This window comes from Cajanus cajan, chromosome 4, assembly GCF_000230855.2.
Source record: "Cajanus cajan strain Asha chromosome 4, NIPB_CcT2T_4, whole genome shotgun sequence".
Taxonomy (NCBI): Eukaryota; Viridiplantae; Streptophyta; class Magnoliopsida; order Fabales; family Fabaceae; genus Cajanus; species Cajanus cajan.
The window spans coordinates 2,822,357-2,872,908 of record NC_138520.1 but is presented as its reverse complement, the minus strand read 5'-3'; the positions used below and the strand labels follow the sequence as shown (position 1 = coordinate 2,872,908).

Sequence of the window (50,552 nt, the reverse complement as noted above, 5' to 3'; positions counted from 1 at the left end):
AAGAAAAGAATGAATGACTTTGAGCTTTCGAGCTTCGCACTCAACCTCACACGCCAACTCTAATTCTCAGCCTTCGAATGCTTTGGATCCATTGTCCAACAATCAATCCTCACGCATTGAAAAAATATAGGAGGAAGAAAATAAAAGAAAGAAAGTTGGAACCAAAACTTATTTCACTAGAATCCTCTCTTTAGGTTCTAAAGAACATGAACTTATGAAGTTTAATTTTTAATAGAAACCTTATATACTTTTCTTCTTCAGATCAATTAGACCTCTGGCGAGAGACCCTTTAACTAACTAGACTCTTGAAAGTTCTTCAACTCTCAGAGTTCCACAACACACCTTGAGTACCAAATACATAATTATTGCTAAAAGTCAATAATTAAAAATTTATAGTGTTACTTTTATTATTTTTTTGCACTCAAATTATCCTTTTTATTTTGAAATCTTAAAAAACTATTTTGATGCTATTGTGATAATATTCAATATTTTTTTGTTTATTTTTAATCTAAAATTAAAATATTAAATATTAAGATGGAAAATGTTCATTTTTTATGAAATATTTTTATTCTGGGTTTTTTTTCTTTATATTTATTTCAATTACTTAAATACAAATATATTTTCATGTATTAATAAAAATAAAAAAGAATTATATAATATATATAATACCTAACTTTAATAAAAATAATGGCATATTCTTGCGACATAACACTAATTTATATTATAAGAGTGGATTAATACATCTCACACTTTCCTTAAGAATTTAATATAAACAATTTCAATAAATATTATTTTTTTAATGAATGATAATTGTAGTAACGGATGACACTCTAAACCAACGGCATAAAAAGTAATGATGTTGAAATTTTCAAACAAAACATTAATTGTTAGTCAAAATTCATTAATATGACACAAGATTCTACTTACTAAATTAATGGTAAGCAAAAACTTAGAAAGACATTTCATTTTTATAAATCTACTTGGCTAAATATGTTCACTAAAATAACATTTTAATAACGAGGTGTCAAAATACAAGTTCAAACGGGATCTAAAGAATGTGATAACAAACTTAATTTAATTTAATATATTATCTCTATTATTTTATAATAATCTTTTAAAGTTGTTTTACATAATAAATAATATATAAATTATCCTATTTGTTATAAAAATGATTTTAATGTCTTTTACTATACCTCTTTTGTTTTTGCTTCATAATAAATAAATATGTGTAAATTAATTAAAAAATGAATAAGATATGAAAGTATAAATAAAAATATAATAAATGAAAATAAAAATTTACTAAAAGTTCGAGAGATAGTGTTGTAAGAAAATTATTGGTAAATGTTTTTATCGGTACGTGGCAGGTGCAAAATCACGTGTGAACCTCATCCCCATTCCCCAGGTAGCAGAAGAATGCCGATGCTCCAAGGCCAACTCTGAAATCAGTGATAGCGGAAATAACTATTTGATCATGTATTCCTTGACAGTCAAACCCTTCTTAATACCTTATTCTTCTTCTTCTTCAACCTCTACTTCCTCCTCTTCAATTTCTCTCGCGTCCTTTCCATCTCGCTCGCTCTCATCAATTTGCTTTCCCAGAGATTTAAAGCACAGAGGAAGATTTGGTCTCAGAGTTGAAGCATATGATTCCTTCAATAATGACGCTTCCAACCCTACCAGTGCTGGCGACTCCAAACCCCCCAATGGCACTTTGGTACTTCTTCTTCTTAATGTTTCAAATTCAATATTACCCCTATCTCTCTTCTTTTTGGCCTTATTAGTATAATATAAAAATCAATTTATGAATTTTGACTGAAAAGCTACTGGAATAGGTTAGTGCGACCCCCGAATCAGTGAATGAACATATACATTTATAATCCGAAAACTCTCCTATGTTGGTGACGTGTGCATTCATGTGTGTATCTATCTCTACTGCTTAGTGTGGTTTTGAATCAGTGACTCAATGTAATCTTTCATAAATTTCTTCCAATTTTGTTTATTGTCGAGACATTACCTGGAACTGTTACCGATGCAAAATATATGAAACCTAAGCTTCTTCATCGTTATATGCTCTAGGGTCTGTGTTCAAAATTATTTGTTCAAGGAACAAGTACCCACTACCTTTGTATGAGCAGTTATCTGACTAGTGATTAAATGTTTTGAAGTCAAAGAGCAGGAGAGAAATTTTACTGGAATATGTTAAGAACGTGCAGCCAGAATTTATGGAATTGTTTGTGAAAAGAGCGCCTCAACAGGTATGTTGGTGTCCTGCGATGCACAGTTATCTGACTACTGTTAATTGATTGCTGAGTAAAAGCGGCTATTATCTTTTTCATGGCATACCGTCTTAGTGAATGAAACTCCTGTTGGTGATTAGGTTGTGGATGCTATGCGACAAACAGTGACAAACATGATTGGAACACTGCCCCCTCAATTTTTTTCCGTAACAATTACCACTGTAAGATGTTTTGAGGTTTTTCTTTGCTTGCTTAACTTTTACCACCATTTTATAATAAGCAAATCAGCAAGCTATGATGGTTATATTTTGGTTGGATAGCTATCCTCTTGGCGGACTTGATGAAATGTTTCTTTAGAGTGTAGGCTTTGCTTTGCCCGATGTACTTGTCCCCGAAATTTGTGTTTTTAATCACTATCCCTCTTTATATCACATGGAGTCTTATTCGTTTTAAGATTTTGGAAAAAATAAAAAATTATGCTTATTACCTTTTCTGTGATTTTAGTTCCCTTGTTTATAACTAGTTGTGTAGTTGTGTTGTACCTCAATTTCAGAGCCTTTTATAAGTTCTTCCCCCTAGGGTACTTGTCTGAATTAATTCAAAAAGTATTATCAGTACTAACAGCTATTCTGGTGTTGGTAACATTTTTAGCACAAGATGGTTCAATTGACAAACCAATGTTGAGCCATGTGTCTGGGTTGAAATTTTCTTTTTATTTTATTATGCTCTATAGTCTGTGCTTCTTACGTATCTAGTGGAATCATTTGGCTTTTTATTAGGTAGCTGAAAACCTTGCACAGCTCATGTACAGTGTCATGATGACTGGATACATGTTCAAGAATGCGCAATACCGTTTGGAGTTGCAAGAAAGTTTGGAAGAAGTTGTTGCCCTTCCGGATGTGCAAGATAAAAAGGTAAGATTATTTTTCTTTCTTCTTGAATTTTGGTTTGAGCCTAAATAAACCTCAAAAGCTAATTCATGGGGTGAGAGTTCCCCCCTACTTATGTATACTATTTTGGTAATATCATTAGTTAGTGTGAAATTTCTTAACACACTTCTCTTACACTAAGGGCTAAATATTTCCAATGTGGAATTTGTAGAACTAGACATCTATTGGTGGTCTAATAACAACTGACTCTATAGGCCTAACAACAACCATTAAAATAAATTTTGATATCATCTTAAATTTTGGGTTTAAGCCAACTTAACAACAAAAGCTAGCTCATGGGGTGAGGTTGCTCCCACTTATATCTATTTTGTTCATATTACTAGTGAATGTCAGATCTCCAATACTTCTCTTTTTAGCATTTTGTGATTCCAAAGATATCTAAGTGCTTGGATATTTGGAAGGATGTGATGTGTTAATGTGTTATACTCATTTCTATCCTTACTAGCTTTCCCTATTAACATTCCAGTTCAACTTAGAGGAAATTAAAAATTGCAAAGGACACTCTTTAATCTTTGGTTTGGACTAGTAGAAAAGGAAAAACTTTTTCTTGGGTACGTTACCAGTTGGTTTCAGCCTAAGGATTAAGAGGATTAAGTCTCAGGATTTTGGTTTTAAAAAGTTGCTCTGATGGCTAAATGGCCACAATGTGTCCACTAGGGGACTGCATCAATATGGCACCAAGCAAATTCGAATATACTTTAATTTGTACGTTCTTTAATTTGTGCTCATAAAATGTTGCAGGATGTGCCAGACTATGCACCTGGGACACAAAAGAATGTTTCAGGTGAAGTCATTCGGTGGAACAATGTTTCTGGGCCTGAAAAAATAGATGCTAAAAAGTACATTGAATTACTTGAGGCAGAGATTGAGGAACTGAGTCGTCAAGTTGGGAGACAATCTAGCAATGCACAAAATGAACTGTTGGAATACCTCAAATCTCTTGAGCCTCGAAATTTGAAGGTTAGTTCTATTTTCCACTGATCAATATATAAAAATACTTGCTTTTCTTAATCCAGCTGACGAATGCTGTTTAAGTTTTCACATGTTGATCTGTACTGTAGCTTTTATTGAGATTAGTTTTATACTTTTATATGATCTACTATTATTGAAACAGTCTCGAACATTCTGGCATTGCATTATTTTATTTTTTTTCAGAACTAGGTATTGTTGATGTTAATATAAATCATCACAATTATGTATCCAATGTTGTAGATTTACATGCATGGGTGCTCTATAATTGTGATATTTGCTTTCGTAACTTTTCATTTGACATTGCCATGCAGATTATTCAACTTAACCAATACAAGTCTTTCTCTTTATTCATAGCAAGCCCTTTTTATTGTGCAGGAGTTGACTAGTAGTGCTGGTGAGGACGTAGTGTTTGCTATGAATACATTTATAAAGCGCTTGCTGGCTGTTTCAGATCCTAGCCAAATGAAGGTTTGCTTCTTTGTTATTTTGATCTTGCCTGTTACATAAAATAAGGGTGTTTTACTGTTTTACCTTTTTTTATTTTTTTTTATATTTTTTAGTGGTGACTTTGAATGATTGAACTTGTAACATGTGCTCTTTAACTGTATGAACTGAGTTAAAGAATAGAGGCAAAATTTCCGAGTCCTGACTAATATTTTGGTCATGTGATACTAGGTAAATTAGTAATTGTTTTATTTGTATAAACTGAGGCAACCAAAACTAGATTTCTTCAAATTGATCTATGTATCTATGTGTGATTGATTACACGAGGGAGTGAACAGCCTTCTCTTTGTTTGCTATTACTGTAAATATTACCTTTTGAGACATGAATGCTTTGATTCCGATTTTACAGACTAGCGTGACAGAGACTAGTGCATCTGAACTTGCCAAGCTGCTTTATTGGTTGATGGTTGTTGGGTACAGCATTCGCAATATTGAAGTTCGTTATGACATGGAAAGAGTACTTGGCACTCCCCCAAAGCTGGCTGAATTGCCGCCAGGTGAAAATGTTTAAGTAGTCATGAATAAAGTAGGTCATCAAAGTACTTGTGTCCCCTAGTTGGGGCCAAGTGCCCTAATTAGATTTTGCACTTTTTTTTTTTTGGCTGGAAGGCCAGTCATGACCTAAAAGAGAAATCTGCATTTTTCAGCGGCCTTGAATGATTTGTCTCCTCATTATTTATATATCTGATAAAACTTTTCTTTTGGGTACGATGAAACTTATTCACATTTATACTGACAAAGATATCAAGGTTGATTCCCTGAAGATGTGCAATTTTTTTTTGGTTACTTTTTTGACAACCTGAACTGTAGTGACTTTTTTAAAGACATCAGTGATTGCTGGTTCATTTTACACTATTTTCATACTCGCTAGAATACATCAATGTATTGAACATTTTAGCAGTGATTGCTACTTTCTCTGTTATGTGTGTGGGGTGCAGTGAGCGGGTAGTCTTCCTAATTTCCTTTCAATCCAGTGGCCAACTGAGAAAGTAGATTTCTTACGAGATTGGTAACCTTTAAACGCGCAAAGCACCCATTCTACTTTCTTGCGAAAATGTATTGAATCCATGTTATTTCCTTCGATAGTAAAAAATTTGGAAATCCGATACAGATTAAATTGGTTAAATTAGATCAATTTTTTATTTAATAATGAGACAATAAATAAATAAAAACAAAAACAAAAACAAAATGATTAAGTACACAATTAAAATATTAAGCCATCGGGTTCCAAACATTATCATGTTTAAAATGCATGATATTACCTCAATATATATTAAGTTGGGATCTTAGGACTATTTTAGACGTACAATGCAATTTCTCTACCTCTAAATGTAAAGTCTATAAATTTTTAACTTTTAACACCGTACTAAAAATAGTTTTTTTGTTTTGTTTTATAACGGTACTGGATAAATAGTAAAATTATAGTATTATACAATTTATTTCCATGCATTTTATTCCAAAACCATCATTTATTTTAATATATTCTTACGTAAAAATAAATAAGAATGAGATTCTCTTATTTAATGAGATTGAATTTTTTTTTCGTAACTCGAATAAGTAAACTAGAGTTTGCCAAATATAACAAGTGTTTGCATTAAATAAAATTGTCATAAAAAAAAATTTATGGAGTTATATGTCTTACCATCCAAAAAGGAAAAAGAGAAGAAATACAATCTCTAATATAAAGCCTCTCTGCTAATTATAAAATTGATGTATAACTACAGTACATATCGAGTATCAAACGACTGTTATAGAAAATATCGAAAGAAAACAGCTACGTGAGGCTTCGGAAAATTATTTCCAAGAGTGAAAGCATTTAAAACTACCCTTGAGTAGTTTGATGTTACTTCTGAAGAAGAATAAACAAGAGCAAATAACATGCCAGAATCCAAAATCACATATTGATCATACATTGTTACAAAACTTCTGCATCACAAAATGAACATTGTTTTCATGTAGAAGCATAAGCATCAATGCATTTATAAATAATGGCTAGTAAATACAATGTTTATAACGTAACCGCGTTGATGCTTTAAAACAAGAAAATTAACCAAATAGATGAAACAACACAATGTAAATCCAGGTTGTCAAAATAAATAAATAAATAAACACAATGGAAATCTAATAATAGCAATATTAGATAAAAGTACAACGATATTTGTTTCAACGTGGTTGAATGACGTGGAAGATGATAACCTTTATTTTCACTTTGGCTACCATATCATTTTGTGTAGCTCCTTGTTAAAAGACGAGAAAAACCCAACATTTCTTTGTTGATAATAAGGATTTGGTCACTTGCATATTGATCATATGTATTTAAATATGAATATTGATAATAGGGTGGATAACATTGTTGAGTATTCTAAGAATCATCAATACACACTGAAGCCATTTAAAGTCTGCAAGACTAACAAAAATTTAACAAATTTCCGCAAGCACCCTTTATCTGACATGTGATAACTATTACATCTCACTAGTGTGCACAAGGGGCAAAGGGGAACTGGCGGTGTTAAAAAAGGAAAAATAAATTGTCACAAAACTGCATCCTCCATACGAGGAAGTCAATCTGAACCAGAGCTTCATTCCCAATCAATATACACTTCTGAATTCCTTCACCGATAAAAGAATCCAACGACCATTCCATCATTACTCCGATAGAGGAAAATGTCGGATTGGCCACTTCGGGTATGCACGTTTGTATAAATTCATACATACAGTATCACGCTGTTCAAGAACCCCGTTGAGAAGGCATTTCATTGTTCCTGAGCAACAATAAATCGAATTGATAAATAATATCATGTACCCCACATATTTGAATACTGATGGGCAACAAGCAGAAAAATAAGATGAGAGCATAATATTCACCAACCAGAAAACAAATTATAATGTACCGAGACCTTTATCCACAAAATAATAATTAATTCATAATCATCAGTTCTGTCAAATCACTTATCAAACATTTGTGCATACTACTTTTAACCCCTCCTCAATACTTCCAGCAGAACTCTCAAACAAGAGTGCACAACTCCAATATTCTATGGTCAAAATTAAAAAGCTTCAGCAGAACCACTTGTGCTAGAACTCGATTTTTGAATCGGTATGAATTACAATGACAGTAATAAGATTTGAATCTAAGGCTTTATGCATACTACTTTAACCCCTCCTCCCACCACTAGTTGTTGACTGAAGAAATGGATAAAATTGCGTTTACATTACAATAGTTGTTAGTACTAGTAGATTGCTCTTTCAAAGATAAGTTTGCCATCAATATTCATTACTAGGGTAAGCATAATAAGATAGTGAGGTAGGGAAATGCTCAAGTTGGTGGAATATCAAATTCTATTTCAGAATAAGAAATTTCCAGAAGAATATTGCAGAAAACAGCTCAAATCAATAGGTCACTACAAGATCATGGAATGCACATGCATGTCTTTGACCAAGTAACATATAATCACCAACATACCATAAAACAACTAGCTGTCAAAATTTTTATGGTAAGATAAGTTTGATGGTAAAGGTTTGTACGTGAACAACATACCATGTGTACCAACAGGTTCTTTAATTCGCCCACGAAGACCACGTTTGGTATAAAGCTCGACAGGCTGCAATCACCACCCATATTAAAAATATCATTACGGTGCGAATGGAAACCAAATTCAGGGAATAAACTTCACTATCATTCAAGTAACTTTTAAAGACACTGGGTAACATATCTTCACCTTAAACCATTTTACATCCTCTGGATTATAGAACATGTGTCTCACAGAAGCTTTACGTTTTGATACTCTTTGGGGGTAACTGCACCACAAAACATTTAAAAACTTTAAATGAGCAAAAAATAAATTAAATTCAATTGTCCATGAGACCATACAATGCTGAAATTTCTTATTGGCATTGGTATTGGAAAGATGTCAATAAGTGAGACCACAAAATCAACAAAGTAGAGTAATATGCAAGGTTTTCAAAAGGTGGGTCTAGAAAAATATCAATAAACATACCCTGTCAAAATAACTCGCTTAAGAATTATCCTATCTGGATCAACAGTTTTCAATGAGCCAACGGCAGCCACTGCAGGTGCAGCATCCTCTCCAGCTCTCTTTAGGATTATCGAAGGAAGAGGAGGAAAAGAAATTGGTGCATAGATAGAAGCAACTGAAAAACGCCCAGCATGGAGAAACCTCTCCATCTTGTTCTTGTCTGTATTTATGAACTCACTAGAGAAAATTGGCCTGAAATTTTTTTACAATTACCAAAATATTTTTCCCTGAAGATACCTATTATATACCAAGGTCTTTCAAATTGAACAACATACCTGCCAACAAATTGCCGAAACCCAACATGAAAAATTAACTCTTCCTTAGATTTGATGGGTGCATCATATGTTTCATGCTTCTTCACACTACACAACACATGTGACTAACTTCAGTTCAAGACACATCTTTTGAATGTTCAGAATGGATAACTAATAATAAGCGCACTAAAAGCACAGACAGTGAAAAGAACCTGAAATGAAGGACAGATACTTTGGACTCATGTTTCAACAGGCCACATGCTGTAACTGGGATAGTCTTGGCAAGCAAAGATAACTTTGAAGCAACACCACTGGGCACTCCCATGATATGCAACCTAGCATACGACCCAACTGGAATACAGTCCTCCAGGTTTTCTAGATCCAGTTCTAAAGCTTTGGCAAGAACATGTTTTTGTGTTCTTCTAAAATTATCGAATTCAAAAATTTTGGCATAATCTTGGGGTAGAGATTCCTGATATTATTAGAAATGTCAGATTTTGTTTTGGGGGGATAGAGACAATGATTTACTATAAAGAGTCTCCAAAGGACACATACTTTAGAATCCCACGATGAAGTCCTAAAGGACTTCAGTCCCCTGTATTTTGCAAACCGCTTCCTAGCAGGAACATCCAATGGTGTATCCACTTCATCAGGAAACTCTGCAACAAGAAAAGAAACAAACAAACAACAAATTAGGAATAGTATTGTTATATCAGGAATACAACTGCAAATCATCCATATTCTTGTCATCTCTGGAAAACTTCCCAACCAAATACAACAGGTAGGAGCAAGAAAGTAGAAAATAAAAAAAAATAAAATAAAAAAACTAATTTAGATAAACTTTAGATTCATACAGACCCAACATTAATGCTTTTTTTTAAAATGAGGCAAATGTGGCAAATAAATACTAATAAGAATAGAAAACAAAAGAAATGCACCCTCATCTGCAGCATGTGCTTCTTTAAGTTCCTTGAGTTCATCTTGAATCTTTTCTCTAGTCAAGTTATCTACTTCCTGTAATACAACAGAAAAGTAATCATGCATTGATGGAATGGGCTAAAATCCATTGACACCATCGAAATCAAAATTAATGTTGCATAAATGAACAACTGCTGATTGACTGAAATTCTCACATAGTCCAGTGTTCAAAGTTTATATGATGCATAAGAAGTTTATAAAATTTAATATTGATCCAACATTACTAACTACTAGAAGCGTCTCTGAAAACTAATAAGTAATATGCTTCTAAAAAAATCATAATTTAATTTCTATAAAAAGATTTTCAGTAGTACTGTAAGTGAAAAATCTTAACAGAGTGTAAGTTAATCCCCACAAAAAACACACATGGCAATAAGAAATACATGTTGGTAGGTTAGAAAAAGCTACACAGACACCCAGCCATGGGCCACAACACCTTAACATATTTCAAATTACTATGGACACAACTACAACAATAATTAGATACACATGCACATCAAACAACACGCAAGATTAATTGTGTGAGTATTGTATAAGAGCGATTATCCAACTCACTCATTTATACAATACTCGCAAATTGAAACAAAGACACTTTCCAATGCATAAAGTATTCAAATTCAGGGAGGAAAAAAGGACCAGAGACTGTCCAATGAGACCAAAGGTCCAATGGCATATATTTAACTAATGTGTTTTATAGAAGCTCACCATCATCACTGAATCATTGTCAGTTTCTTCCTCAGAATCTCCAAATCTAAGAGAAGCCTCATCACCATCAAATTCAGAATACTTATTTTCCTCTTGACCAGGAAATCCATCTCCCCCTTCATCCAACACCATACCATCATCATTTTCATCATCACAATCTGACTCCTCATCAGAATCATCAACAATCCAAGCAGCCTGAAAATCAAAATAAAATCCAGATATATATTATTTCTATAGTGGAACTCTGGATATTTGGTAAGCCCGAAAAATTATTAAAAAAACATTAAAAACAAAGATAAACATAAAAGCATTCAAAAATAAATTAATAAAAAAAAAAGTTCAGACCTGATATTCTGAAGTGCCTCGAGGAAGACTCCTCTTTCTTATCTTTTTCTTTTGATCTTCATCAGCCTTGGTCATTTCAGCCTCTGTTGGCCATGTCTAGCAACAAAGAATGATGCCATACCCAAATCATTAAATGAAGAAATAAACTAACATGGGATATTCAAAAACAAACTCGGCTATGAAATGGTGAAAACAACACCAACAAGCAGTAACTACGGGCCATTTTGGCTGATCTTCAGAAATTTATTCTACTCTAAAATTAAAAATTAACGTATAAATAAAAGGGAATTAAGGAAAGACTAAAGCATACAGAAACTCAAGAACACAAATGAGTAATAAAAGTGATGAAATTTCATTTTCTACCTGCTCTCCAGCAAGGGGATCAGGTATATTCTCAACAACTAAAGCTTCCTGGTTTAGAGGATCAGGAACAAGAGAACCAATGACCTAAAATATTTAAGAGGAGATCAGAAGGTATTAAAATTTCAGCAAGTCAATTCAAAAGAAGGGGAGGGGTGTGCTTATTTATATCAAAGGTAAATAAATTTACATAATCCCTTTTACTTATTAGATGTGGGACTGCCATATATTAGAGAAATAGACAGTTAGTGATATTGTTATAATTCAACATTATTTTAAATGATTTAACATGCTTGGTTTATCTTACATATGGGAAAACAGTAGCCTATTCCTTTATCATAAGTTCAATGGCTACTCTGGCTCTAAAAACATTGAGTAAAAGTATATACCTCCATATCATGCACTTCATCTGCATCCATTAGGTCCTGATTTTTCCTTGAATTCAAAGGACAAGGATCCTTAAAAACTTCAATTTTAGACAATTGGAAATCTCCTGCACCTGAAACATGAACCTGGCAAAAAGTTGTGAGACAATTAATAAATTAATGCAACTACAATAGCAAATCCATGACCTTGACAATTACCAGTTGATTGACTGAAAGGTTACGAGAACGAATGTAACCACTGAGAAGCAGGGTGCATTTATCAGAGTTGCCATCACATAGTGCATCAACCTATAATTTGTGGTGGGTGGCAAGTATGATGATGTCAATAATAACAACATAAGAAATTGTATGTAAAATGATAGCATCAATCAACATCTAGATCAAATTACAGAAGGGCTCTAAGGAGGTAGATGTTGAGTGCAAACCTTTTGGGCCAAGAGATATGATCGTTGAGTTCTCCAATGAGGAACTTTAAGCCGTTGCTCTTTAAAGAGCCACAAGAACTGCATTTGTAAAGAGGGGATAACTTAATCGCTTAGACAATCAAACTGGCCATACATTTGATGATAAGTTCAGCAGGTACAGTCAGAATATCAGCCAACAATTGGTGAAATGATTACCTTGTGTAACTCATCCTTTGTATCAGCTGGATAAAATTTACAATCCTCAGGAAATTCCAAAGCAAGACTAGATGTGCAAATCTTCTTTAGTTCATTTCTTGGTTTAAGATCAGGAGGTAGATCCTGAATTCGTAAAATTAAAAAAAAAATATCCATAAATATCTAAAATGCAATTTCTTCATGAAATGGTAGTAAGCTCATGTGAATTAGTTCATAAGTTCAAAAAATTAGGATCCATCATAACTTACACGAATGAACACAGCAGTGCTTGGTAAACCAAGAGATCTAAATACAGAAATGCATTGATTTCCAAATGAGTCAATGTAGTAGGAATCAGTTTCTTCACAAACAGACTTTGCTGATGCCACAAAAACCATTAGATCAGCAACCTACAGCATAAGGTGTCGAATAGTAATCAAGAGAGCCACATTTCAGCACCTTTTAAACTTAAACACATGAAACAAAGCATATATATAAACAACAATACCTTAGCCATTTCCATGCATGATAGAAGATCACCATGGGGTGCTTTTAGTACCTAAAGTGCAGACAGTTGGTCAATATTATAAAATCCTATCCACAATGATAAAGCATGAGGAAATGGCTTTATACAAAAAAACATCATCCAATATTTATTCAATATATGCATAAAATTACGATTTTAGTGCTTATTTTTCAATTAACCAGGTGGAAGTCTATATTCTAAATTCTGATATACAAATGTGGTTTTTTCCTTTTAAATTGTTAATCCATGCTGTATCTATATGAATTTTCACAAAAATTCAGAACTCTGCCTACAATGACATATGACAAAGCAGCCTTGTACTCTCATTATAAGAGCACCACTGAAATAAATGAAAATAAGGACCATCTGATTATATTCTTCTCGTATTTCAAATCTTATAAGATTCAACTCATGATAACAGTTAGTGGTAATTCAACAGTTGAATTAATAAAAATTACATTTTACATAAATTTATTGAATGGTGTAACAATGACATGTGCTACACCAGTACAAACCTATGTTACTCTGTATAAACATCTCTTAAAGAATTTATTAACTACATTTTACATAAATTTATTGAATGGTGTAACAATGACATGTGCTACACCAGTGCAAACCTATGTTACTCTGTATAAACATCTCTTAAAGAATTTATTAACTACTATTCTATACGCAGAATATTAAGGCATCAATCCAATGTACCATAATTCTTGTCCTATATTCAGAAGAAGCAACTGTTCCTGACAGCACCACACTAGTATCTTTAGCTAACAACGACAAGAGATCATCGGCAAGTGATTCTAAATCCACAGAAGCACAGAGGGCAAATAGAACCTGCAAGGTAAAAAAAATAAAATAAATAAACGGAGTGTGAATACATATATAATGAGTATACAAAAAACAAGTGAGCAATTCATTTTGACACAAAGCCATGATTCACTCACAATCACTCGAGGAGGACTTTTCGACCCACTGAGTTCTCTTTTTTCCTTCAAAACCGCAGCCCTTTTTTGATCACGTATCTGTAAATTCCCTAATCAGTGACTCGAAAAAGAAAACGCACGAGCAAGGGACAATAGGAACAGAGAAACAGATAGAAATACCATTTTATTTCTCTGAATTCGAGCTGCGCGAGCTCCTTTGCCAGCATTGCGCTCTGTTTTTGCTATTGCGATTCTATCTAAAAATCCCAAACGGAAAAAACATATAAAAAAAACGCAAATAAGAAAAGGAAAAAGAAATTAACGTCATGGATGTAAAACACTGACCCTTGACAGAGGTTTTGTGAAGATTGCGCGAAGATTTAGAAGAGAAACGGGACTTGTGAGGCTTGTTGACTTGAACTCGTGACCCTCCCATTGTGCGAGGAAAAGCAAAAGCAAAACCCTATTTCGTCACCAAAAGAGGGTTGAGGTTTAGCAAACACCACAGACTGTCACAGCGATGTAAAATCATGTATATAAACCCGGTTTGGACCTACCTAGCCCATTAAAGTCGTACAGGTAAAACTGTTTTATGTTTTGGATCAATGATACATGTCTAGTAATTTTAAATAAGCTTAATTTTTTTAAAAAAAAATTAAGGGTAAATTTATTTTGGCTTAATTATATTTTTGATCTCTCAAGTATTATAATTGTGTAATTTTAATCCTCAATATTTTAATCGAGTAATTGTAGTCCTTAAAATATTGTAATTGTATGATTTTAGTCCCTTAATTTTTCATTGAACAGTTTTAGTCCCTCAACTATTATAATTATGCGATTTTAGTCTTTTTCATTAAAAATTTAGTAATTTTAGAATTATATATATATATATATATATATATATATATATATATATATATGTGATGTTTTAAACGTATAAAATTGTTTGCTTATATAAGTTAATATATATTATAATTTTTGTTAATATATCAAATGATATATATTTATTATTACTAAATTAGCAGGAAAAAGGCACTCAGTGCCTATATTGTATTTAAAAAAAAAAAAAAAAATGAGAAGTTACTCATAAAAAGGTAGTTATTGAAAAATAAATAAAGGATAAAATGTTCTATATAAAAATAAAAATTAAAAGTAATTATTGAAAATGAAATTCTTTTATATATTAGTATAAATTCATTAGTTTCAAGATTTTAAATTTGATTATAAATATTTTTTCTAATTTTTTAAAATAAAAGGATATAATGGTCCAAAAAAGTGGAGACCAAGGTAGTTACCAAAAAAGTGTATCTCATTTATATATTAGTATAGATAAATAAAATTTATATATTATTAGTATTTTAATATTACTGATAAATTAATATCAATAATATTTTTAATATATTTATAGATAAACTAATAATTTGATAAATATGACTTAGCATATTTACAAAAATATAAATATATAACAAAATATATGTATATTTCTAATTAATATATTTATATTTTTGTAAAAATATATTAATATATAATAAATTATATTTATCGAATTATTAGTTTATCTATAAATATACTAATAATATTATTGATATTAATTTATCAGTAATATTATAAAAATAAAATTATATAAATTTTATTTATTTATTATTAATAAATATATATCATTTGATACATTGAAGAAAATTATAATATGCATTAACTTGAATAGACAAATAATTATATAATTTTAAAATATTATATATATATATATATTTATATATTAAAATTATTAAATTTTTAATAGGAGAGACTAAAATCGCACAATTATGATATTTGAGGGACTAAAATTGTTCAATTAAATATTGAATGACCAAAATCGCACAATTACAATCCTTTAGAGATTAAAATTATCTAATTAAAACTGGAGATCAAAATTGCCTAATTACAATACTTGAGAAATAAAAAATGCAATTAAACCATTTAATTTTATTTTTAAATTTAAAATTATATTTATAGTCTTTGTAATTTTTAAAAACTTTATTTTAATTTTTCATGACACTAATAACATACATAAAAATGACATACTGAAACAATTATATAATATTAGTTGGATTTAGTATAATGTTTTTACTAACAAGAAAACCGATAAATCTTATACAAATGGTTGACAATTTTTTTTAACAAAATTTGAGTATAAAAATTAAAACAAGATTTTATGAAATTATATAATTAAAAAATTAATTTTAAGTTTGAAAAAAATAAATTACTCTTATATTTAATAAATTAAAAATATATTTAAATTTTTTAAAATATTATCCGTCATAAATAATTTTATACATGTGTTACGATCCCTTAAATTAATTTTGTTACTTAGAAGAATTAGACTTAACTTTTGATTATAAAATATAAATACCTTGGTTTAAGAAAAATGGTAATTTAGAATTAATTTGATGGCGTAAAATATCCGACGATTTTTCTAATAAAAAAAAACAAAACAATGAATAATTGTTTATATATTTTTATGGTATCACTGTAATTTTGAGAGATTAAATTGATTTTTGAATACTAACAGAAAGCATTTTTTACTTTCATTCACGTAAAAATTGTGCAGATTTTTATAATAATTATTTAAAAAAATGAATTTAGAAAAATTAAAAAAATCAATAATAATGGATAAAGGCAGAATTTTTTTTCAACTATTTTTAGTCTTTATTTTTTTAATGTAATCTTTTTATCTTTCAAAACCTTTAAAAAAAAACAAACAAACTCATTTATTTATTTAATTTTTTGTTTTTTTTATTTTAGTCGTTTAATCTCCTTAAATAATGGTTATAATTACATTTTTATTGTAAATAAAAAAATTATTACTCATATAATTATCTTCTTTTTTTTTCACAACAGTTACAAGTGCTTTTTTTCTCTCAAAATTCCTTTTTTTCAAAAAAAAAAAAGATAAAGATATGAAATATTTCAACTCTATTTATACTAATAACATAATTTACATACTTGTCCCATTACAAAATATTATTTATTTATAGTACTATTAGAAAATACATTTCATACCTATGTGAAAAATTAAATATCTTTTTTAAATGTAATTATTATTTTGTTTAAGATTTGTTTTTCTATTTTATTCTTAGATATATTGAAAAAAAATAAAAAATAAATATAAGGACATAACTATCATTGAAAAAATGAACATTAAGAAAAAGTATTGGTTATAGATGGATACTATCATAGTAATTAATTTTAGTTTTCATTTTAATATAGACCATTTTTTTTTACAACTTTTAAAATTATTTTTTCTGCAAGTAACTTCTCATTTTTTTATTTTAAAATCACAATAATTACTCATAAAATAATTATTTTTTCTTTTTTAATATAGTCAAGGAGTGTTTTTCACCAGCTAGTATATAATAAAATTTGTAATTATTTTTAAAAGTTATATTAATGAAAACATATAACTTAGTTTATAATTTAAAATTTTTATACTCAGAGCGCATAGTTATTAAATTTTTTAATTAATAGTATTTTAAAATAATAACTAGTAGTATTTTTTAAAATAATAATTAATAATATATTTACTAAATTATTTATTATTTATTTTTAGAAAAACTATTATATAAAGGTGATATACATTATGGTAACTATTTTTTGTTTTTATTTTTACATTGATCATTTTCTCTCTTATATTTTTTTCTACAACTTTCTAAAACTACCTTTTTCTACCAGTAACTTCTAATTCTTTTATTTTTTTCTTTTTTCTTTTATTTAAAATTGCATTACTCATAAAAGTTATAAAAAAAATGTTTTTATTTTTTTAATACAGTGCATGGAATGCTTTTTTCTGTTAATATACAATAATTTTTTTTTAATTCAAAACGGGACTTAAAAACCTAAAAACATACTAAAAACTACAGAAGAAAAAAATAACAAACTTGTGGGCTAAGAACAAAAAATGGGGCTAGCTTGGTGGCGTGTTAAAACACTGAATTCCCCTAAAAAAAAGAGAGTCCTAATTTAGCAAATTTATCAACTACTTGATTAACTTCTCGAACGACATGAATATATTCCACCTTGTAAAATCATCCTGCTATCTTGATAATTTGGTTGAGAAAAGAGTAACATGGATGAATTCTAGAAAAATCCTTGTTCAAAAACTCAACAAATATAACAGAGTGAGACTCTATGATTAATTATTTTAAAAAGTCATATTGATGAAAAATTTTAAATTAGTTTTTAATTTAAAAATTTTTATGCTTAGTACACATAGTTATCAAACTTTTTAATTAATGGTATATTTTAAAATAATAATTAATAATATATTTATTCAATTATTTATTATTTATTTTTAGAAAAGTTAATTAACATTCATTTTAATATAGAAAAATTGCATTACTAGTTAATACAAAATTATCCTTAATGTCAATTTAAAATAAATATCATAAAAGAATTTAAATTTTATGTACTAACTACTGATAATTTAAAGACTTAAATTCACTTTTTGATTACTATAAATCTGTGAATGTAATCATAGTTTTTTAAAAAATTATTGCAAAGTTGGTCCCTAATTTTTAAAATTAAGTAATATTTGTTCACGCATTAACATATCATCTAAAATTAAACATAAAATATTGAGATATCCGTGAATGACACTACTTAGTAATTAGTTAATCATGTTAGCTTTTATTTATAGAATAAAATTACTTTTTAATGTATAATATATGTGTATATTTTTTTATTTTACTTAAAATTTATAATTATTAAAACAAATTTTTCTAAATTTTTTAATACTATTATTTTTTATATGGCTAATTAATTGTTAAATAGTATCATGCATAGACCTGTCTGTCTTTTTTTTTAAAAAAAAAATTAAATGACATATTAATGGATGAATCAACATTACTTAATTTTGAGAACTATTTATTTTATTTCTCAAAATTTTGAAACTTATAATCTCCTATTAGGTCGATCTTATTAGTTCAATTTTGAAACCTTCCAGATTTGTAATAAAATAAAGCATATTATTTTAAATATAATAAAGATAAATATGAAACATAATATTTCATACAGATTTATTTAATAATTCACTCATTCAAAGAGCTTCACAGAAACAATAATCTAGTATGTTAAGCCTAATACTGGCACCACTAATATTCAATAATTCATTCATTCAAAGAGCTTCATCAGTGTTGGTTCAAATTCCAAATAACTATTGATGAAAGGAAAAGCATTCATTTGGATCATTAATTAAATACAACCCATACAGATCTCCCACATTTTGACAACAAACTGAATTCATGCATTATGATCTGTAAAGGAAAGTATATAGGATATTTGTAAGCAATCAAGGAACCGGAATTTCTTCCACTAAAACCACAATAAGTATTATATTAAGAATAGTACCAAGGAAGGAAACAGAATTGCATTTGTTCTTCCTTTGGGCATCGAAAAACAGTGGCTTTGTATGTGAGGTTTTAGATGCACAAAAACCATAGACATCAACATGAAATTCCCTTTTGCAAATTACCACTCAATTTTCCTGCCTCAAAATGGATCAAGATCTAACAAAAATTACATTACCGCTGTGTTATTTCACACTCCAGGTTTAGTTCTCAGGTGAAATAACTAAAGTGATATAGGAGAAGAAGGGGAAGGAACAAATAAAAGAATTTTAAAATTTTTGGCTATTTTTGCTTTAGCTAGTTCAATATTCTCTTCTGAGCATTCTTGCAAAGAAACGGTTAGAGTTGATGCCTTCAAAACTAAGATTTGGTTTCTCTGAATATTCTATCATGTTTCCAAACCCAAACTTATTTTCTTTTTTAAGGTAAAATACCCGCTTTAAATTGGAGTCTAGTAGTATTGTGAATTAAGATTTTAAAATATGAGTTTCTCAATTAAAAAAAGTGTATAAATAAATAGTTGTGTTTTTCATAAAAATAAATGCTCCTTCGTAAAAACTAATAAAATATTAGTAAAGTGATATTTCAAACTCAATGCAATACGAGTATGAAATGTACTTGGAGAGACATTTGATCTATCTCCCTTAAAAAATGCATGATAATATTTTTTTAAAGTTACTTGAAAATGGTTAGAATGATATTACGTGAGGATAAACAGTCATAAGTGAAGTAAAAAAAAAATACAAAATGTTAAAAAAAAATTAGAATAACTTCATTAAAATAAATTAAACATATATATAATTAAATTAATATATCTATCATGAAAGAGATAATTTTTTAAAAATATATATAAAAAATAAAAAAGATTGAAAAATATAATTGTAAAAAAAAATCTATTTCAAAGACTTGAAAAATAATTTTAACCTTCTTTATATTATCTGGTACATTTACTCGGGTGAAATTTGTGACAAATGAGCAACTAAAAACGTGTACAATAGAGCATGATATTTGGATTGGACAAACAATGTTCCACACTGAACAAAAAGTAATCATCCAGGGGCGCAACCTTATGTAATCAAACAAAAAAGAAAGAGGATGATCGATTCAGATTCTACATGTGCGGTGGTGGTGGTGGCGGCGCAGAAGAAGAAGAAGACGGCGAAGGCAAAAGATTGTAACAGTTGCGAGCCAAGAAGATGCAATCGAGGCGGTGCAGGATCTCGGCGTTGGGGTCTCTCTCGAGCATGACGTCGGAGACGGTGACCTGCACGGCGCCCTTGTAGCGGCCGAGCCTGCCTCTGACTCGAGCCACGGAGCCGAGCGTGAGGAGGGCGGCGAAGTGCTCGGCGAGGTCGTGGCGGTGGCGGCGGGCGACGGAGGGGGAGTGGCGGTTGTTGAGCCAGAGCAGGCAGGGGATGCAGCCGGTGCCGTCGTCGATAGCGAAGCGGAGAAAGAGGCCGGGCTTGAGGTCGCGGAGGGTAACGGAGCCGAGGGTTTCGACGCGTGAGAGAGGGATTCCTCTGCGGGAGAAGGAGGGAGATTGGGTGAGAGAGAGGAGATCGAAGGCGAGGAGTTTCACGTGCGTGTTTTGCAGGCAGCCTGCTCCCTCCTGCTGCATCTTCCAACTCTTTTTCTCTCCTCTGCTCACCTGCCTGGCTTCTGTTAGTCTCTGTTATCAATCTATAAAGATATTTTAATTAAATTAATCAGCCCGTCAAATTATTATTATTATTTTTATATTTATGAAGTTAGTTTAAATACAAAAATAAATATAATTTTTTGTCACCTTTAAATTGAAAAAACTTATAAATTCACTATTATATATTAAATACTAACAACAATTATCTTGAGTGTAAATATTTTTTAGGTGTTTTCTTTAACAAAAGGATTTTTAAGAATATTTTTAACTTTTTATTTAATTCAATTTTATTTATAAAATAAATTTAAATATTTTTAAAATAAATTGTCATATTTAAAATAATATTGTGTCATAATATAAAATATTCATCATAAATCTAAAATATATTTTATATGCTTAAAAGTATCTATCAATAAAATTTATAAATTTATATATATTTATAAAAATCTTTATAAATTTTATAATTAATATTTTTATCTTTCAAATTTAAAATTTATCTTTTTAGTCTTTATAATTTTAAAAAATATTATTTTAGTCCTTATATTCAAATCTTATTAAAAAAATTATTAAATATTTCACATAAAATCTATTTATGAGTGTCTTTATTAGTGAAAATTGTAAAACTTGAGACTTCTCCCTCTCTTTTCTTCATTCTACTCCTTCCTCCCCCCTAAACTCTTTCATTTTTGGATTCTCAAAGGTTGTTGAACTTTAAGAGTGCAAGGAAGCTTTGAAACTTTGGAGTCGGATTTTCATCCCCGTTCTCTTCTTCTTCCTCCTTCCATCCGTGGTAGCTCGTAAGCTCTTTTGTCTTGCTAGGAGCTTCATTTGAGGTAAGGGAAGCTAGAATTTGTTGATTTTAGAATAAAATATTGTATTGTTACATCAAATTGTTGGTTGCATGTTGATTAAATTGGAGTAAGTGGAAGTAGAAAGTGAGGTTTTTGAGTTGCTTGAAGAATGTGTTGATTTGAGTTACTTTTGAAGTTGCATGTTGTGTTTCTTGGAGTTTTTGTGTTGCATGTGGTTAGTTGTGGTGTATCTTTGTAGTTGCATGGGTTGGGTCTCCTTGGATTGTAGGTTTTTGATGAATTATAGGAAAAACGAGTGTGGGAAGCCATGAAAGTGCAAAAAGCTTAAGGAGGTCAAGATCTGACACTACAGCTCAAAGTTGGGCATTGCAACCCTGGGAGAAATTGATATGGCAGAGATACCGCGTTGTAGCTCCAAGTTGGGCGCTGCAGCTCCAAGAGAAAACGAAGTTGGGAGAAAGTTAGAGTTGAATCATTGAATTGAATGCTGCAGCGCCAAGGGTAGATGACCAAATTTGGTCTTGGGGCTCGTGAAAGTTGTAGCCTTAGAAGTTAGCTTTCCAATGGTGTTGGAATTACCCAAGAAGAAGGTCTATAATTCTAGTTATGACATTTTTAGTGAGCAAAGGTCAAGTTGTCAGGATTTAGGTTAGGCGTTGCGGTTTTCACATTTTTTAACAAGGTAAATGATAAAATTAGGACTTTATGTCTTCATGATAGTTGTAGGAAATCTTCTTGTCTTTCATGTGAGATAAGGATGAGAATGATAGGAGTAGTATAAATTCATATATGTTGTTTTATGTGAAGGTTGCCATTCATATTAAGTGATTGGGTTAAATTGAAAGTTTTGGGTGCTTAAGTTGATTTATGTTGTCTATATGTGCAAGTTGGCATGATATATGAGTTGTAAATATGTACTGAGTTATATTATGTGATGGTGTGCTAATATAAATGATAAAACGTTGAATAATTATGATTGTTGTAGTATGATGAAAAAATATAGTTGTGAGTTAAGAGTTGCATGTTGAACCCTAGTTGTGTAGATGTGTAGAGATGGTATCTAAGTTGTTGAGATAACTATGATATTTGAATTGTAAGTTGAATGAGATGATGAGATGATAACTGTGTTGTTGTGTTGTTGTGATGAGTTGTTGATCACCAAGACTAGGAGAGATGTTTTCGAAGTTGCTCATCCCATTGTACAGATTGAGATAGTTATGGTGCTCTAAGAGCCCAATTTGTTGAAAAACTCTCATTGGAAAGTTGTCCCTCGAAGTGAATGATGTGTTATTCTCCTATAGGACTTAGTTAGCCCCGTGTGTGGACAAGGTCGAAACACACATGTTAAAGCGACCATGGTATAGGGACTAGTTCGAACTATACTAATTACAAGCGGCCAATTCAAGTAAAGTATGAAGTCGGGAACTTAGTTCCTAACCGAGTATTGAAGGCTTGTAGTATTTCGAGGATAGTTAGTAGGCTAATCCCATAGGTGGCTTAGTTGAGCTAGCTAATGTCATGGTAGGCCTAAACCCAACTATCTTATATTGACATAGTACATATTTCCTTGTTTAAGTAGCAAAGACTGAGAAACTGTTATTGTGTTGTGGATTTTTATCCAAATTTGTTGTTTACCTAGTAAGCCCAAAAAGGTTATGTGTTGCCGGTTCGGTAGGACCTAACTACTTAAACTACTCACCTTATGTTGTAGGAGATCTTTGAATTAAAATGCGCAACGACGCATATGTGTTGATGAGTTGATATTGTGATAATATGAGTTGTATGTGTTGATGTGTTGTGAAGGTGTTGTTGAGCGTTGTGTGTTGTATGTTGAACTAGTTGATGATGATGATGATGGCTATGTTAAGTTACTTTCCTATATATGTGTTATTTTTTTTTACTAGATTACCCTTGTATGTTTCCATGTGATTTGGATTGCGATGATCATACGATGTATGAGAGCAGGGCAGGGATAGACTGGTGTTAACTAATGAAGGCCACTTAGTGATAGGAGTTGGAGAGTTATATTTTGTTGACTATCCATAGTAGTATAATTTATTTTGTAAACTGTTATATATACTGTGGTATGTAGGGATGGCAAAAATACCCGCACCCGCGAGTATCTGCGGGTAAAATCCGCTACGGATAATAAATGGATAGGCTAATTGGGTACCCGCGGATAATGGGGACTGATAATTTTTTACCCGTTTATAAACGGGGTGGGGGCGGGTATGATGATATCCATACCCGCGGGTACCCGTTTAATAATATTTTTTAAATATCCTAATTATCTTTGTATCACATAACCCTAAAACTATACTCTCTCATCTTATTTTCTTACAAAAGTGAGGTTAGTGAAATTAACATGTGTTAAGCATGTTATAGAATTATGTTGGATGTAATTTGATTAATTTTCTAGCTTTGATTGGACCAATAAGATTTATGTATTTTAAGTTATTTACTCCTGTTTGAAATTATGAGATTGAATTATTATAGCTTTGTGATGAGACTTTAACTTATTTATGAGATTGATGTATTTTAAGTTATTGATTATCTTGCATTTTTATTATTATTTCAACAAAATCAACATTAAATATGAGTTCAAAATTAACACTGAATTTTTATTTTTAATATTTCAATGACATTAAATATAAACTTAAAATTATTTATAATATAATTTTTTTAATTTTTTAAAAAATTTATAAATATCCACGGATATCCATGGATATCCGTGGGTATTTAAGAAATTCACGGATACCCACTTAATGGGTACCCGCTTATTGATTTCTTTCGTGTTTTTTTCCTTTCCTAACCAACATCCACGGCCCATAGAGATCTTCCGAATTCGGAATAGAATTTTCTTGATCTGATTCAAGTGATTGATTAGCGATAAGAGACTTTGAAGTCTCAGATTGCGTTTCAGCCATACGACTTCCATGAATCCCATTATCAACATCCATCTCACTCGAACCCATCTTGCCACCAACCATAACCCCTTCATTTGGACTACACTGGTCCTGTCGATGACCATATTTACCACAGTTAAAGCAAATTGCATGTAGCCCTTCATACTCTAACTTAATGATATGGCCCATAACATTGATTTTAGACACCAATTTTTTCATTAGGTTGACTTCCACACATATTCTAGCAAATTTTCCTCTAGAATGAACAGAGGTCATTTTGTCAATTTTGAGCATTGACCCGAGCTTACTACCCACTCGCCATAGGAATCGATCATTGTACAGTTCAATAGGTAATCCGGGGATCCGAATCCAAGCCGCGACCTTCCTCGTTTGAGATGCCGTAATCGAGAAAAAAGGTCGCCATCATTGTACAAGGATGTAATGATCAGCGATCATCCAAGGACCCTCATAGAGTGCATGACGATAATCATCTTCAGCAGAAAATTGCACCAAGAAGAAGTCATTCGGCATATCAATGATACGGACAGAACCCGTTTTAACCCACTCACGGTTCACCTTACTCTCTAAGGCCTTGAAAGAGACGCGCTTTCCTAACACATTTATAACCAAAGCGTTCTTCCACGGTGTACACCATTCTTCAAACTCTTCTTGTGATACATTGATGGTTGGACATGGGTCTAGCTCATCCTCATCATTGTCCAGAGGATTAATATCGGAAGAGAACTCATCCTTGTATTCTTCCATCTCCTTCAATAAACTATTGTAATCGGTAAAGACTTTACCTCCTCCAACAGAAAGCACGCTTTCGACATAAGATTTTTTAGCACCATTGTCTTCTTCTGTTTCAGCCACCTGCACTTCCATCGTATCATCCAGTTGTTCGTCCACAGCCAGTCCCCCAGAGTCATCCTTCGTCTTGACTTTCTTGGTACAACGAAAAACCCCATTCTCAACCTCCGTCTCAAAAACCCTAGCAGAACTCATCGTAACTGAATGATATATAATATTAATGAATAGAATATCTCTTTTTATATATACAAATTTTAGATTAATTTATTCTTATATCTTTCCCTAGAACACTCCCTATCATTATCTTTTATTTTTCTTATTTTTTCTTTTTTCATACTTGAACAATATTCAAATTTTAAAACTTTCATTTTTTTTTATTTATAAAAAATATAATGATAGCATTAAAATTTAAATCTAAAATATTATTTAATATTTATTCTATTTAGCGTTTATTTTATTTCAACTCTCAATCATTAATTAATTTAATGATACAATATCTCACTTTTTAAATTAAGTATTTATTACTTTCTAATTTTTACTTTTAAATACGGAAGCACAAAATTTCTCCTTTTTCCCCTAATTATCATAATAGTGATTTTAAAGATAATTCTTTATCAATAATATATTTAAGATTTTTTTTAAAATTGAAAGATATATAGTTTTTTTGTTATCGTTATCATTTATTTGATTTTTCTTATCTGTTTATGTCTTTAATTTTTTTTTTATTTACAAATTTTAAATTAAATAAGAAATTATCACAGTTAAAGATAATTTTATGAATTTAAAATATAACTAGCTCAATAGCATGTGTAATGCACAAACTAAATATTTAATATATGTCATTAAAATTTATAATAATTTATCTATACAAATAAATATTATGTTTAAATATATAAATTATAATTAAAATTTGTATAAATATATACTTTTAAATATATAAATTATATTTTTAATGTAAAATAAATTATTTATATTATAACAATTTATTATTTTTATTTATTAATAATTATTTTTAAAATATTAAAATTTAATTTCATAAATAATTATGTAAATAAAAACTGAATTATATAAGAAGTTAAAAATTCTTTTAAAAATCTTTTCATCGAAGAAAAATCTCTAAAAATACTTACAAGATAAATATTAGTGTTTAATATATAAGGATAAATTTATATGTTGAAAATATTTACATATTATTATTAACGGTAATATCTCTTTTGTTATATATAAATTTTGAATTGATTTATTTTTATAACTATATTTAAACTACTTTTTTCATTATCTTTTATTTATTAATTATCTTTTTCTATTACTTAACACAATTAATTTTTAATTATCACACCTATTTTTTAAGGTAAGCATATTATTGATACAATATCCACCAATTTTTATTGATAACAAATTTCCATTAAAAAATAACTTATTAAAAGGATAGTACCACTCAAACTAACAATTAGTTAGTAACTTTTATCTTTTAAGTAATTACTCATTATTTTTTTTACTTTTGTTTTTAAATAGATTGGTACACAATATATTTTTTTCCTAGTTATCAACATAGTGAATTTAAAGATAATTCTTTAACAATAATATATTTAAGATTTTTTTAAAACTTAAAGATTTATCCTATAGTTATCATATATTTTATTTTTTAACTGTTTATCTTGTAAATTTATTATTTTTTATCTTTATTTTTTAAGCTTAAATTGAAATTAAAATTTAATTTTGTTATAGGAAATTATCAAAGAGTTAAAGATGATTTTATAAATTTAAAATATAATTTATATTTTAAAATATTTATATTTATATATTATAAAATTTTAATTATAATATAATAACATAATTAATATATTTGTATATATTATACGTTAGACGTCGCAATAGGATTCATAAAAGCCCAGATTGAGCCCAAAATTGTGCGAGGTCGACAATGGGTTCCGTTCCGTAGGTTGAATGGGCCCAACATAAATCCAAATTGAGACTAAGTAATTGAAATTAAAAATAAAAAAAACAAACCCAGAAAAGGATGCTGTTTCCGCTTCATAGCCGCAATTGCTATTCCTCAACGAAGAGGCAGCAGCCGCTACTACCAGTGCCAGTATCCGCTTTCCACGTTCGTCCTTCCTTTTGAAACGCCGCCGTTTCGCCACCACTGCTATATATACCCTAGCATTCGGTTCTTCGAGCCTCTCTTTTTTCTCAGCGTCACCGACGCAGCTTCTGTAAGCGTTCTTCGTTTTGTTTGATTGCGGCGTCTCTGTTGTGGTTCTTTGCTCAGTCTTTGCGATTTCTCTTTTTGATTTTGTTGCGTTGGCATGTTAGGGTTTAGAGAGAGCATGGGAAGGGTTCAGGTTGGTGACAAGGAAGAATTCACTTTAACTACCTAGACTATAGTGTATATTTTAAAATAAGAAAAGAAAATAATATAATATCTTATGGGATAATAATGTAATTTACTTAATATTAAAAAAAATGAAATTTTTTTTTAATGGAATGAATTGAAATACTTGTGTACCCTTTTTCCCTCAACAACCGCCTTCGGATGTTTTAGTGTTTTATAAACTCAATAAACCACATTCAACGGTTTAGGGTTTTGGTGTTGCTTGGTAGTCGTTGATCAAAACTGCAACAGACCCTGCACGAGGGAAAAATAAACGCTCTCTTTTCTGAAACACAAAAACTTCATCTTCTTCCTCTGCACATGCAAGGAAATCATTCCAACCCAATTTCTCTCCTTTGTGTGCCGTCAATTATTGTGTGTGTGTGTGGCCACAGGGAGAGCAAGTGTAGAGGAGTCATTCTTTGGTAAAGCACCGTTGGCAACTTCTATTTTCTGCTTTGCATCAATAAATGGGTCTTCACTTATCATGTTTAATGATGGTTGATTCACTCGTCTGTGGTGACTAATTGTATAGTTTTTGAGGATTAAATGAATATGGACTTTTGCCTACCACCTATTTGATGAAAAGCCCCAACTTTTGGGAATAAAATTATGTGTGATATAGGTCGACAGTTGAATATTTTTTTTTCATAGTTTAGCACTTTATTTTGTTATTATGAACGAACCTTTGAAACTAATATTTAGATTTATGATTGTCCAGTGGATCACGGTTTTCATTCGTCTTCTTCATTACTCAAGAATTGGAATTAGAAGAACTTGTATCTCGCATTGGCATCAAAGCTCTCTATTGATTGAAGCAATCTGCACTCTCTTTTTTTCAGGCTCAATGTTCTATCTCAGTAGAATTGAACACAAATTGTCCCTGCCTCCTACTCGGCTTGTTCTTCCCATTCGAGAAGCTATACACATGGAGCTTGAGAAACTTTTCCTAGATAAAGTTTTGTATTGTTACTATTTTTAGTTTCCTTTGTGAACCATTGTCACGTAATTGACTTAATGTTTTTTTGGCTTCATTTTGGGTTTGTGTAATCATGTCAGGTTATAGCAAACTTGGGCCTTTGCATTTCCGTCTATGATATCAGATCCATTGATGGTGGATTTATCTTTGCTGGTGATGGGGCTCCAACCTTTACGGTATGAATTCATGGGTTGTTTTTGAACGTCTCCTACATTTGATAGTTTGAAGTTGAATGCAGACTTTTATTTTTGATAAATTATTTTTGCTTCTTTTAGCCAAATACTTTGACTTTTTTTTTCGAATTTATCAAGAAAAAAATTTCCCACTCAGTTTAATCCTTAAATTTTGATTAATGGGCCCAAAAATGTTGATACGCCACTAGTCATATTTTCAGTATATTGGAACATGCAAAATGATTGTATTTATTTAGTGCCTCTTATTTTCAATTTATGACGTATTATAAAGCCATATTTTGATAAATTTCTCACTAAGTACTTATTGAAAAAAATGGTATAATGATTTAAATATATCCCCTTAGTTAGAATCAAATTATTTATTTCAACGTCTATAGAAGCTCACTTGTCTGACTTCTCCAAAAAGTTGTATGGAAGATGTTTCATTATTGAAAAGTATATTCAAACAGGGCCTAAATCACTATTTTTTGGTTTGATGGCAGAAGTGTTGTATGTGATTGTGTCTGTGCAATAACAATATTCTAATATTTCTGGCAGGTTGTGTTCAATTTGATTATGTTTCGACCATTCGTGGGGGAGATTATTACTGCAAAGCTTCTTTCATCTAATGCTGATGGCTTACGATGTATGTCATTTTTCAACTATCTGATTGTTATTTTGTCTTTACATGCATGATTTAGTTTCTCAATAGTTCTCTGTTTTATGAATCATGTTTTTGTGCATACTTCTGTTTCATATATCTAATACATCTTACTCGCAGCATACCAAGGTAAAAAAATTACTTTGAGAAAAAATAATTTAGGAGACCATTGATCCACCCAGATATAGATAAGTTCTATTGACTTGCAGCAGCTACAACTTCTAATACCAGTACAAAGCCATGAGGAAGAAAAGGGAAGCCTCAAGGAAGTTTTAGAATAAAAAAGATCGAGTTAATGAATAAAAACAATTGGTTGAATATAGAGTATAAGCCCAGTAAGAAGGAAGAGTCATTTAACTGTGAAGGCTAACTCTACTACTCATAATCTATTACAATGCAAATGCATATCATTTAATTTAGATAATTTAATTGAGAAAGGGTGAAGGTTAAAAGGAAAAAAAGCATCTAAAATATTATAATATCTGTCATTACCTAGATTAGATACATGTGTAACAATATGGAAAAGTAAGTGAGATGTTACACCTTTCTCTAATGTCTTTGCTATTCCTTTTTCTTTTTTGTGTTAGATTATGAAGATTCCAAACTTATAGTCAATGTTAAATTAATTGAAGCTCAAATTGTATCCTAAAAAGAATAATGTAAGACAAGAATAATGTGACTTTGCAGGTTGCATTGTTTCCAAATCTAGTTTATGTTTTTGCATATCCATAGTGTGACATTGAGGGGATGTTGGGTACATGAAAAGAATTTTCATGTTCGGGAATCATCATTCATGGGATCATAAATCCTAAGAATCAAGATTTCTAAGAATGATTAAGTCTGTTTGGTTGGTCATAAATGTTTTTGAGAATATTTATAAATGTTATCTAAGAACCAAAGATTTTTACTACATTAAATAAACAAATAAAGGTAATGTGATATTTTTATTGCAATATAAAATCATCTTTTTAACTTGGGAATGTTAGATTTTGACCTCACCTATGAGAACTTTTTGGTGAGGTAAAAGACATTCTCGAGAAACAATGTTTCCTTGGATGTTATTTTTTAAATATCAAACCAAACGTAACTTCAGATTTTCGGAAAAGTAAAAACTTGTCGTATACTATACCATTCCTAGCAGAAACATCATTTGCCTCATGTAACAGCACCATCCAACATATGCATCCTCTGAACAATTAAATGATTGACAAATGTTGTTTCTTAAGATAGTCCATGCTTAGTAATGCTAAATCTATGGTTGGCAGTAACCCTTGGATTCTTTGATGATATATATGTTCCTGCACATCATCTGCCCTACCCCAATCACTTTGTGGCTGAACAAGTAAATAGGTAATGTTTCCACTACCTAGTTTTTACCTTTGGTGATCTTTGAATTTACATATAATCTTTTTTTTATTTCCGCATGATCAACATCATGCTTATTTGTTATGAAATTTATAGCAAGAAAGGCGTATGGTTTTGGGATTTTAATGACCAATCATATCCCATTGAAGATACTGATGTGGTTAGACTCCTTTGCCATTTTTGTAAACTGTATGCTTGAAAACAAGAGTATACTAAATTTTTTGTTACCAATGTGGCAGATCAAATTCCGAGTTCAAAATGTGAGCTACCCACCAATTCCGGTTGAGCAACCAAAGGAATCAAAGCCATTTGCTCCTATGTTGGTTACTGTAAGTATTTTGTTGATCACCCCACCATTGTTTACTTCTTTCTTCGCTAGTTTGATTCATGCATTTATGTGGATACATCAAACTACATAGGAATGATGAGATATATGGTTGATCTGTTCATGTACTAAAAACATTTATGTTCATTATATATAATATAAAATAAAAAATATATAGGTTTGAAATTTTAGTATCTTGAAATTGGGTGCCAGGGATTTTTGTATTTTTTTTAAAAATATTTTCTTTATGGCTTTTCAGATGAGAGATTTATTATGATTATCATTATAATTTTGATTTAAACTTTTTTTCTTCCTTTTATTCTGATGTTATATTTAGGATGGTTTATTTTATTTTTAATTTTATTAATTTGATTTAGATGGCTTTCTTAGCTTAACATATAGCACGTGATTGTTATTATAAGTTATAATATATATTGTTCATTTTGTTTCTCGATGCATAATGGATGAATTGTTAATATTTTCTTTTAACTATATTCATCTGTGTACAAGTATTATCATCATATTATTGCTAATAATTTTATATCATGAATCACATATCTCGAGTCAATTAAAATCCCATCAATTGCTATATAATAAGCTGGTTTCCTTCAGATTCAGTTTTTAAGTCGATAACCTTACATTTGAGATTTTTGACATGTAAATTTTAAGTCGAGAAACTCTATTTAACAAACATTATTTAAGTAAATGGTTTATTCCAAACTAGCTTTGCAGATAATAGAATAGTGACTTATCATTATGTCTATTTTGTAGGGATCATTAGACCATGATGGTCTAGGTCCTGTTTCTTGGTGGTTTGCAGAAGAGGTTGAAAACGAGTAAAGGTGAGTCCAAAGATGGTGAAATTTTCGTCAAGTGATGATTTCATTCATTGATTTTTCTTCAGTCTAGAATATCAAGTTTATAGAAATTGGTCTGGTTGATACAAGAAATTAGTAGTTTGCTGATGTCCTTGGAAATATCCCATTTCAGATGCTTTTCACATGTTATTTGGAAGGGTTAGCCCTTAAATGGGCTTCTACGTAAGAGGTTAGTCTCTGGCCAACCGTTGGAGGATTTCGTAGGCCACCAAAAATATATGTTTTTAACATTATTGTAACTTAACAACACTGGATATACTTTTGTTCAATTCCTTTGCCTTCTAATGTATTATTAGAACCATCGTTTGCCTTTTGATTCCAGCATATTGAGTACTTGCAACACAGAAGAGGAAAATTGTTTATAGATTTGCTTTCTGTATCCATAATTTAAGTCTCATAGATAAGTGTATTGAATATTGATTGATAATCATAATTTGATATATACAAAGAGGAGGCTGGCAATTCTTAAAACACTAACTGACTACTCATTATATTTTTCACTGTTGAATTAATCGTTTCTTATATTCATTCATGAATTGTTCCCTATACGAAGAAAAATAAAATGGTAAATTAGCATTATATTTAATTTAGTTCTCATGAAATCTATAGGTATATACAAATGGAACTCACTCAAAAAGCAAGTTTTTCCAGGTGTCACTCAAAGAGACAAACAGATAAATTAACTACACTTACTAAGCTATCCAAAAATGGTTTACACATGTATTTGCGTAATGCAAGATGCGGGTAGCTGTGAACTATTTTCAGTTAAAATAAAAAAAAAGTTTATTCAAAATTACAAGTTAAAACGCCTTAGTGAGAAAACAAGCCCAGTAAAAACATCCAATTGGGCTACAACTCAATAACTCAATGCATTGAGGTTGATGATTTATACACCTCCTTTTTTCTATAAGTACACACTCTTAAAAAAAAAAAATTAAAATTTTTAAATATTTTTAATTTTTAATTTTTAATTTTATATTCATAACATTTAATTTAGTATTTTTTTTTATATATTTTCTTTTCGTTTTTTCAATTTTTACATGTACTCCCTTACCTTTTTTTTACCCCACTTATTTTGATAACATGTGAAAATTGAAAGAGAAAAAAAATATGTAAAAAAGAAGAAAGTAGTAAATTAAAAGTTAGAAGTGTAAAATTAGAAAAAAAAAAAAAAACTACAATATTTTATATTTTTTAAAAAAAATAAAGGAGGTGTACTTATAAAAAAAATGAGGTGTAATTCTCATTACGACCATCTTTGTAATTTTTTCTATCTCTATCAAAAAAAAAAATCTACAATTCAACGATATTTAAACTACTGTAATAGAATTTTTTTATATATAATGAAAACAGTAAATATACACTTTCAATCAAACTAAAATTATACACGTATATATTATTATTAAAGAAAATGTATTATTAATATATAAATAAGCAAATTAGTAATTTAACAAATATAAATATATTAAAATAAAACTAATTACAATATAATATAAATATTAAGTATTTAATTAAAAAATTTTGTTAGTAACATTTATATTTATATCACATATTTTTTTTTATCAATCTTCTTCTTCTGCTATATTTATACTTATCTGATATAAAATCTATATTACTAATCCAAATGATTAAAATATGTTCTTATTCTCTAAAGAAAAACATATTTTATAAGTATTAATAATATTCTTAATATATTTACATTTTTTATTATAAATAATAATAAAATATCTAAGAAAAAATATTACAATTTTTAATATATATTTATTAAATTTAAAATTAAATTACTCTATATTTAGCTGAACATGTGTTTATAAATAATACCAGCTTTCAGAACAAAATTCATTTGAAATTACTAGCAAAGTTGAGAGATGAGATTATATGTATGTGACAATCAACTTTTTATTTTCTTGAGTTGCTATTCATTTTTCTTGCATTTTCAACTCATCGCACCAATTTGAGTCATTTTTCTTTCTCCTAAATTCTTTGCTAATTTAAATTTTTTCTCCATTGCTTAATTTATTTTTGCTAGATTGAATTGAATCTCAAAATCTTTTCTTTTCAATTGAATTGATTTCTTTTCTTGATTTTCTTTTGTTTCTTCATATCCCAAATTGTTTTTTCTTTTCTTGATTTAACAAAAGTTATATCCTATTAATATGCTTTTTCTTTAATGATAGTATTTTAACCATTTTTATTTCATCTTTTGAATTGAATGTTAAAATCTTTCTTTCCAATTGAATAAATTTCTTTTATTGATTTTCTTTTGTTTATTTGCGTCGCAGTTTCTTTATTTTTTTTCTTCTTTTTCTTGATTTAAGAAAAGTTAGTTGGTAATAATTTATTTTTCAATAACAAGAGAATTTTAAATATTTTTATTTAATCTTTTTCATTTGTATCAAAGAATAGGATGATCTTATTTGAATTGAAAATATAAAATTATACATACTACAAAAATATTTAAAAATTATATTATACTCTTTAGAATATAATTGCAAATAATAATTCTTAAAAATAATAAGCAATGATATATTAAAACTATTTTGTTTTAGTATCTTAACAATTTATAGTTTTAAATTTTTTCACAAAAAAACAAGTCAGTTTATTATATTAAGAAATCCTCTATCAATACTTTTATGAACTTTTCATATTAGTAGTCAAAAAAATTATGCATAGATTTAAATAGAGGATTTGAAATAAAAATACAAAATTGTATCAACATTTTATCTTGAAAAAGTCAAAGAATTTCATTTATTATTCAATTTTTTATTGTATTTTTTCTTTTATTGCTCTCATTTATAAATCATTTATAATAAAATAAAATAAAATAATGTTGACTAAATTGATACATATCTATTGCTCTATTTATAATATATAAAGCTTGAATAATGGATATGACATCGGCTGAAATTTATAAAAATCTTCTATATTACAATTAATTTTTATATGTTGCTATTTTTTACACCATATTTTATGTTGCTATTAATAAACAATAATAACTAAATTTAATCTTGATATATGCTATTTGAAATTAGTCAGGCACACACACACACACACATATATATAGAGGGGTAAATAAAGTGACAAAATATGTAAAATAATGAGGGAGAAGAAGTTGTATAAAATTAGGAGTTTATTGAAGAATCAACTCTTTCCATAATTTCTAAAACCTACTTGAACGTTGCCTTTGTGTCAGGACAATTGTATTGGTCTTCTGAAACTTGCTATTCCAATTAGAGTAATCATCAAGATAAACGTTCTCGAACAACATCTCCATATTCATTTAAATGTCTGGTTGTAGCTTCTGAATACATATGTATTTGGAGACTACTACTAGACATTTGAATGAATATGGTGATATTTGTTTGAGAACACTTGTCTAAAGTAACAAGATTAGTGAAAGAAGGAATTGGAAGGACCACTTTAACCATAGGTGATGGTACAAATGTTTAGAAATTATATTATTCTCAAACACAGTCGGTATGTTTTTCTTTCTCCCAATTTATTTTGCTAATTTAACTTATTTCTCCATTGCTTAATTTATTTTTGCTTGATTGAATTGAATCTCAAAATCTTTTCTTTTCAATTGAATTGATTTATTTTCTTGATTTTCTTTTGTTTCTTCGTGTCCCAAATTATTTTTTTCTTTTCTTGATTTAACAAAAGGTATATCCTAATAATATGTTTTCTCTTTAATGATAGAATTTTAACGATTTTTATTTAATCTTTTGAGTTGAATGCCAAAATCTTTCTATCCAATTAAATCAATTTCCTTTCTTGATTTTCTTTTGTTTCTTTGCGCCCCAATTTCATTTTTTTCTTTTCTTGATTTAAGAAAAGTTAGCCGGTAATAATTTATTTTTCTATAATGAGATAATTTTAAGGATTTTTACTTAATCTTTTTCATTTGTATGCAAGAATAGGATAATCTTGTTTGAATTAAATTTTTTTTTAATATAATACATACTTCATAAATGTTTAGATATTATATTATACTCTTTATAATATACTTGCCAATAATCATTCTTAAAAAAGATAATCAATGATATATTAAAATTATTTTGTTTTAGTATCTTAAAAGTTTACGGATTTAAAATTTTTCACAAAGAAACAAGTGTGTTTATTGTATTAAGAAATCTTCCAATGATGTTTTTATGAACTTTCCATGTATTAGTAGTCAAATAAATTATGCGTAGATTTAACAAGAGGATGTGAAATAAAAATATAAAATTGTGTCAACATAATGTTGAAAAAGTTAAAAAAAAAAACTTCATTTATTATGTGTTTTTTCATTGGATTTTTCTTTTATTACTCTCATTTATAAATCGTTTATATATAAAAAAAATATTTAAAAAAGTGTTTGCTTAACTGATATAAACATCTATTACTCTATTTATAATATATAAAACCATAATAATGGGCATGACATTGACATATTAGATTTTTAAAATTTATAAACTCTTTTATATTATAATTAATTTATATATGTTACCATATTTTTTACACCATATTATATGTTGCTATTAATAATCGGTAACAACTAAATTTAATCTTGATATGCTATTTGAAATTATATATATATATATATATATATATATATATATATATATATATATATATATATATATATATATATATTGAGGGGTAAATAAAGTATGTAAAATAATGGGGGAGAAGAAGTTGTATAAAATTAGCAGTTTGTTGAAGAATCAACTATTTCCATAATTTCTAAAACCTACTTGAATGTTGCTTCTGTGTCAGGACAACTGTATTGGTCTTCTGAAACTTACTATTCCAATTAGAGTAATCATCAGGATAAATGTTCTCGAACAACATCTCCATATTTATTTAAATGTCTGGTTGTAGCTTCTGAATACATATGTATTTGGAGACTACTACTAGACATTTGAATGAATATGATGATACTTGTTTGAGAACACTTGTCTAAAGTAACAAGATCAGTGAAATAAGGAATTCGAAGGACCACTTTAGCCAAAGGTGATGCTACAAATGTTTAGAAATTATATTATACTCAAAAAAATCAGTATGTTTTTCTTTCTCCCAAATTCTTTGCTAATTTCATTTATTTATCCATTGCTTAATTTATTTTTGTTAGGTTGAATTGAATCTCAAAATCTTTTCTTTTAAATTGAATTGATTTATTTTCTTGATTTTCTTTTGTTTCTTCGTGTCCCAAATTGTTTTTTCTTTTCTGGATTTAACAAAAGTTGTATCCTATTAATATGTCTTCTCTTTAATGACAAAATTTTAACCATTTTTACTTGATTTTTTGAATTAAATGTCAAAATATTTCTTTCCAATTGAATCAATTTCTTTTCTTGATTTTCTTTTGTTTCTTTGCGTCCGAATTTCTCTTTTTTTTTTCTTTTCTTGATTTAAGAAAAGTTAGCTTGTAATAATTTATTTTTCTTTAACAAGAGAATTTTAAATACTTTTATTTGATCATTTTCATTTGTATGAAAGAACAGGATGATCTTGTTTGAATTGAAAATATATTTAAAATTATACATACTACAAAAATATTTAGAAATTATATTATACTCGTTAGAATATAATTGTTAATAATCATTCTTAAAAATGATAAGCAATGATATTTTAAAACTATTTTTTTTAGTATCTTAACAATTTACGGTTTTAAATTTTTTCACAAAGAAACAAGTCAGTTTATTATATTAAGAAATCTTCTATTGATACTTTAAGGTTTAGAGTTTAGGGTTTATTAATCATTTATAATTAAAAAAACATTAAAATAATGTTGACCTAATTGATATAAATATCTATTACTCTATTTATAATATATAAAGCTTGAATAATGAGTATGACATTGGCTGAAATTTATAAAATCTTCTATATTGCAATTAATTTATATATGTTGCTATTTTTTACACCATATTTTACGTTGCTATTAATAAACAATAATAACTAAATTTAATCTTGATATATGCTATTTGAAATGAGTCATATATATACAAATATAGAGGGGTAAATAAAGTGACAAAATATGTAAAGTAATGGGGGAGAAAAAGTTATATAAAATTAGGAGTTTGTTGAAGAATCAAATTTTTCCATAATTTCTAAAATCCACTTGAACGTTGCCTCTGTGTCAGGACAATTGTATTGGTCTTCTGAAACTTGCTATTATAATTAGAGTAATCATCAGGATAAATGTTCTCGAACAACATCTCCATATTCATTTAAATGTCTAGTTGTAGCTTCTAAATACATATGTATTTGGAGACTACTACTTGACATTTGATTGAATATGGTGATACTTGTTTGAGAACACTTATCTAAAGTAACAAGGTTAACTAAAGAAGGAATTGGGAAGATCACTTTAGCCTTAAGTAATGGTGCAAATGATTCAAGAATATGTAAATATGCAGGTAAGTGTCTAACTTTTTTCTACATAATCATGTAACACAAAATTATATTTTTATTCCATAACATATATGAGTGGACTAGTACTCTTGCACATTTCTTTACTTGCAGATACAGAAGCAATAACTCAAATACATACTCAAATACATGTGTCATTTAAGCCTATGAGTTGTTTGAATTGTACAATAAAATCAATGAAATGTGCATTCAAGTTTATGATATGTTCCAATAATCCCCTCTCAAGTTATTTTTTCTATCTATAATATTTAAAAATTTGTCCTTACAACTATGTTTAATCAAAAATTTATTTTTAAATATTTTTTTTGAAAAAATACATGGAAGCACATTGTGCATTTTTATTCTAGTATTAATATAGGAACTGTTAAAATATGTTGTTTGGATTGAGATGTGTTATTTTTATATTTACTAATTTGATAAGGTGTATGGAAATCAAAAAATTAATTTTTAAATTCAATTGATTAAGATTATAATTGTGACACCCTCTACCCCAACATACATATACAGTAATTATAAAAAATATAAAAAAAATTCATCATTAAAAATCAAATTTCCAGCCACGTAAGGGTAAAGAGTTCACATTCATAAACTTAATCCAAATAACATGCCGGTAAAATTACAAAGAAATAAAACTGAATTTTCTAAAATAATTTAATAAGAACATCTTTAAACTAATTCTATCTATGTCCCGATGTCACATGTCCTATCAGAGCAAAACTCAACATAGAAGCCTAAGCTTCATCACCAACATCCTTAGCCTCACGCTGATGATCACCTGTATAACAGTCAAAACAGAACAACACGAGAAAAGGGAGTGAGAAACATCTCACTCTGGCTCACAGTGTAGAAATATACGCCGAATAGCCAAACACAAACAAAATAAGTATAACATAGATAAATTAATAATAACATCACACTCATCCAAGACATAAACCATCACTTTATCATATAACATTAAGAATGCATATGCATGGACACGGACTACATATTATCATGCATGTGGCGCCAGTAAAATATCACATGACATATTGCCGCTAGCAATACACGAAGAGTAGTCTAGGAGTACATGCCGGGTCACACCCTCTGCGCACTCTCACTAGAAGGATATATTACCAGAGTCTCGTAGGGATAGCTAAGCCGCGCAAGATACATCTAATGCACACAATGGTCGAGACTGGGACTTCCAAACCGAGCTATCCCCAAGGACTAATCCCCAAAGCTTTTACACTAGGGGGCCTTCTCTGGCGGTGTATTCCATATCGTACCCTTAAAACACTTATGCAAATGATGCATGTCATTCAAGACTCTATGCATTCTCATATCTCATTATCATTTCTCATGGTCATTTCACATCATATTTCATTATCACATTTCATATCTCATGTTTCAATAACATTTCACATTATCTCATCATATTCACAAAGCCTCCACAGAGCACTTTAATTTATATCAAAACTCATTTATTTATAAAATTAAATACATATTTTTACATCTCATCAAACAAGAAATATAATAGAGCAATCAGAAATCAAAACAGAAAATATTTATATTTTGCCTATTTCTCATAGAGTTTCCCATAGGAACCGATAGAGCACTCTAAACCATATCAAAACATATTTATTCTCAAAATTAATCACATACTTACACATCACATTCAACAAGGAATATAATAAAGCAATCAGAAATCAAAACAGAAAATATTTATATTTTGCCTATTTCTCATAGGGTATTCCATAGGAACCCATAGAGCACTCTAAACCATATCAAAACATATTTATTCTCAAAATTAATCACATACTTACACATCACATTCAACAAGGAATATAATAGAGCAATCAGAAATGAAAACAGAAAATATTTATATTTTTCCTGTTTCTCATAGGGTTCCCACAGGAACCACAGAGCACTCTAATTCATATCAAAACTTGTTTATTTTTAAGATTATATACATATTTACACTCAGCAAATATCAAGAAACACAACAGAAAACTCAAAAGCTAAAACAGAAAACATTTAAAATTTGCCTCTTGCAATTATCAATGCATTCCCTTAGGGTTTCCCATAGGAACCCATAGAAATCTCAATTCATACAATTAATTACATATAAGAAAACAATAGGCAAAACAGATACAATTGGAAAAAACCCCTCATACATAAGCATACAAAAATGCAACAAACACAGGATTGGGGGCCAATCCCACTACCCAGCATACAATCTCACACCCAGAGCGAGGTTTCTCACTCCTCCCTTACCTCGATAAGTAGGAGCTGAATCTTGTTGGTCGCCCCCTCTAGGTTCCCCTTCGTCTTTAGAGAGAAAGGAGGAAAAAGATAAGAAAATGAAGAAAATGAATTTTAAAGAGTGCAAAACGCTCTATTTATAGGCACCAGGCCACGGCCAGAACGGCCCGTTCTAAATCCGGAACGGCCCGTCCTAGGCACATAGAACATGAACAAAAATCTCTCTAAGAACGGCTCATTCCAAAACCAGAACGGTCCGTTCTGAGTCAACACTTTGTCCTTTAAAAACACATCCAGAACGGCCCGTTCCCAAAGTGGAACGGCCCGTTCTGGGTTAAAATTTTACCCATGCATGCTTGATTTGGAACGGCCCGTTCTCAAAGTGGAACGGTCCATTCCAGAGCTACAAAAATCCAGGACTGTTAATTAATAAATAAATAATTAACATATATATATATATATATATATCAAATTAAAATAAAATATCAAAACAATTTAAAACATGATTTTCTTCAAATAATAATTATAACAAAATATCATAATTAATAATATTATACAAAATAATTTTCATAAATGATTATTATTAATAACCTTTAAAACTTCAATCAAACCCATTTAATTAATCAAAATAATTATAAGAAAATAATCTTCATAAATACAAAAATAAATAATAATTATTCATTGTATTAGTAGAAAAAATTTGGGATGTTACAATAATAATGTTAAATTCAATTTAATATGGCGTGGCATATTTAGTTTTCAATTTTAAAATTCAATTAAAATTTAAAATAAGATAAATAAATTTAAGTATATATCTGAAATAAATAAAAATACAATGAAATAGTTATTTTTGTTTAGAAGTAAGTATTTCAAGTTATATTTATAATATAGAATGAATAAAAGTAAACATGATATTGAAACCCATCCAATCATTAACTTCTACCATGTATTGCCATTATTATCTGTCGCTCATATATCTTAAGTTTCTTTTTTGAAATATATAAACAAAATTATGACAATATTGTTTCTTACCATAGTTGACAATATTATTTTGTTTTTGGAAGCAACTAAATGCTGATGAGTGATGACAACATTCCAATTTTATGGGATTCCAATTTTATTTTATTTTATTTTTCAACGGGGAACCAGTGCGAAAGAATAATTGGCTGAAGAAGGAACTGCTATAATGTTTTTGGTTGGTAGTAGTTGCAGGTGTCACGATAATGTTTCTCAATTGTTTTGGCCACAGATAGAACAGATATCTCAAACACCAATGCTCACTATATCTCGTTGTCCAAAACCATTATTAACCCATACACGGAACCACTACATATCATTAAAACCGATGTTTATTTCTAATATTTCATATTTGATTATATATATTATTTGTAATATTTATATTAATTATTTAAATTTAGTTGGATATAATAAAAATGACCTAATTTTAGTAAGTTTTTAGAATATCAATAAAAAAAAGGATATAAATTCAATAAATAAAAATCGAATTTCATCCATTAAAGGTTAACGAAAACACTAATAAGTTTAAAATCATAAACATGGTCATGGTTGTTAATATATCAAAATCAAAATAATGTTTCTCTCCCATACAAAAGAAACATTTAATCACATTTAAGAAATCCGATTATTTGATTATGGAAGATTATTACATCAAAACATTATTCTGCTGTAATTTTTGATTAATGTCAATGGATTCAAGTACAATTTAAATCGTTGGTAATCTAACATGATATATATTGTTTATTATTTGGTACTTGTTAAAATTACAATAATCAATAGTTATTGTAACTTAGAACAGAGTGAGTTAGAATACATGTTTCCTAGGTAATTCCGTGAGTTCAAATCAAGGGTCTTAATAAGGGATGATAATGGATCTTGTGTGGGCGAGTAGTAGTGTACCCATTCGCCAGATAAACATTCATCCTGAAACCGTTTCCTATCTGCATGGATGTTTGTTTAGTAGGTACTCATGAATTTTATAAATATTCTCGAGTATTCGTAGATATTTGTGAATTATTTTAAAAATTAAAAAAAGTATTATAAATAACTTTGAGCTTATATTTGTGTTAAGTATATTGAAATATAAATATAAACAATTGATATTAATTTGTAAACTTATAATTAATGACAATTTTTTTAAAATATTAAAAAATATAAAATATAAGATAAAAATATGAATATTTAAATAATATTATTTAGCGGGTATCCTTAATTACGAATATTATCATACCCACCCATATTCTATTTATTAACGGGTAAAAAAATACTCACGTATATCTATTTAGACTTTCCATTTATCATTCGAGTCGGATTTTATCTACATATATTTGCCAAAAGAGATATTTTTGGCATCTCTAGTCTTAATTAGCTTTTTGAGTTAATGTATACTTTTTGTGTAGTAGTTATGTTATGATACTTTTACTTGAATAGTGTAAATAACTCATGCTTCTTAGTTATCAGCCAAATGCAGTAAAGGCAATCTTTTCTTGTTTACCACAAATGATTTAGAGATGCATCTTGATTATTAGCCAAGTATAGCAAAAGGCAACTTGATATTCTATATATCATTGTAGCTTCTGCCATATATTTTCGTTTTTGATTGGTTTTTGCACACCTCTATATATTTGGTTTTTATTGGTTCCGTTGCTTCCTCTGTTTCTATTATCTAACGTAGTTCATATATGTTCTATTTCTGGTTGTTTAACATAGTTTATTCATAACTTTAATATCGCTTGTTTTCTTTTAATTGTTATCTATCATTGATTTTACTGTGTTGTTTGGTCAGGAAAAGTCTGAATGATCTGATGGAGTCTAAAGGTGGGAAGAAGTGTTCTAGTAGTAAATCCCTTTTGTACGAAGCTCCTCTCTATTACATCATTGAAGACGTTCGACCACACGGTGGAATCAAGAAGTTCAGATCTGCTGCTTACTCCAACGTAATTTTCTCTCTCATTTTTTTTCTTCTGATGACGATTAAATGGAGACATTTAGCATCCAACATGTTGTCTAACACAATTTTTTTGTTCCTGGTGCAGTGCATCTGCAAGCTGTAACGACTCGGCTGGTCACTACACACTACATAGTACACTTGAAAACCGGACAAAAAGGAACAAGTGTATATATATAGTGTCTAGAATATACATATATACATGGCCCAAGTCTGACTAGATTCAAATGTACAAAATATATCAATCGCTACTACACCTAGTAGCTAAAACACCAAATCATCCACAAGAATCAAGCTCTATCTGCCAGCTGCAGACCTGCCGTAAGCCACCAACCTATCCTTGCTCTGCTCCCATACGTAGTATGATCATCGCAGTCCAAACCACATGGAAACAACAAGGGTAAGCTAGTGAAAAGAAACAACATGCATATATAAATATATGAATAGAAGACATTCTACAGTTATCAACACACTCGCACAGCTTATAATACACCACAGCAATTCAGCAATATCAGCAGCGCTCAGCGGCTATAACAGCACCACAATAGTGGCTAACAGCACCGACATAGCGGCTATAACAACACCACAATAGTGGCTAACAGCACCGACATAGCGGCTATAACAGCACCACAATAGTGGCTAACACAGCATACAACTCAGCAATAAACAGCATAACAAAACAGCTCACAGCACAGCACCTCAGCATACAACACAACTAGTAGTATTCAACACAGCTTACTACTCACAACCCAGCTCATCATTCTAGAGCACAACCATATTATATATCAGCATTTAAATCATAAATAACAGCCCAGCTCAGCACAGCGATATACATCCATTACAGCTTAACATCATTTTTCAGCATTTACATCTAGTCAGCACAGCATATTTATCAATTACATCTCAGCTCAACAATTACAACATAATTCAACAACTATCAGCATATGATTCAACTCGACTCAAACAATAAAGTTCAGCATTAGCATCACACAACACAACTCAGCTTAATAGCACAGCCTATCGTCTTACAGCACATCTAAGCATCTTACAGCAATATACACCTAACACAACTCAACATCATCAAACATCAATTTTAACTAGTCATCACATCATATTCATCAATTTCGGCTTAGTTCAGCATAAAACAATATTATCATCAAATTCAGCATATAACTTCACATCCTCATACGCGCCCGGCGCACTCACGGTCGCGCCCGGCGTGGCACAACCAGAGGGCTCCAGGGCCAGCGTGCCTGCGCCCGGCGAGACTTAGCCAGAGAGTCCAAAGCTCTCTCGCGCCTGACGCAATACCCAATTGCGCCCAGCGCAGGCCAGGCAGAGACTCCAAGGAGTCTCACACGCCCGGCGTGCCCCAACCCGCGCCCAGCGCAGGCAAGGCAGAGACCTCCCTTGGTCTCGCGCCCAGCGCAAACCAAATTGTGCCCAGCGCCCTCGAGGCAGAGACTCCCAAGGAGTCTCACGCCCAGCGCGACAAGGGTCGCGCTCAGCGCAGCACATCAATATCATCATTCAGCTCAATAACACTAATCATTAACAGCTTAAAATAGCATGATCAACAACTTCACAATGCACAACATGTTCAACACATAATACGGACCAACCATCTTGTTTACAACTCATCTATCTTGTCAACTTACTCACCCAAACAACACCAATACACCTAAGCACCTAAAACAACTTTCAACTTAACCAAATCACTAAAAGTGAAATGGCAACCTTCACAGAAAATAGCGCATCAGGAGTCATACTACTCCTACCATACTCATCCTTATCTCATATGAAAGATAAGAAGATTTCCTACAACTCTCATGAAGTCACCAAGTCCTATATCCTTCATCTACCTTGTTAAAAATTCTAAAAACCGCAACAACTATAAGTAATGCTAGCAGCTTGACCCCTCTTCACTAAAACAGCCATATCTGGAGTTCTAAAACTCTTTTTTGGGTGATTCCAGCGCCATTGAAAAGCTAAAATCCAAGGCTACAACTTTCATGAAGACTATAAAATCCAATTCTGAAAATCACATTCGCGCCCGGCACATTAAAAGCGCGCCCAGCGCAATTCTCAACCAGAGACCTACAGAGGTCTATTGCGCCCGGCGTAGTTCTCCCCGCGCCCAGCGCGGTTCACCCAGAAAATTGTCTATTTCAAATCACGCCCAGCGCGAAGAACTGCGCCCGGCGCAAATTCAAACAACAACTCTCTCCAGTTCGAAAATCTCACCCAAAACCCGCAAAAATCAACACCCCAGGCACATGCAATCGGTCCAAAACATCATATTTTCATCATACAACCCGAAAATACCAGCTTTTTCAACATGCAACCACAAACAAGGAAAGATCACCAAATTTTCACCCAACCCTGAAAAACCCCGAAAACTAGTTTTTTCTTAAATCTCAGCCAAAGATCAACCACCAACAAACAGCAATTGAGTTTCTAGGACACATTCTCAACCAAAAACAACAAAGTAACTAGCTTCCCTTACCTCGGTGAAGAATCCGAGCTTCGGGATCGCGGAGAATGGAGAAGAAGATGGAGGATGGACGGAGAAAATCAACGGAGAAGAAAGAAAACCCGCGCCCCTGCTAGCTTCCAACACAACTCCTCAGCTCCACCACCTAATGGTTCCAAAGAAAGACCAAAGGCAAAGAGAAAACAAAGAAATTTGAGAGTGAATGAGGGAAGGAGAAAAGAGTATGAGAGTGATAGTGAGGAAGAGAAAAAAAAGAACGGATATGGGGTCTCACACAAGCCATCCTGAGATTTTCTTGGTTGTGTGACATAGCCCCCGTGATTTTGCATCTGCTTTATTATTCCAGTCTCCTCTTTTCCTTTTTCTTGTTCTCTTCTTCCCTGCATTTTTTGTTCTCTACCTACCTACACAGCAAGAGTTTGTTTCTTTTTGAGTCAAGATGGAAGGCTCAGCTATTGGTTTTGAAGGCTATGAAAAAAGGCTCGAGATATCATTCTTTGAGCACGGTGTGTTTGCTGACCCTGAAGGATTAGGCCTCCGAGCACTGTCTAAAGACCAATTGGATGAGATTCTGACACCAGCATAGTGCACCATTGTTTCATCACTTTCAAACGACTATGTTGACTCTTATGTTCTGTCAGAGTCAAGCCTGTTTGTCTACTCTTATAAAATCATCATCAAAACCTGTGGAACTACCAAGTTGCTTCTGTCAATCCCTGTCATTCTCAAGCTTGCTCAATCTCTTGACATTGCTGTGAAATCTGTGAGGTACACACGAGGGAGTTTCATTTTTCCTGGAGCACAGTCATTTCCTCATCGCAGCTTCTCAGAGGAGGTTTCTGTTCTTGATAGCTACTTCAGCAACCTTGGTGCTGGTAGTAAGGCTTATGCTATGGGTGATCCTTCTAAGTCACAGATTTGGCACATATATTATGCCAGTGCAGAGACACAAGGTTCATCAGAAGCTGTCTATGGCCTTGAGATGTGCATGACTGGTTTAGACAAGGAAAGTGCTTGTGTTTTTCAAAGATAAAACATCTTCTGCAGCTTCGATGACAGAAAATTCTGGAATTAGGAAGATCCTTCCACAGTCTGATATATGTGATTTTGAGTTTGACCCTTGTGGGTATTCAATGAATGGAATATAGAAGGGAGTGCAATATCCACCATCCATGTCACCCCAGAAGATGGCTTCAGCTATGCAAGTTTTGAAGCTGTTGGTTGAGTATGATGACAAGACTTTGGTTGAACTTGTGGAGAGGGTCTGATGTGAATCAAGAAGAAGCAATAATGGACTAGGAATTTAAGTAGTTTGGGACTGAATAATTAATAAGTTCATTATCTTATTTTTAATGTAATTTTCGTTTTATTTTATTTTATTAAATAAATATGATAGGTTGCCTTGCCTTTTAGGTTGCTAAGGGGAAATAAATGCTAGTGGGAATTTATTGCTTAGTTAGTGGGCTAGTGAAGAGTCAATATTAAGTGTTAGTGGGAATTTATGTCATCTTGCCCATCTAAGCTTATAAATAGGAACCATTTGTAAAAGTTTGGGGAGAAAATGAATTATTCAGAATATGGATATTTTTCCAATTGAGAGGATTTTCTCTCTCTAGGTTCTTAGGAACTACTTTTGATTCTTATCCTTGAATTTCCTAATTCAAAGTGGCGAATCTTCCTCAACTTATCAATCTTTAGGGATTGTGGCGTTGTTCTTCCATTTCTTACCTCAATCCATATTTTTTTCTTTTAATTTCTTAATTATGAGCTTTCCAACCTAGATAGATCCGTAAAACGAATCCATCCCTCTGGGTTCATATCATTTGGTATCAGAGCTTCGGCTCTGGGTTTGGAATGGAAATGGAAATTTACTATACAAGATGTTTGGTTGACGACTCTCTATTCTTGGTTGCAGTAGATGAATTTAATTTCAGAAATGTCGTGAGCAGCAGGGCGGTTGAGAAATTATGTCTGCCCACTACAAATGGACAAGCAATGATTAAATTCTCTATTGGAACATATGAAGATGAAGTTCTTTGTGATATTGCCCCCATGGAGACATGCCATATGTTATTAGGGAGGCCATGGTTGTATAATAAAATTATAAATCCTGAACGACCTTCTATTTCTTTTGTGCATGGTGGACGAAGGATTAAGTTGATATGTCTATCATCCGACGATGTACATGAGGATCAACTGAAATTGAAAATAAAGATAGAAAAAGAAAGAGAAGAGAAGAGGAGAGTAGAAGATGAGATACATAGAGAGGAAGATGACAACTCTAACGTTACATTTTCTTCTTTTGATGTGTCAAATTTACAGGAACAAGAGGACAAGTTTTCTTGTTTGAAGAAGCATGTAAACATCATTCCTAATGCACCTTTATACATTCAGTCCACCTTTCAAAATAAAATTCAAGAGACCTTGCACCTGGAAAATGGAGTTGATTTGTTGTTTGAAGTTACTATTTTCCAAAGCTGCCACTTGAATGGGATTCAATTCCTATTCATTGAGTACGTTTGTGGTTATGAGTTTGAAGAGGTTTTATTTGTTTCATTGATGATTAATAACTTACCAACAGGTGAAGCTAGAGATGGATACAAGCGAGATGTCTTCGACCCAGGAGGAAGCATTTACGTTTCGGCAGTAGTTAGTGAATTAAATAAATTAGGAAATAAATAAAGTCTAAAGATTCGGGACGAATCTTCTCAAAGAAGGAGGGTATGATGTGAATCAAGAAGAAGCAATAATGGACTAGGAATTTAAGTAGTTTGGGACTGAATAATTAATAAGTTCATTATCTTATTTTTAATGTAATTTTCGTTTTATTTTATTTTATTAAATAAATATGATAGGTTGCCTTGCCTTTTAGGTTGCTAAGGGGAAATAAATGCTAGTGGGAATTTATTGCTTAGTTAGTGGGCTAGTGAAGAGTCAATATTAAGTGTTAGTGGGAATTTATGTCATCTTGCCCATCTAAGCTTATAAATAGGAACCATTTGTAAAAGTTTGGGGAGAAAATGAATTATTCAGAATATGGATATTTTTCCAATTGAGAGGATTTTCTCTCTCTAGGTTCTTAGGAACTACTTTTGATTCTTATCCTTGAATTTCCTAATTCAAAGTGGCGAATCTTCCTCAACTTATCAATCTTTAGGGATTGTGGCGTTGTTCTTCCATTTCTTACCTCAATCCATATTTTTTTCTTTTAATTTCTTAATTATGAGCTTTCCAACCTAGATAGATCCGTAAAACGAATCCATCCCTCTGGGTTCATATCAGGGTCTTAGCATGCTTTCAACCAGCAGAGTTTTCTGTTGCTTTGCACATTGACATGCACGGTGAAAAACTTGAGAAATTTCCATTGGACATCAAAGGGTACTACCGTGGAGAGAGGATCACTGAAGAGGTTGGAGTGGATGGTGCAGTTGTGTACCTTACATATGTCCAAAGCGATGGCCGTGCAGTTCCCAGGTCTATTCTAAAATGCTGCTGGAGTAGTGAGGATAAGAACGATGATGAAGTGAGGGAGGTATAGTTATGTTTTGTGTGATTATGCAGATGTTTTCTGATTTCTATTGTTAACTCATTATATGATGGAGTGTTGAACCTATATTTCATTGTTATATAAATAAATATATTATAATTTATATTGTTTTAATTTATTGATGACATATGTTAAATTCAGCAATTCAACTTTAGTTATGTCTTCTTATGGTATTTATCTTGAAGTCAATGACCGCTAGTTTTTTCAAGAGTTTTTTATTTATTTAATTTTTCTACAATTTTATTGAAAGTAACTCATTTTTTTCTTGCCTTAAAAAAAGCAAAAGGACATTTGATACTTTTAAATTCAGAATCTAAACGCATACTAAATATAAAATATGATTTGGGTTATGACACTAGTGCAAAATAGAGCTATTACGTCACCCATTTTATGTCGGAAATACAAACACTCGATATAATAAAAACGCGGTGGCATGTATCGTAATTTTTATGACTTTTTCACGTCGGACCTTTAAAGGACCGACGTAAATTTTAACATCTACGTCGGTTATACAATATGTCCGACGTAGATGTTAAAATTTACGTCGGACCTTTTTAGGGCCAACGTAAATAAGCCGCATCTCTCCTTTAAAACAAGCTTTACGTACTAGCTGGAGATTTCAAAAATTCTTTCTCCCGCGCGTTGTGTAAATCCCTCCGCCTCCTACTCCTTCGGTCCTTCCTTCCTTATAATTTTTCTATCATTCAGTCTCCGTTCATACGACAAAAACAAGCAGTTTGCGTTCATACGACTAAATGTGTATTTTGAACTTATTATGTGTGTTTCTTTATATATTTTGAGTAGGAACAATC

The 50,552-nt window shown here is 30.6% G+C and overlaps 4 protein-coding genes and 1 pseudogene across 8 annotated transcripts; 3 read left to right on the top strand and 2 right to left on the bottom strand.

The window, feature by feature from the left end:
- The first annotated feature begins 1,357 nt into the window (after positions 1–1,357).
- On the top strand, positions 1,358–5,585 carry LOC109801777 (uncharacterized). The gene is made up of 7 exons (XM_020362903.3): positions 1,358–1,714; positions 2,166–2,255; positions 2,378–2,458; positions 3,017–3,151; positions 3,929–4,147; positions 4,535–4,627; positions 5,013–5,585. Exons 1-7 carry the CDS (start codon positions 1,472–1,474, stop codon positions 5,172–5,174), a joined length of 1,023 nt encoding a protein of 340 aa, XP_020218492.2. The 5' UTR covers positions 1,358–1,471; the 3' UTR covers positions 5,175–5,585.
- A 1,380-nt stretch (positions 5,586–6,965) lies between these two features.
- LOC109802566 (pre-rRNA-processing TSR1-like protein) lies at positions 6,966–14,296 on the bottom strand. Its single transcript, XM_020363978.3, has 21 exons — positions 14,122–14,296; positions 13,957–14,033; positions 13,798–13,875; positions 13,556–13,687; positions 12,836–12,886; positions 12,597–12,737; positions 12,349–12,471; positions 12,154–12,231; positions 11,927–12,016; positions 11,732–11,854; positions 11,346–11,429; positions 10,983–11,078; positions 10,638–10,832; positions 9,893–9,968; positions 9,510–9,613; positions 9,167–9,426; positions 8,976–9,062; positions 8,662–8,892; positions 8,383–8,461; positions 8,202–8,265; positions 6,966–7,425 (listed from the first exon to the last, which is right to left on the bottom strand). Exons 1-21 carry the CDS (start codon positions 14,210–14,212, stop codon positions 7,310–7,312), a joined length of 2,376 nt encoding a protein of 791 aa, XP_020219567.1. The 5' UTR covers positions 14,213–14,296; the 3' UTR covers positions 6,966–7,309.
- A 5,767-nt stretch (positions 14,297–20,063) lies between these two features.
- LOC109802938 (CST complex subunit STN1) lies at positions 20,064–20,775 on the bottom strand. The gene has a single exon (XM_029272241.2). It carries the CDS (start codon positions 20,773–20,775, stop codon positions 20,269–20,271), a length of 507 nt encoding a protein of 168 aa, XP_029128074.2. The 3' UTR covers positions 20,064–20,268.
- LOC109802936 (DNA-directed RNA polymerase III subunit rpc8) lies at positions 20,683–32,550 on the top strand. 5 transcript variants are annotated; one of them, XM_083073920.1, is made up of 10 exons: positions 20,683–20,818; positions 21,497–21,629; positions 28,541–28,656; positions 28,758–28,853; positions 29,409–29,496; positions 30,777–30,861; positions 30,973–31,036; positions 31,116–31,205; positions 31,973–32,043; positions 32,192–32,550. In XM_083073920.1, exons 3-9 carry the CDS (start codon positions 28,546–28,548, stop codon positions 32,039–32,041), a joined length of 603 nt encoding a protein of 200 aa, XP_082930046.1. In that variant the 5' UTR covers positions 20,683–20,818; positions 21,497–21,629; positions 28,541–28,545; the 3' UTR covers positions 32,042–32,043; positions 32,192–32,550. The 5 variants fall into 5 exon arrangements, with proteins under 5 accessions (XP_082930046.1, XP_082930044.1, XP_082930042.1 ...); XM_083073918.1 differs by lacking the exons at positions 20,683–20,818; positions 21,497–21,629 and adding an exon at positions 27,246–27,540; XM_083073916.1 differs by lacking the exons at positions 20,683–20,818; positions 21,497–21,629 and adding an exon at positions 27,246–27,540 and having other exon boundaries at positions 28,420–28,656.
- A 14,004-nt stretch (positions 32,551–46,554) lies between these two features.
- On the top strand, positions 46,555–49,751 carry LOC145957564 (S-adenosylmethionine decarboxylase proenzyme-like; annotated as a pseudogene).
- The last annotated feature ends 801 nt before the right edge of the window (positions 49,752–50,552 follow it).

Coding starts and splice junctions, on each gene's coding strand:
- LOC109801777 (XM_020362903.3), top strand. CDS start 1,472: ATGTATTCCTTGACAGTCAAACCCTTCTTAATACCTTATTCTTCTTCT. Junction 2,459..3,016: donor TTTCCGTAACAATTACCACT/GTAAGATGTTTT, acceptor GCTTTTTATTAG/GTAGCTGAAAACCTTGCACA. Junction 4,148..4,534: donor TTGAGCCTCGAAATTTGAAG/GTTAGTTCTATT, acceptor TTTATTGTGCAG/GAGTTGACTAGTAGTGCTGG.
- LOC109802566 (XM_020363978.3), bottom strand. CDS start 14,212: ATGGGAGGGTCACGAGTTCAAGTCAACAAGCCTCACAAGTCCCGTTTC. Junction 8,266..8,382: donor AGGATGTAAAATGGTTTAAG/GTGAAGATATGT, acceptor TGGTGATTGCAG/CCTGTCGAGCTTTATACCAA. Junction 7,426..8,201: donor AGAACCTGTTGGTACACATG/GTATGTTGTTCA, acceptor ATTGTTGCTCAG/GAACAATGAAATGCCTTCTC.
- LOC109802938 (XM_029272241.2), bottom strand. CDS start 20,775: ATGCAGCAGGAGGGAGCAGGCTGCCTGCAAAACACGCACGTGAAACTC.
- LOC109802936 (XM_083073920.1), top strand. CDS start 28,546: ATGTTCTATCTCAGTAGAATTGAACACAAATTGTCCCTGCCTCCTACT. Junction 29,497..30,776: donor TAATGCTGATGGCTTACGAT/GTATGTCATTTT, acceptor TATGGTTGGCAG/TAACCCTTGGATTCTTTGAT. Junction 31,206..31,972: donor TTGCTCCTATGTTGGTTACT/GTAAGTATTTTG, acceptor TCTATTTTGTAG/GGATCATTAGACCATGATGG.